At 43.2% G+C, this 71,754-nt stretch overlaps 1 protein-coding gene, 1 long non-coding RNA gene and 2 pseudogenes across 26 annotated transcripts; 1 reads left to right on the top strand and 3 right to left on the bottom strand.

Moving 5' to 3' along the window:
• Positions 1-23,281: 23,281 nt before the first annotated feature.
• LOC125537888 (thaumatin-like protein 1 pseudogene) lies at positions 23,282-23,907 on the bottom strand (annotated as a pseudogene).
• A 697-nt stretch (positions 23,908-24,604) lies between these two features.
• Positions 24,605-31,886, top strand: LOC125539742 (uncharacterized). Of its 24 annotated transcripts, XR_007297002.2 has the most exons (11): positions 24,606-25,141; positions 25,386-25,529; positions 25,747-25,847; positions 26,031-26,114; positions 26,419-26,502; positions 26,593-26,687; positions 27,083-27,162; positions 28,424-28,522; positions 30,115-31,091; positions 31,343-31,485; positions 31,673-31,886. It is a non-coding gene; the product is annotated as an uncharacterized LOC125539742 (long non-coding RNA). The 24 variants fall into 24 exon arrangements; XR_007296993.2 differs by having other exon boundaries at positions 26,593-27,162; XR_007296984.2 differs by having other exon boundaries at positions 26,419-27,162; positions 30,115-30,867; positions 30,990-31,091.
• Positions 31,887-34,077: 2,191 nt separating this feature from the next.
• On the bottom strand, positions 34,078-41,572 carry LOC125539741 (putative disease resistance RPP13-like protein 1; annotated as a pseudogene). The gene is made up of 6 exons (XR_015617405.1): positions 41,101-41,572; positions 38,300-40,841; positions 36,178-38,224; positions 36,000-36,094; positions 35,264-35,376; positions 34,078-34,839 (listed from the first exon to the last, which is right to left on the bottom strand). The product of XR_015617405.1 is annotated as a putative disease resistance RPP13-like protein 1 (transcript).
• Positions 41,573-43,461: 1,889 nt separating this feature from the next.
• Positions 43,462-44,529, bottom strand: LOC147986745 (uncharacterized). The gene has a single exon (XM_087540138.1). The coding sequence runs from the start codon at positions 44,506-44,508 to the stop codon at positions 43,462-43,464; it is 1,047 nt and encodes a 348-aa protein (XP_087396264.1). The 5' UTR covers positions 44,509-44,529.
• Positions 44,530-71,754: the final 27,225 nt, after the last annotated feature.

Raw genomic sequence — 71,754 nt, 5'->3', positions numbered from 1 at the left:
CACGACGCTCTGCTTGCAACTGCACCAGCTTACTGCCCCACCATTCAAAATATACACGTATCCGGTTTGTGACTTAGAGTCATCCAGATCTGTGTCGAAGCTAGCGTCGACGTAACCCTTTACGACGAGCTCTTCGTCACCTCCATAAACGAGAAACATTTCCTTAGTCCTTTTCAGGTACTTCAGGATATTCTTGACCGCTGTCCAGTGTTCCTTGCCGGGATTACTTTGGTACCTACCTACCAAACTCACGGCAAGGTTTACATCAGGTCTGGTACACAGCATGGCATACATAATAGAACCTATGGCTGAGGCATAGGGGATGACACTCATCTTTTCTATATTTTCTGCCGTGGTCGGACATTGAGCTGAGCTCAATTTCACACCTTGCAACACAGGCAAGAACCCCTTCTTAGACTGATCCATATTGAACTTCTTCAATATCTTATCAAGGTATGTGCTTTGTGAAAGACCTATGAGGCGTCTTGATCTATCTCTATAGATCTTGATGCCTAATATATAAGCAGCTTCTCCAAGGTCCTTCATTGAAAAACTCTTATTCAAGTAGGCCTTAATGTTGTCCAAAAGCTCTATATCATTTCCCATCAAAAGTATGTCATCTAAATATAATATGAGAAATGCTACAGAGCTCCCACTCACTTTCTTGTAAATGCAGGCTTCTCCATAAGTCTGCATAAACCCAAACGCTTTGATCATCTCATCAAAGCGAATATTCCAACTCCGAGATGCTTGCACCAGCCCATAAATCGAGCATTGGAGCTTGCACACCTTGTCAGCATTCTCAGGATCGACAAAACCTTCCGGCTGCATCATATACAATTCTTCCTTAAGGAAACCATTAAGGAATGCCGTTTTGACGTCCATTTGCCATATCTCATAATCATAGAATGCGGCAATTGCTAACATGATTCGGACGGACTTCAGCTTCGCTACCGGTGAGAAAGTCTCATCGTAGTCAACCCCTTGAACTTGTCGATAACCCTTAGCGACAAGTCGAGCTTTATAGATGGTCACATTACCATCCGCGTCTGTCTTCTTATTAAAGATCCATTTATTTTCTATGGCTCGTCGCTCAACGGGCAAGTCGGTCAAAGTCCATACTTCGTTTTCATACATGGATCCTATCTCGGATTTCATGGCTTCCAGCCATTTGTCGGAATCCGGGCCCGCCATCGCTTCTTCATAGTTTGAAGGTTCACTGTTGTCTAACAACATGATTTCCAAGACAGGGTTGCTGTACCACTCTGGTGCGGAACGTGTCCTTGTGGACCTACGAAGTTCAGTAGCAACTTGATCTGAAGTTTCATGATCATCATCATTAACTTCCTCTCTAGTCGGTGCAGGCACCTCAGGAACATTTTCTTGAGTTGCGCCATTTTCCGGTTCAAGAGGTAATACTTCATCAAGTTCTACTTTCCTCCCACTTACTTCTTTCGAGAGAAACTCCTTCTCTAGAAAGGATCCATTCTTGGCAACAAAGATCTTGCCTTCGGATCTGAGGTAGAAGGTATACCCAATAGTTTCTTTAGGGTATCCTATGAAGACGCATTTTTCCGACTTGGGTTCGAGCTTTTCAGGTTGAAGTTTCTTGACATAAGCATCTCATCCCCAAACTTTTAGAAGCGACAGCTTAGTTTTCTTCCCAAACCATAACTCAAACGGTGTCGTCTCAACGGATTTTGACGGAGCCCTATTTAAAGTGAATGCGGCAGTCTCTAAAGCATAGCCCCAAAAAGATAGCGGTAAATCGGTAAGAGACATCATAGATCGCACCATATCTAATAGAGTGCGATTACGACGTTCGGACACACCATTACGCTGAGGTGTTACAGGTGGCGTGAGTTGTGAAACTATTCCACATTTTCTTAAGTGTGTGCCAAATTCGTGACTCAAGTATTCTCCTCCACGATCTGATCACGGGAACTTGATTTTCCTGTCACGTTGATTCTCAACCTCACTCTAAAATTCCTTGAACCTTTCAAAGGTCTCAGATTTGTGTTTCATTAAGTAGACATACCCATATCTACTCAAGTCATCAGTGAGGGTGAGAACATAACGATAGCCACCGCGAGCCTCAACACTCATTGGACCGCACACATCAGTATGTATGATTTCCAATAAGTTGGTTGCTCGCTCCATTGTTCCTGAGAACGGAGTCTTGGTCATTTTACCCATGAGGCATGGTTCGCACGTGTCAAATGATTCGTAATCAAGAGACTCTAAAAGTCCATCTGCATGGAGCTTCTTCATGCGTTTGACACCTATGTGACCAAGGCGGCAGTGCTACAAGTATGTGGGACTATCATTATCAACCTTACATCTTTTGGTATTCACACTATGAATATGTGTAGCATTACGCTCGAGATTCATTAAGAATAAACCATTCACCATCGGAGCATGACCATAAAACATATCTCTCATATAAATAGAACAACCATTATTCTCGGATTTAAATGAGTAGCCATCTCGTATTAAACGAGATCCTGATACAATGTTCATGCTCAAACTTGGCACTAAATAACAATTATTGAGGTTCAAAACTAATCCCGTAGGTAAATGTAGAGGTAGCGTGCCGACGGCGATCACATCGACCTTGGAACCATTCCCGACGCGCATCGTCACCTCGTCCTTCGCCAGTCTCCGCTTATTCCGCAGCTCCTGCTTTGAGTTACAAATGTGAGCAACTGCACTGGTATCAAATACCCAGGAGCTACTACGAGTACTGGTAAGGTACACATCAATTACATGTATATCACATATACCTTTCGTTTTGCCGGCCTTCTTGTCCGCTAAGTATTTGGGGCAGTTCCGCTTCCAGTGACCACTTTCCTTGCAATAAAAGCACTCAGTCTCGGGCTTGGGTCCATTCTTTGGCTTCTTCCCGGCAGCTTGCTTACCGGGCGTGGCAACTCCCTTTCCGTCCTTCTTGAAGTTCTTCTTACCCTTGCCCTTTTTGAACTTAGTGGTTTTATTCACCATCAACACTTGATGTTCCTTTTTGACTTCTACCTCTGCTGACTTCAGCATTGCAAATACTTCAGGAATGGTCTTTTCCACCCCCTGCATATTGAAGTTCATCACAAAGCTCTTGTAGCTCGGTGGAAGCGACTGAAGGATTCTGTCAATGACCGCGTCATCCGGGAGATTAACTCCCAGCTGAGTCAAGCGGTTATGTAACCCAGACATAGTGAGTATGTGCTCACTGACAGAACTATTTTCCTCCATCTTACAGCTGAAGAACTTGTCGGAGACTTCATATCTCTCGACACGGGCATGAGCTTGAAAAACCATTTTCAGCTCTTCGAACATCTCATATGCTCCGTGTCTCTCAAAACGCTTTTGGAGCCCCGGCTCTAAGCTGTAAAGTATGCCGCACTGAACGAGGGAGTAATCATCGGTACGTGTCTGCCAAGCGTTCATAACGTCTTGTTCTGCAGGGAGACCAGGTGCTTCACCTAGCGGAGCTTGTAGGACATAATCTTTCTTGGCAGCTATGAGGATGATCCTCAGGTTCTGGACCCAGTCCGTATAGTTGCTGCCATCGTCTTTCAGCTTGGTTTTCTCTAGGAACGCGTTGAAGTTGAGGACAACGTTGGCCATTTGATCTACAACACATGTTGTAAAGAATTTAGACTAAGTTCATGATAATTAAGTTCATCTAAATCAAATTATTCAATGAAATCCCACTTAGATAGACATCCCTCCAGTCATCTAAGTATAACATGATCCGAGTTAACTAGGCCGTGTCCGATCATCACGTGAGACGGACTAGTCAACATCGGTGAACATCTTCATGTTGATCGTATCTTCTATACGACTCATGCTCGACCTTTCGGTCTTCTGTGTTCCGAGGCCATGTCTGTACATGCTAGGCTCGTCAAGTCAACCTAAGTGTTTGCATGTGTAAATCTGTCTTACACCCGTTGTATGTGAACGTTGGAATCTATCACACCCGATCATCACGTGGTGCTTCGAAACAACGAACTGTCGCAACGGTGCACAGTTAGGGGGAACACTTTCTTGAAATTATTATGAGGGATCATCTTATTTACTACCGTCGTTCTAAGTAAACAAGATGCAAAAACATGATAAACATCACATGCATTCAAATAATAATAGTGACATGATATGGCCAATATCACATAACTCCTTTGATCTCCATCTTGGGGCTCCATGATCATCTTGTCACCGGCATGACACCATGATCTCCATCATCATGATCTCCATCATCGTGTCTCCATGAAGTTGCTCGCCAACTATTACTTCTACTACTATGGCTAACACGTTTAGCAATAAAGTAAAGTAATTTACATGGCGTTTCTCAATGACACGCAGGTCATACAAAAAATAAAGACAACTCCTATGGCTCCTGCCGGTTGTCATACTCATCGACATGCAAGTCGTGATTCCTATTACAATAGCATGAACATCTCATACATCACATATATATCATTCATCACAACTTTGGCCATATCACATCACAAAACACTTGCTGCAAAAACAAGTTAGACGTCCTCTAATTGTTGTTGCAAGTTTTACGTGGTTGTAATAGGGTTCTAGCAGGAACGTTTTCTTACCTACGTGAAAGCCACAATGTGATTTGTCAACTTCTATTTACCCTTCATAAGGACCCTTTTCATCGAATCCGCTCCAACTAAAGTGGGAGAGACAGACACCCGCCAGCCACCTTATGCAACTAGTGCATGTCAGTCGGTGGAACCGGTCTCACGTAAGCGTACGTGTAAGGTTGGTCCGGGCCGCTTAATCCCACAATACCGTTGAAGCAAAATAAGACTAGTAGCGGCAAGAAAGTTGACAACATCTACGCCCACAACAAATTGTGTTCTACTCATGCAAAAAGAACTACGCATAGACCTAGCTCATGATGCCACTGTTGGGGAACGTTGCAGAAAACAAAAAATTTCCTACGGTTTCACCAAGATCCATCTATGAGTTCATCTAGCAACGAGTGATCGGGTTGCATCTACATACCTTTGTAGATCACGCGTGGAAGCGTTCAAAGAACGGGGATGAGGAAGTCGTACTCGATGTGATCCAAATCACCGGAGATCCTAGCGCCGAACGGACGGCACCTCCGTGTTCAACACACGTACGGTCAGCGTGACGTCTCCTCCTTCTTGATCCAGCAAGGGGGGAGGAGAGGTTGATGAAGATCCAGCAGCACGACGGCGTGGTGGTTGATGCAGGGGTCACCGCAGCAGGGCTTCGCCGTTCTACTACGCGAGGAGGAGAGGTGTAGCAAGGGAGAGGGAGGCGCCAAGACTCAAGGGTGCGGCTGGCCCTCCCTCCCCCCCTTTATATAGGCTCCCCTAGGGGGGCGCCGGCCCTAGGAGATGGGATCTCCTGGGGGGGCGGCGGTCAAGGGGTGGAGTGCCCCCCAAGCCAGGTGGGGCGCCCCCCACCCTAGCATTCCCAACCCTAGGCACATGGGGTGGGCCAAGGGGGCGCACCAGCCCACTATGGGCTGGTTCCCCTCCCCACTTTGGCCCATGGGGCCCTCCGGGATGGGTGGCCCCACCCGGTGGACCACCGAGACCCTTCCGGTGGTCCCGGTACAATACCGGTGACCCCAAAACTCTCCCGATGGCCGAAACTGCACTTCCTATATATAATTCTTCACCTCCGGACCATTCCGGAACTCCTCGTGACATCGAGGATCTCATTCGGGACTCCGAACAACTTTCGGGTTACTGCATATTCATATCTCTACAGCCCTAGCGTCACCGAACCTTAAGTGTGTAGACCCTACGGGTTCAGGAGACATGTAGACATGACCGAGATGGCTCTCCGGTCAATAACCAACAGCGGGATCTAGATACCCATGTTGGCTCCCACATGCTCCTCAATGATCTCATCGGATGAACCACGATGTCGAGGATTCAAGCAACCCCGTATACAATTCCCTTTGTCAATCGGTACGTTACTTGCCCGAGATTCGATCGTCGGTATCCCAATACCTCGTTCAATCTCGTTACCGGCAAGTCACTTTACTCGTACCGTAATGCATGATCCCGTGACCAGACACTTGGTCACTTTGAGCTCATTATGATGATGCATTACCAAGTGGGCCCAGAGATACCTCTCCGTTATACGGAGTGACAAATCCCAGTCTTGATCCGTGTCAACCCAACAGACACTTTCGGAGATACCCGTAGTATACCTTTATAGTCACCCAGTTATGTTGTGACGTTTGGTACACCCAAAGCACTCCTACGGCATCCGGGAGTTACACGATCTCATGGTCTAAGGAAAAGATACTTGACATTGGAAAAACTCTAGCAAACGAACTATACGATCTTGTGCTATGTTTAGGATTGGGTCTTGTCCATCACATCATTCTCCTAATGATGTGATCTCATTATCAATGACATCCAATGTCCATAGTCAGGAAACCATGACTATCTATTGATCAATGAGCTAGTCAACTAGAGGCTTACTAGGGACATGTTGGTGTCTATGTATTCACACATGTATTACGATTTCCGGATAACACAATTATAGCATGAATAAAAGACAATTATCATGAACAAGGAAATATAATAATAATCCTTTTATTATTGCCTCTAGGGCATCTTTCCAACAGAAACTTCCATGTAGTCATCCTCATCCTCAGATCCTTCATCTTCATTGCCATTCCCGAATTGAATCACGCAGACAAATGCCCTTGGGGAAGGCTGGTTCAAGTAGAAGAGAACCAGCTAACCCTTCCCCGACTTGTTGCCTAAATTAACTTCCTCCACCCACTCCCGTACATTGCACTCTCTCTGGGACACTTGTGACACTTGACGGTGTATGTTCGTTTGTTTGCCCTAAACTTCAGCATATTTGAAACTATTCCTTTCGTTGCATGGCACAATCTTTTTTGTTGACACGAAAAAAAGTGAAAACCAAAAAAATGAAGTAAAATAATCATTGTAAAACAATTTAGAAAACATCCTCATGGTTATGAAAAAATTCATGGCCGGAAAATTGAAAAGTAAAAAATACCTATTATGACAGTATGTGTGTTCTTGACTGGATAAAAAAAGATTGTAACACACAAAAAAAACAATCATGAATCTGCGCGATGCATCAAGCACTGGTATAAAAAGTTCAAGCTGCTACGACCTAAAAATTCAGTCCAGAAACTAGTATATATTACCAGGCATGACTAAGGACTGGAACATGATTCACAGGAAATGGCAGGAACAAGCAACAAGCCTACATGGTTTTGAAACATGAACATCAAAACCCTGAAATCCTACAAAAATTTACACTCCACATTCTAAATTCTACATGGGTTCCGAAAAATGCATCAGAAGAGCATGACGTGTCCGATTAAAAAAATTCAATGTAAACAACTAGTTAAACTAGGGGCTCCCATCTGCTTCAAAAATTAATATATTCCGTGATGATGAGTACAAACTAAAAAAATGAGGATCATACAACGGAAAAAAAGAGAAGAGGCTGCTGATTTACCCCTGCGTTTTTAACTCTTTCCAGATATACATGCTAATGCCGCTTGACTTGCTCTCGCGGTAGCAAGGGCTCATGCAAACTCTGCAAACCATCTCCTATGCACATAAAAAAGTCACCAAAACATAAATTTGTGCTAGTGAGACGCATACATATTCGGCTAATGATTTTTAGTGCGATACTTGTATGCTTCTGAACAAAAAGGATTTCTAGATAATGATCATTTATCATAAAAAATTACATTATGATGAGGATATAAAAAAAGATGAATCTATCAAGAGACCATAATATCTTGATTCATACACACAAAAAATGAACATCTTACTGATTCATATGGTTTAAGAAAAGAAAAAGAAAACTGAAAAGACATGCTGCTGCTGGGAACTTAGTTACAGTAATCATTATCTTTTGATTCCACGAAAAAATTGAACATGTTACTAACTAAATAGGGTCTCAGCAAAAAACTGGCAAAAACAAGTAAACATAATACATTCTACAGAGAAAAAAGATTTCAGTGTAATCTCTAGTGATACATTTCAGTAGTAATCTCTCTTGTTTACAAAAGAAAATATTTCAAAAAACATCCTACTGGTTAGATATGGGTTCTGAAAAAACAAATAAAAGATACCCACTCCTACTGGTACATTCCGTGATAATCACTCTTTCTTTAAAAAAGACATGCTACTAAATAAATATGGTAATCTAAATAAACAAACAAAGGACTGAACCACCCTTAGTGATAGCTTCAGCAAATACATATGAGGGGATTTGATTTAAGTAATATTCCTCAAACATGTTCAGAAAAAAAGTGTTTCTGCCGAAAATCATATTCTTCAAAAGCTACTAACCTGGACTAAAATAAACAAACAAGGGACTGAACCTCTCCCTAGGTGATGGATCGGTAATATATCTAGACGTCTGAAGTCTAAATTAGGGGATATGAGAGAACCACTTCTTGAGACTTGGACGTCTGAAGCAAGAAACGTACAAACAAAAATGGACTGACTATACTTCAAAGCTACTAATCTGGACTCAAAATCCCCTCATATATATGCACTACATTACCACCCCCGGTTGAATAAAAAATGGACAATTCTATGCTTCAAATCTACTAATCTGGACTTGATCCAAACAAACAATGGAACCCAAAAAATCCACTCAGATCTAATGCATCTCACCAACTAACAAACAACAAAGAAAAAGAAAAGATGGGATTGCACTCACTCCACACCCAGCATGGCCCATCCTCTCGTTGGCTGTGGAGGAGCACTGCGATTTCTCTTCGATTCGCTTCAGAGATCTTCGGATTTTCAGAGACAAAGGATAGAGAGAGAAAGAGGATGAAATGGACTTACGACTGCCAATTCCCTCGTCTTAATTACCTCGGGATGCCTATCCCCCAGCCTACAAAAAGAAAACATGAGATGCTCGTGCGAATCAAGGCTGGCCCAAACAAAACATTGGAAAAATCGCTCCAACAAAAAAAACAAGCAACACGGGCCGGTCCGTGACATACATAGGAAGAAACAAAGACAAAAGCGGGCCAGTGCGAATCTACAAGCAACACGAGATCGAACGGCTGCATAGTCGACTGAGACTTCGCGAAGTCTCAGTCGACTGATTTTTAGCAGCTCCGTAAAAATTAAATCCAGGTCCGTCAAACACAAACATAAACCATATGCATTTTTCTTTCTATCAAACACAAACAATGCGATCGTCATCAGAAGTGTGGTACATGATTTTTCTGAATTTCCCACCATCAACATAAATGCCCACAACACCCCGCTCCTCAAAAGCAACAACAGTAATAACTTTCTTAGGGATTTTCCATGCGCCACAAAAAAGTTTAACAAAAAAACAAATTAAAAAGCAGTTTCAGATTAAAACTAGCAACAAAAAGTAAAAACATTTCCAGCTTTAAGAGATTTCAAGAAAGGTTTTGAGTTATAATTAAACTAATAAAAACAAAAGTAAAAGCAAAATTTCAGAAATAATAGTATAACTAATGCAAAAGATCCCAGTTTTAGGATTAACATAGAACAAAAGTGTTTGCACCTCTTACTTAAGAACTATAGATGCAAAAAAGAAAAGAAAAAAGAGAGACAAAACAGTGAGAAAATGGATACATACCATGCTCCCTAAAGAACATCAGTCCTCGTGAGGCAGCTCACAAATGGCAACCCTATGAATCCATTGTTGAGCGGAAGGAGCCCTTCTAGATCTGACTCCTCTTCCTGAGTCAGCTCAAGCCCCCTAGTGCGAATCATGTCGTCATCATCGCTGCTGTTGGCTTCTCCATCCTCATCTTCTTCATATGAAACTTCCATGTAGTCATCCTCATCCTCAGATCCTTCATCTTCATTGCCATTCCCGAATTGAATCACGCAGATAACTGCCCTTGGGGAAGGCTGGTACAAGTAGAAGAGAACCAGCTAACCCTTCCCCAACTTGTTGCCTAAATTAACTTCCTCCACCCACTCCCGTACATTTCACTCTCTCTGGGACACTTGTGATACTTGACGGTGTATGTTCGTTTGTTTGCCTTAAACTTCAGCATATTTGAAACTATTCCTTTCGTTGCATGGCACAATCTTTTTTGTTTACACGGAAAAAAGTGAAAACCAAAAAAAGAAGTAAAATAATCATTATAAAACAATTTAGAAAAAACATCCTCATGGTTATGAAAAAAATTCATGGACGGAAAATTGAAAAGTAAAAAATACCTATTATGACAGTATGTGTGTTCTTGACTGGATAAAAAAAGATTGTAACACACAAAAAAACAATCATGAATCTGCGTGACGCATCAAGCACTGGTATAAAAAGATCAAGCTGCTACAACCTAAAAATTCAGTCCAGAAACTAATATATATTACCAAGCATGACTAAGGACTGGAACAAGATTCACAGGAAATGGCAGGAACAAGCAACAAGCCTACATGGTTTTGAAACATGAACATCAAAACCCTGAAATCCTACAAAAATCTACACTCCACATTCTAAATTCTACATGGGTTCGGAAAAATGCATCAGAAGAGCATGACGTGCTCGATTAAAAAATTCAATGTAAATAACTAGTTAAACTAGGGGCTCCCCTCTGCTTCAAAAATTAATATATTCCGTGATGATGAGTACAAACTAAAAAAATGAGGATCATCCAACGAAAAAAAGAGAAGAGGTTGTTGATTTACCCCTACGTTTTTAACTCTTTCCAGATATACATGCTAATGCCGCTTGACTTGCTCTCGCGGTAGCAAGGGCTCATGCAAACTCTGCAAACCATCTCCTGTGCACATAAAAAAGCCGCCAAAACATAAATTTGTGCTAGTAAGACGCATACATATTCGGCTAATGATTTTTAGTGCGATACTTGTATGCTTCTGAACAAAAAGGATTTATAGATAATGATCATTTATCAAAAAAAATTACATTACGATGAGGAGATAAAAAAAGATGAATCTATCAAGAGACCATAATATCTTGATTCATACACACAAAAAATGAACATCTTACTGATTCATATGGTTTAAGCAAAAAAAGAAAACTAAAAAGACTTGCTGCTGCTGGGAACTTAGTTACAGTAATCATTATCTTTTGATTCCACGAAAAAAATTTGAACATGCTACTAATTAAATAGGGTCTCAGCAAAAAAACTGGCAAAAACAAGTAAACATGCTACTAATACATTCTACAGAGAAAAAAGATTTCAGTGTAATCTCTAGTGATACATTTCAGTAGTAATCTCTCTTGTTTACAAAAGAAAATATTTCAAAAAACATCCTGCTGGTTAGATATGGGTTCTAAATAAACAAATAAAAGATACCCACTCCTACTGGTACATTCCGTGATAATCACTCTTTCTTTTAAAAAAGACAGGCTACTAAATAAATATGGTAATCTAAATAAACAAACAAAGGACTGAACCACCCTTAGTGATAGCTTCAGCAAATACATATGAGGGGATTTGATTCAAGTAATATTCCTCAAACATGTTCACAAAAAAAAGTGTTTCTGCCAAAAATCATATTCTTCAAAAGCTACTAACCTGGACTAAAATAAACAAACAAGGGAGTGAACCTCTCCCTAGGTGATGGATCAGTAATATATCTAGACGTCTAAAGTCTAAATTAGGGGATATGAGAGAACCACTCTTGAGACTTGGACGTCTGAAGCAAGAAGCGTACAGACAAAAATGGACTGACTATACTTCAAAGCTACTAATCTGGACTCAAAATCCCCACATATATATATGCACTACATTACCCCCCCCCCCCCGGTTGAATAAAAAATGGACAATTCTATGCTTCAAATCTACTAATCTGGACTTGATCCAAACAAACAATGGAACCCAAAAAATCCACCCGGATCTAATGCATCTCACCAACTAACAAACAACAAAGAAAAAGAAAAGATGGGATTGCACTCACTCCACACCCAGCGTGGCCCATCCTCTCATTGGCTGTGGAGGAGCACTGCGATTTCTCTTCGATTCGCTTCAGAGATCTTCGGATTTTCAGAGACAAAGGATAGAGAGAGAAAGAGGATGAAATGGACTTACGACTGCCAATTCCTCGTCTTAATTACCTCGGGATGCCTATCCCCCAGCCTACAAAAAGAAAACATGAGACGCTCGTGCGAATCAAGGCTAGCCCAATCAAAACATTGGAAAAATCGCTCCAACAAAAAAAACAAGCAACACGGGTCGGTCCGTGACATACACAGGCATAAACAAAGACAAAAGCGGGCCATCGCGAATCTACAAGCAACACGAGATCGAACGGCTACACAGTCGACTGAGACTTCGCGAAGTCTCAGTCGACTGATTTTTAGCAGCTCCGTAAAAATTACATCCAGGTCCGTCAAACACAAAAATAAACCATATGCATTTTTCTTTCTGTCAAACACAAACAATGCGATCGTCATCAGAAGTGTGGTACATGATTTTTCTGAATTTCCCACCATCAACATAAATGCCCACAACACCCCGCTCCTCAAAAGTAACAACAACACTTTCTTGGGGATTTTCTGTGCGCCACAAAAAAGTTTAACAAAAAACAAATTAAAAAGCAGTTTCAGATTAAAACTAGCAACAAAAAGTAAAAAACATTTCCAGATTTCAAGAAAGGTTTTGAGTTATAATTAAACTAATAAAAACAAAAGTAAAAGCAAAATTTCAGAAATAACAGTTTCATTAATGCAAAAGATCCCAGTTTCAGGATTAACATAGAACAAAAGTGTTTGCGCCTCCTACTTAAAAACTATACATGCAAAAAAGAAAAAAGAGAGAGACAAAACAGTGAGAAAATGGATACATGCCATGCTCCCTAAAGAACATCAGTCCTCATGAGGCAGCTCACAAATGGCAACCCTATGAACCCATTGTTGAGTGGAAGGAGCCCTTCTAGATCTGACTCCTCTTCCTGAGTCAGCTCAAGCCCCCTAGTGCGAATCATGTCGTCATCATCGCTGTTGTTGGCTTCTCCATCCTCGTCTTCTTCATATGAAACTTCCATGTAGTCATCCTCATCCTCAAATCCTTCATCTTCATTGTCATTCCTGAATTGAATCACGCAGACAACTGCCCTTGGGGAAGGCTGGTTCAAGTAGAAGAGAACCAGCTAACCCTTCCCCAACTTGTTGCCTAAATTAACTTCCTCCACCCACTCCCGTACATTGCACTCTCTCTGGGCCACTTGTGACACTTGACGGTGTATGTCCGTTTGTTTGCCTTAAACTTCAGCATATTTGAAACTATTCCTTTTGTTGCATGGCACAATCTGTTTTGTTGACACGGAAAAAAGTGAAAACCAAAAAAATGAAGTAAAATAATCATTGTAAAACAATTTAGAAAAAACATCCTCATGGTTATGAAAAAATTCATGGCCGGAAAATTGAAAAGTAAAAAATACCTATTATGGCAGTATGTGTGTTCTTGACTGGATAAAAAAAGATTGTAACACTCAAAAAAACAATCATGAATCTGCGTGATGCATCAAGCACTGGTATAAAAAGTTCAAGCTGCTACAACCTAAAAATTCAGTCCCGAAACTAGTATATATTACCAGGCATGACTAAGGACTGGAACATGATTCACAGGAAATGGCAGGAACAAGCAACAAGCCTACATGGTTTTGAAACATGAACATCAAAACCCTGAAATCCTACAAAAATCTACACTCCACATTCTAAATTCTACATGGGTTCGGAAAAATGCATCAGAAGAGCATGATGTGCTCGATTAAAAAAATTCAATGTAAACAACTAGTTAAACTAGGGGCTCCCCTCTGCTTCAAAAATTAATATATTCCATGATGATGAGTACAAACTAAAAAAATGAGGATCATACCACAAAAAAAAGAGAAGAGGCTGTTGATTTACCCCTGCGTTTTTAACTCTTTCCAGATATACAAGCTAATGCCGCTTGACTTGCTCTCGCGGTAGCAAGGGCTCATGCAAACTCTGCAAACCATCTCCTGTGCACATAAAAAAGCCGCCAAAACATAAATTTGTGCTACTGAGACGCATACGTATTCGGCTAATGATTTTTAGTGCGATACTTGTATGCTTCTGAACAAAAAGGATTTCTAGATAATGATCATTTATCAAAAAAAATTACATTACAATGTGGAGATAAAAAAAGATGAATCTATCAAGAGACCATAATATCTTGATTCATACACACAAAAAATGAACATCTTACTGATTCATATGGTTTAAGCAAAAAAACAAAACTGAAAAGACATGCTGCTGCTGGGAACTTAGTTACAGTAATCATAATCTTTTGATTCCACGAAAAAAAATTGAACATGCTACTAATTAAATAGGGTCTCAGGAAAAAAACTGGCAAAAACAAGTAAACATGCTACTAATACATTCTACAGAGAAAAAAGATTTCAGTGTAATCTCTAGTGATACATTTCAGTAGTAATCTCTCTTGTTTACAAAAGAAAATATTTCAAAAAACATCCTACTGGTTAGATATGGGTTCTGAAAAAACAAATAAAAGATACCCACTCCTACTGGTACATTCCGTGATAATCACTCTTTCTTTTAAAAAAGACATGCTACTAAATAAATATGGTAATCTAAATAAACAAACAAAGGACTGAACCACCCTTAGTGATAGCTTCAGCAAATACATATGAGGGGATTTGATTTAAGTAATATTCCTCAAACATGTTCACAGAAAAAAGTGTTTCTGCCAAAAATCATATTCTTCAAAAGCTACTAACCTGGACTAAAATAAACAAACAAGGGACTGAACCTCTCCCTAGGTGATGGATCAGTAATATATCTAGACGTTTGAAGTCTAAATTAGGGGATATGAGAGAACCACTCTTGAGACTTGGACGTCTGAAGCAAGAAGCGTACAGACAAAAATGGACTGACTATACTTCAAAGCTACTAATCTAGACTCTAAATCCCCTCATATATATGCACTACATTACCACCCCCGGTTGAATAAAAAATGGACAATTCTATGCTTCAAATCTCCTAATCTGGACTTGATCCAAACAAACAATGGAACCCAAAAAATCCACTCTGATCTAATGCATCTCACTAACTAACAAACAACAAAGAAAAAGAAAAGATGGGATTGCACTCACTCCACACCCAGCGTGGCCCATCCTCTCGTTGGCTGTGGAGGAGCACTGCGATTTCTCTTCGATTCGCTTCAGAGACCTTCGGATTTTCAGAGACAACAGATAGAGAGAGAAAGAGGATGAAATGGACTTACGACTGCCAATTCCCTCGTCTTAATTACCTCGGGATGCCTATCCCCCAGCCTAGAAAAAGAAACAGGAGACGCTCGTGCGAATCAAGGCCGGCCCAATCAAAACATTGGAAAAATCGCTCCAACAAAAAAAACAAGCAACACGTGCCGGTCCGTGACATACACAGGCATAAACAAAGACAAAAGCGGGCCAGCGCGAATCTACAAGCAACACGAGATCGAACGGCTGCACAGTCGACTGAGACTTCGCGAAGTCTCAGTCGATTGATTTTTAGCAGCTCCGTAAAAATTACATCCAGGTCCGTCAAACACAAACATAAACCATATGCATTTTTCTTTCTATCAAACACAAACAATGCGATCATCATCAGAAGTGTGGTACATGATTTTTCTGAATTTCCCACCATCAACATAAATGCCCACAACACCCCGCTCCTCAAAAGTAACAACAACAACAACTTTCTTGGGGATTTTCTGTGCGCCACAAAAAAGTTTAACAAAAAACAAATTAAAAAGCAGTTTCAGATTAAAACTAGCAACAAAAAGTAAAAACATTTCCAGATTTCAAGAAAGGTTTTGAGTTATAATTAAACTAATAAAAACAAAAGTAAAAGCAAAATTTCAGAAATAACAGTATCACTAATGCAAAAGATCCCAGTTTCAGGATTAACATAGAACAAAAGTGTTTGCACCTCCTACTTAAAAACTATACATGCAAAAAAGAAAAAAGGGAGAGACAAAACAGTGAGAAAATGGATACATGCCATGCTCCCTAAAGAACATCAGTCCTCATGAGGCAGCTCACAAATGGCAACCCTATGAACCCATTGTTGAGTGGAAGGAGCCCTTCTAGATCTGACTCCTCTTCCTGAGTCAGCTCAAGCCCCCTAGTGTGAATCATGTCGTCATCATCGCTGTTGTTGTCTTCTCCATCCTCGTCTTCTTCATATGAAACTTCCATGTAGTCAACCTCATCCTCAGATCCTTCATCTTCATTGCCATTCCTGAATTGAATCACGCAGACAACTGCCCTTGGGGAAGGCTGGTTCAAGTAGAAGAGAACCAGCTAACCCTTCCCCAACTTGTTGCCTAAATTAACTTCCTCCACTCACTCCTGTACATTGCACTCTCTCTGGGCCACTTGTGACACTTGACGGTGTATGTCCGTTTGTTTGCCTTAAACTTCAGCATATTTGAAACTATTCCTTTTGTTGCATGGCACAATCTGTTTTGTTGACACGGAAAAAAGTGAAAACCAAAAAGATGAAGTAAAATAATCATTGTAAAACAATTTAAAAAAACATCCTCATGGTTATGAAAAAATTCATGGCCGGAAAATTGAAAAGTAAAAAATACCTATTATGACAGTATGTGTGTTCTTGACTGGATAAAAAAAGATTGTAACACACAAAAAAAACAATCATGAATCTGCGTGACGCATCAAGCACCGGTATAAAAAGTTCAAGCTGCTACAACCTAAAAATTCAGTCCAGAAACTAGTATATATTACCTGGCATGACTAAGGACTGGAACATGATTCAGAGGAAATGGCAGGAACAAGCAACAAGCCTACATGGTTTTGAAACATGAACATCAAAACCCTGAAATCCTACAAAAATCTACACTCCACATTCTAAATTCTACATTGGTTGGGAAAAATGCATCAGAAGAGAATGACGTGCTCGATTAAAAAAATTCAATGTAAACAACTAGTTAAACTAGGGGCTCCCCTCTGCTTCAAAAATTAATATATTCCATGATGATGAGTACAAACTAAAAAAATGAGGATCATCCAACGAAAAAAAAGAGAAGAGGCTGCTGATTTGCCCCTGCGTTTTTAACTCTTTCCAGATATACATGCTAATGCCGCTTGACTTGCTCTCGCGGTAGCAAGGGCTCATGCAAACTCTGCAAACCATCTCCTGTGCACATAGAAAAGCCGCCAAAACATAAATTTGTGCTAGTGAGACGCATACATATTCGGCTAATGATTTTTAGTGCGATACTTGTATGCTTCTGAACAAAAAGGATTTCTAGATAATGATCATTTATCAAAAAAAATACATTACGATGAGGAGATAAAAAAGATGAATATATCAAGAGACCATAATATCTTGATTCATACACACAAAAAATGAACATCTTACTGATTCATATGGTTTAAGCAAAAAAAGAAAACAGAAAAGACATGCTGCTGCTGGGAACTTAGTTACAGTAATCATTATCTTTTGATTCCATGAAAAAAATTGAACATGCTACTAATTAAATTGGGTCTCGGCAAAAAATGGCAAAAACAAGTAAACATGCTACTAATACATTCTACAGAGAAAAAAAATTCAGTGTAATCTCTAGTGATACATTTCAGTAGTAATCTCTCTTGTTTACAAAAGAAAATATTTCAAAAAACATCCTACTGGTTAGATATGGGTTCTGAAAAAACAAATAAAAGATACCCACTCCTACTGGTACATTCCGTGATAATCACTCTTTCTTTTAAAAAAGACATGCTACTAAATAAATATGGTAATCTAAATAAACAAACAAAGGACTGAACCACCCTTAGTGATAGCTTCAGCAAATACATATGAGGGGATTTGATTTAAGTAATATTCCTCAAACATGTTCACAGAAAAAAGTGTTTCTGCTGAAAATCATATTCTTCAAAAGCTACTAACTTGGACTAAAATAAACAAACAAGGGACTGAACCTCTCCCTAGGTGATGGATCAGTAATATATCTAGACGTCTGAAATCTAAATTAGGGGATATGAGAGAACCACTCTTGAGACTTGGACGTCTGAAGCAAGAAGCGTACAGACAAAAATGGACTGACTATACTTCAAAGCTACTAATCTAGACTCTAAATCCCCTCATGTATATGCACTACATTACCACCCCCGATTGAATAAAAAATGGACAATTCTATGCTTCAAATCTACTAATCTGGACTTGATCCAAACAAACAATGGAACCCAAAAAATCCACTCGGATCTAATGCATCTCACCAACTAACAAACAACAAAGAAAAAGAAAAGATGGGATTGCACTCACTCCACACCCAGCGTGGCCCATCCTCTCGTTGGCTGTGGAGGAGCACTGCGATTTCTCTTTGATTCGCTTCAGAGATCTTCGGATTTTCAGAGACAACAGATAGAGAGAGAAAGAGGATGAAATGGACTTACGACTGCCAATTCCCTCATCTTAATTACCTCGGGATGCCTATCCCCCAGCCTAGAAAAAGAAAACATGAGACCCTCGTGCGAATCAAGGCCGGCCCAATCAAAACATTGGAAAAATCGCTCCAACAAAAAAAACAAGCAACACGGGCCAGTCCGTGACATACACAGGCATAAACAAAGACAAAAGCGGGCCAGCGCGAATCTACAAGCAACACGAGATCGAACGGCTGCACAGTCGACTGAGACTTCGCGAAGTCTCAGTCGACTGATTTTTAGCAGCTCCATAAAAATTACATCCAGGTCCGTCAAACACAAACATAAACCATATGCATTTTTCTTTTTGTCAAACAAAAACAATGCGATCGTCATCAGAAGTGTGGTACATGATTTTTCTGAATTTCCCACCATCAACATAAATGTCCACGACACCCCGCTCCTCAAAAGTAACAACAACAACAACTTTCTTGGGGATTTTCTGTGCGCCACAAAAAAGTTTAACAAAAAACAAATTAAAAAGCAGTTTCAGATTAAAACTAGCAACAAAAAGTAAAAACATTTCCAGATTTCAAGAAAGGTTTTGAGTTATAATTAAACTAATAAAAACAAAAGTAAAAGCAAAATTTCAGAAATAACAGTATCACTAATGCAAAAGATCCTAGTTTCAGGATTAACATAGAACAAAAGTGTTTGCACCTCCTACTTAAAAACTATACATGCAAAAAAGAAGAAAGAGAGAGACAAAACAGTGAGAAAATGGATACATGCCATGCTCCCTAAAGAACATCAGTCCTCATGAGGCAGCTCACAAATGGCAACCCTATGAACCCATTGTTGAGTGGAAGGAGCCCTTCTAGATCTGACTCCTCTTCCTGAGTCAGCTCAAGCCCCCTAGTGCGAATCATGTCGTCATCATCGATATTGTTGGCTTCTCCATCCTCGTCTTCTTCATATGAAACTTCCATGTAGTCATCCTCATCCTCAGATCCTTCATCTTCATAGCCATTCCTGAATTGAATCACGCAGACAACTGCCCTTGGGGAAGGCTGGTTCAAGTAGAAGAGAACCAGCTAACCCTTCCCCAACTTGTTGCCTAAATTAACTTCCTCCACCCACTACTGTACATTGCACTCTCTCTGGGCCACTTGTGACACTTGACGGTGTATGTCCGTTTGTTTGCCTTAAACTTCAGCATATTTGAAACTATTCCTTTTGTTGCATGGCACAATCTGTTTTGTTGACACGGAAAAAAGTGAAAACCAAAAAAATGAAGTAAAATAATCATTGTAAAACAATTTAGAAAAAACATCCTCATGGTTATGAAAAAATTCATGGCCGGAAAATTGAAAAGTAAAAAATACCTATTATGACAGTATGTGTGTTCTTGACTGGATAAAAAAAGATTGTAACACACAAAAAAACAATCATGAATCTGCGTGACGCATCAAGCACTAGTATAAAAAGTTCAAGCTGCTACAACCTAAAAATTCAGTCCCGAAACTAGTATATATTACCAGGCATGACTAAGGACTGGAACATGATTCACAGGAAATGGCAGGAACAAGCAACAAGCCTACATGGTTTTGAAACATGAACATCAAAACCCTGAAATCCTACAAAAATCTACACTCCACATTCTAAATTCTACATGGGTTCGGAAAAATGCATCAGAAGAGCATGACGTGCTCGATTAAAAAAATTCAATGTAAACAACTAGTTAAACTAGGGGCTCCCTTCCGCTTCACAAATTAATATATTCCATGATGATGAGTACAAACTAAAAAAATGAGGATCATACAACGAAAAAAAAGAGAAGAGGTTGCTGATTTACCCCTGCGTTTTTAACTCTTTCCAGATATACATGCTAATGCCGCTTGACTTGCTCTCGCGGTAGCAAGGGCTCATGCAAACTCTGCAAACCATCTCCTGTGCACATAAAAAAGCCGCCAAAACATAATTTTGTGCTAGTGAGACGCATACGTATTCGGCTAATGATTTTTAGTGCGATACTTGTATGCTTCTGAACAAAAAGGATTTCTAGATAATGATCATTTATCAAAAAAATTACATTACGATGAGGAGATAAAAAAAGATGAATATATCAAGATACCATAATATCTTGATTCATACACACACAAAATGAACATCTTACTGATTCATATGGTTTAAGCAAAAAAAGAAAACTGAAAAGACATGCTGCTGCTAGGAACTTAGTTACAATAATCATTATCTTTTGATTCCATGAAAAAAAATTGAACATGCTACTAATTAAATAGGGTCTCAGGAAAAAAATGGCAAAAACAAGTAAACGTGCTACTAATACATTCTACAGAGAGAAAAGATTTTAGTGTAATCTCTAGTGATACATTTCAGTAGTAATCTTTCTTGTTTACAAAAGAAAATATTTCAAAAAACATCCTACTGGTTAGATATGGGTTCTGAAAAAACAAATAAAAGATACCCACTCCTACTGGTATATTCCGTGATAATCACTCTTTCTTTTAGAAAAGACATGCTACTAAATAAATATGGTAATCTAAATAAACAAACAAAGGACTGAACCACCCTTAGTGATAGCTTCAGCAAATACATATGAGGGGATTTGATTTAAGTAATATTCCTCAAACATGTTCACAGAAAAAAGTGTTTCTGCTGAAAATCATATTCTTCAAAAGCTACTAACCTGGACTAAAATAAACAAACAAGGGACTGAACCTCTCCCTAGGTGATGGATGAGTAATATATCTAGACGTCTGAAGTCTAAATTAGGGGATATGAGAGAACCACTCTTGAGACTTGGACGTCTGAAGCAAGAAGCATACAGACAAAAATGGACTGACTATACTTCAAAGCTACTAATCTAGACTCTAAATCCCCTCATATATATGCACTACATTACCACCCCCGGTTGAATAAAAAATGGACAATTCTATGCTTCAAATCTACTAATCTGGACTTGATCCAAACAAACAATGGAACCCAAAAAATACACTCGGATCTAATGCATCTCACCAACTAACAAACAACAAAGAAAAAGAAAAGATGGGATTGCACTCACTCCACACCCAGCGTGGCCCATCCTCTCTTGGCTGTGGAGGAGCACTGCGAATTCTCTTCGATTCGCTTCAGAGATCTTCGGATTTTTAGAGACAAAGGATAGAGAGAGAAAGAGGATGAAATGGACTTACGACTGCCAATTCCCTCGTCTTAATTACCTCGGGATGCCTATCCCCCAACCTACAAAAAGAAAACACGAGACGCTCGTGCGAATCAAGGCCGGCCCAAACAAAACATTGGAAAAATCGCTCCAAAAAAAACAAGCAACACGGGCCAGTCCGTGACATACACATGCAGAAACAAAGACAAAAGCGGGCCAGCGCAAATCTACAAGCAACACGAGATCGAACGGTCGCACAGTCAACTGAGACTTCGCGAAGTCTCAGTTGACTAATTTTTAGCAGCTCCGTAAAAATTACATCCAAGTCTGTAGACCACCTAGCGACGACTACAATCACTAAAAGCGAGCCGAAGGCGCGCCGCCGTCATCGCCCTTCCCTCACTAGAGTCGGGCAAAAGTTGTTGTAGTAGACAATCGGGAAGTCGTCGTGCTAAGGCCCCATAGGACCAGCGCTGCAGAACAACAACCGCCACCGATGAAGAGTAACGTAGATCGGAAGAATCCAACCTGAAGACACACGAAGTAGATGAACTACACGACCAGATTCGAGCAAATCCATCAAGAACAGATCCGTCGAAGACGCATCTCCACACACCCACCAATGATACTAGACACACCACCAGAACGGGGGCTAGGCGGGAAGAACATTATTCCATCTTCAGGGAGCCGCCGCCATCTCGTCTTCTTGAGCAGAACAAAAACCCTAATAAAACTTGAAGAAACATATGAAAACAGAGCCCTTCCACCGGCAATCCATCACGCCGCCATGGCCCGAAGGTCATCGAAGACGAGATAGACCTGCGGCGGCACCGGCGGGAGGTAGAGGAACCATAGTCTTTTCTTAGGGGCGGAGGCGGGGAATAGGATGTAGCTCACCACCAAAACTAACCATACATTTTTACATCACAGTGGTATTATGTACTTATAATACGGGGAGCATACCCAGAACACTATATCTAACGAAGCTTAAGTTCTCACAGTTTACCACTTGGTTGATAGCAACTTCTGGGCGTATGCATCGTGGACACGTGTATTATTTTGGGATGTAGCTGTGTAGAAACGTTTGTGTGGCCGTAAGTCTCTCATGTAAATTTTCATAACGTGATTGGGTTTCTTGCGTGTGGGTTTAGCCATCCATGTTGTATGTGGGCCATCGTTGACTTGCAAGGCACGTGTGGGTTGATGTGTGTTTGCCTCTGCACGCGTGTTTGTTTCCGCCGAATCCACGTACGAGATGCCTAGCCTTTTTTGGCGGTGCCGCTTTGACCATGTTTTCTGGATTGTTGCTTCTGTCGATGGTTCTGGTTGATTCATCGCCATGCTAAAATCGTAAGGCCTAGGTGCTTCTCCTGTGGCTTTTCCAGAGAGTGAAAATCGGCTGAGAACCATCCACCCCCCATTTGTCTCACCGGTGGCCGGGTGAGTGTGCTGAAGAGCACGTCGGCGCAGAAGCTGGAGAGCAGCGCTGTCCTGCACGTCGGGTCGTTCGGCGTGCGTGGAGCGCGCCATGACCTAGCCGGCCGCGTAGGCATAGGGGACGGTCAACGACGGCCTGGTGCCAGCGCGCAGGGATCATGTGCCTTGATGATGGGAAGCCAATAATTCGGTTGTCGTGGTAGAGGATGCGAGCATCTGCGATGTAGCCGCGGTGGAAATGCAGCAGAGAAGAGAAGGAGCGATAGAAGTAGAGTAGCGATTATTGTGAGAGGACGAGGACGCCATTGTAGACACTCCCATCCTCACAGGCATAGCTATAGTCGCGCGGGCACGTGGCCTTGAAGAGCCACAGGGGCCGTGGGAGCGCACGTCGCCGGCGTGTCGTGGGCGCTGCTGCAACAGTACGCCTCCACCCCAAACGTTTCACATGCGCTCCAGGTCCAAGCATGCCACCTTCACGTGGGCCACGACGACTCGGAGCTCCGGCGGGCATGACCCGTTCAGGTCGGTGGGGTAGCCCGTTTGCTCGCAGTTTGCGTTCGGCGGCGCGACCACCATCGGCATGTTGTAGTCGACCACGAGGCTCACGTTGTAGAAGTCGTCGGCCCCGCCAGAAGTGAGAATTAATCGGCCAGTGTGGCCGGTGGTGCGGCGCCGTGGCCAGAGCACTCGACGGCGCCAAAGCCACAATCGTCGGTGGCGCATCCCCAGATGCGGTCGGACCAGCCATTCGTGACGGCCATGGTGCGCGACTGGCCCGGGGAGCACGAAACCGGTGGTGGGCTGCTGCGCGGCGGCCGCGTTTGTGAGGATGCCCGGTCACACAGTGTAGTTGCAATTGTTCGTTTCATGGTTAGTGTCGCCTGTCGTGCTCCTGCTCGCCATTACCAATTGTCCACTGATTATCATAAGTTGTACTAATAGTAACCGGGTATTTAACAGCCCCAATATTGAGCAAGAAGTATTTACATTGCGAGCGTCAACTGCAGGATGCTGAGCACAGGACGGCTGCATCCTGCTCGCTCTCTTGGCTCTGTGATGAAACGCTAGGTGTATGTGTGTGTGCGTGCATGCTTGATGCATGGAGGGTGCGGGTGCAGGTTTGTGTGCATTCTCTACAGCGGCCAAATCAAGGTGATGTCTTCTCCCTTTACCTCTCTCATGCACGTCCCCCCTCAGCTCTCCGATAGTCCGTCGTCGACGCTCTGGCAAGCCTGCTCCTCCGCCTGACCTGACTCGGAGGTGACCATGACGGACATGCCCGAGCCGCTTCCACTTATCTGTCCTTTCATGTTGCCGTACCCGGCCCACCGAGATCATCATGCACAGGGAGAAAATGTTTTTTTTGTGAGGTGCGGGGAGAAAATGTTTAGTTCCTGATTAGTTGAGAGTCGGAGATGATGTGCTGCACTGTAATGGTGCATGGATTGGCTGGTCTATGATTCGCTTCTGCAGTTGGCATGCACCGGCACGAGTTTTTGGAGCGAAGCAGTCTTCTGCATGGGATTAGTTGTGGGGGAATTTGAGGATTTGCCACACCTTATTTTGCAGTTTAAGAATTTGCCCCTATTTTGGCTGTAACCCAGATTTTGCCACATCTTTGCTGAAAGATTCCCCCCCTCTCTCTCTCTCTCTCTCGCTAACCCCTCTCTCTCCCCATCGCCCCTACCCATGCCGGCCGGCTCCGGCCGCCGCACGCCCCCGAGCTCCCCAAGATCCGCGCCTCCAACCCTCCGTACAGATCCGGTGCTCAAAGTCTCCACCCTCCCCTGCCGCTAGGATTCGGGCTAGGGTTCTGCCGCCATGGCCTAGCGCACCCTCGCCATCGACCTCCCCAAGCCCCCTCTCTCCGCCGAACGAGGAGGCCCCTGCCGCGAGCCCCTCCTCTTCCCTGTCTCGCCGGCCTTGTTCTCTGCCGCTCTCCTCGTTGGCCATCGCTCCAGATCGCGGAGGAGGATCTGCTGCCGGATCCGCGCAATTGAGAGTGAGGAGGACGAAGGTGAGGGAAGCAGCAGCAAGGATGGTGGCTGGTGATGGGTCAGGGGCCACCAGAGGAGGGGGAACCTGCTTCTCTCCTTCCATACTTGATAGCTCACCAAATTAGTCTGAATATAGCAAGGTAAAAGGTCATACATGCTCATTTTTCTTCACTGTATTCTTTCTTGTTCATACCTGCAGAAAAAATTGTGGTGGTGATACTTGATTTAAGTAACATGATTGGTTGTATGGAAATAGGGGATTTACTTCTGATGATGTGGGTAGTGGTGGTCTTCTCTGCACTTTCGTGTTTCACAAATTTTCCCCTTGGACACCCACCTATCTGAAATATGTGTCTTACCAATTTGATGTTGGTTCACATGCAGGTTCAGTGAGTAGTGCGTGCCCTCGGGGCTGGACGAGGCAGAGATGTGCCGAGGATCCGCACACACTTGGTCGTCATCTTCTCCGCCTCAACTTCCTTGACGGCACCTGGCCTTGAGCTCCAGCCATAGCAGATTGCCCCCCAGGTATCTAGCCCATTATCCTTCTTCCTTCCTGCTGTTTATCACATGTATCCATGCCCAAGCTAATGAACACTAGCAGCCTGATAAAATGTCCGGATGATCTTTCTTTTGTAGACTGTCTACTGTTATAATTAGGCCATGTGAAATTATAGCTATACTTTCTTGAGCTGCTATGATCCTTTTAACAGCGAAGATATTTATGGCAGCCTGCTCCATGTAGGTTTTAAAGCGAAAAATTGAAGAAGTTGTGATGGCCACAAAAAGACAGAAAGATTTGCACGAAGCGAAGACGTCCACCCGGTATACATATGGTTAGAAGCTGTGCGTGACTTCTTTTCAGCTGCTATTGAGATATTTATGTGCTCATAGATCACAACTCATGAAGTTACTGCCTTTTGGTTTCGATTTATAAATTTTAAATTGGACAATCTTTTGGTGGATACAATAGTCTGTTGTATTTTTGTATAGTACTGAGTCTGAAATATTATTTTGATATGATACTAGACCTTGATGTAAACTACTGAAGATGAACTTGAAGTTGCTGCAAAGGCATACAAATTATTCACACTATGAATGACAATTACGAAAGTAAGCCTGAGTATACAGATTTTATGTTCCTACTAATTTTTTTGTCTTGCTTGATATGTGCATGTTGTTTTAGTTATTGGAAATGTAACCCAGGCATGTGAAAATAAGCTAGCATCATTTTGGGAGATTTTTTAACAACGGGGGGCTTCAAGGTGGTTTGATTTTTTAACCAATTAATAAGAACTTTTGCGTAACATTGGGTTACTGACCTCTTTCCTTCCTTCCTTCCCCATCATCAGTAATTTAGTACAGTATATATGCAAATGATCGATGCAATGCCAATCTGTTTGTGCAATGCATGCAGGATGACGCTTGTCATGGACCCTCGGGCTGTGGCAAAACCACCCTTTTGCTGGCACTTGTTGGAAAGCTCAACAAAGATCTCAAGGTATCCCCGTCGGTCGGCGTCGTCTGTTGTTAATTCTATATTTTTGTGTTGCTATGAGCTCTATGTATGTAGATCTGAAATTTCACGCAGAGAACATTGTGTGCGGCATATTTCACTACTTTCTTCGCTCACAAAAATACTATTACCACTAAGGCTCTATGTATGTAGATGTCTCACAAATTGAGGTTGGTTATATCTGCCTTATGCTACAATTTTTTTTGCATTATTCATTTTCTTGTTATTCAGTTCTGAGCTTCCATGGTGACGACCTCTTATTCAGTATTAAGTCTTCTCATTCTTCATTCATCAGTCGTCAATTTTCAGTCTTCAGTCTCCATGTTTTATTATTTAGTAGTGTTTTTAGCCATCAACATCCATGTATTCTCTACTTTCAGCCTTGTTAGTTGTTAGTATCACTATGTATCGATAATCCTCATTGTCCATTCATCAGTTATAATTTATAATTAATTTGCCTTGCTATTAATCATTTTCCAGTTTTCATATCATTTTTCATTTATCAGTCTTGTTATTCGCTATGTCGATTTCAGTATCTCAGTGATTACTCTTCACTTTTTTTCAGTTTGTCCATGATAATTTTGGCGAGAAGGCATTGCAGGTTGGGCCGCTGGAATGGGAAGTTGCTTCTCCTGTTGCTACATGGTGAGTGGTGCCTTGTGGCTGCTTAGTTAGTGATTGCTTAGCCCCCCTTTCTTGTTCTATCCATGTTCTTTGTATATTTTCATTCTTTCAGTTGTAAGTCTTGTATAATGTGATAAATATGTTTTATCTTTTGGTTTATTGTTTCACTTTATCTTTCTTTCATTACTAACCTTTCCCCCCTTCATTTTTTGCTTATGCATTTACAATTCAGTCATACAGTTCAGTGTTTCACCGTTTTTCAGTCTGTTTCGTTTTCAGTTTAGTTATTTCTTCAAAAAAACTTCCGTAGTCGTTGTCATTTACTCTTTAGTTAAATGTGGTTATTTTCACGTTGCCACTATTCCGTGGGTTGTTATCAACTGCTGCAAAGATTCTTAATCTTCTGTACACCTGATGATCAATACATTTCAGTTATTAGTCTTTAGTACCCCTAAGGATCAGCACCCAGGTCTCAGTTTCAGTCTTATTTCTTTTCTTTTTTAGTATTCACCGAATGTAGCCCCCCCCCCCCCCCCCCCCCCCAAGTGTGAACTAGCTTTGCTGTTGCTGTTTGGAACTTTTTAGCAGGGTGCGGTGGTTTGTAGGACTTCACGGGTGTTGTACTAAAATTCAGTTTCAATGGAGTTCGGTTCAGTGATGTTCTAGACTAGATATCATTCAAAAAATGGTTACACGTGGACGTAGGATCATAGAAGAGTCAGGGGAAGAGGGAGGTACCTTGGTCAATTGCCCAGGTGCATTGGCGATGTAAGCGGCAGGGCCAGATGCTCTGAATCAACAGGCCACCCCTCTGCCTGCCTTGCTCATTCACACTTCTTTTTGGTTTGGGGAGGGCTGCGTCGCAATCTGGGCTGGGCAGGACGCTAGAAACTGTGAGAAAAAAGTCCCGACCTGAGCCCCAAATGAAATTTGATGATTTTTTTCCAAAACTACCGTATGAAGCGAAAACAAGTATGTACACAAGTCAACCAGACAATGGGCAAAAATCTGGCCTGAACTAAAATTAAATACAGACGTCTGTTGATTAGACACTCCCATAATATATGCCAGGAATGTGTTTTCATATTGTTCATTTTGTGGATATTTGATATAAGCATAAATGTATCCTGATATTTGGCTTGGTACTCCATTGTATCACTAATACAACCGAGTTCAGAGAAGGTCGGAATGTGCCTTGTCTACTACATATCTAATATATTTATCTTGATATTGCAGAAGCTTTTGTTTTATTCTCGTATCTAATGCTTGATCTGTTGTATAGGTTGATATAGGTCTTGCAATGGGCATGTCAGGGACAGAAGTTGCTAAAGAAAGCTCCAACATTATAATCTTGGATGATGACTTCACATCTGTTGTGAAGGTTAGTGTTTTCTAATGTTTTTTTTGAACAGATCTTTGTTAAGAAGGATAACCGTTCTCAGCAATCATGCTGGGAGTTTTTTTATCGGATGTACAAGGTCATTGGAATGGACCAAGTTATGAGTGTTCCTGAAATGCGATACTAGGATCTTTGTACGTCAACACTCTTTGATGCTTATGATTTTTTCCCTGTTTACATACAATTGTGTTGTTAACTCACTTTCATGTTCTTGATTGGCACATAATCAACTTAGAAAAAGTTATTTGAGCTAAGGTGCATCCATTTTTTCCCCAAGCAGCTAACTTTTGTTATGTACACTGTAGCTATGGTTGTAGAACGCCCCCATTTCTTTTCTTACTATCAAATTTCCTTGATTCAGCTATTTGACTACATGTTATTATATGCCCAGGGTTAATTAGTACCTTTAATGCTACCTTCAGTTTGTGTAAAAGGTCCTCGTTAGTTCTTTGTTCTGTGGAGACTATATTTCTTTTATTGTGACTTGGTGTTATAAAGACTGTCCTTTTTGGTCTGATAAGGTATATGCTAATCCTTTGTGATTGTTGTGTTAGTGCACACGTATTTATTCATATCAAAATTGTGTGTGTTTGTGTGGTTAATACTCACTTTGTTTTGATATATTTGTCTTCTAATAACCCACCGTGCACAGGACAGACCATGGAAGCATCAACTTATCGAGAAATGACTTATTAACCTATTAAAAGACCATACTGGAACCACCTATGACATAATCTCTTCAAATCATTTAAGTAGGGGTGGGCAATAGAAGCGTTGTAGTAACTGCTCGCTTGCTGAACGGACAAACATTTTGACGATGACTCTTGCTTTCATGGATATACAGAGATAAATGGATGGATGTTGCCAATACAGTAGAAATCATGGGTGCAACAATTTTTATGTCCATGTTTTTCTTTTTGTCTGAATGTGTGTGTATACTGGTTACAGGGCACTATTTGCGTAGAATTTACTTGACCTGTAGGAACTGGCTCTACTATCTAGCTTTTAAATGTAATAAATCTAGAAGGCAATGGAGCATTACTGTCTTTCCCTCTTTCTACATAAGCAAGAAAGCTGTGACTTGGATTCTGGACATGAATCTTGTTAACCTGTTGAAGCAGAAAACTATAGATGCAGAGTCCAATTAGTTGTCCTTTGTGCATACACAAGAAAGTGGAATTTGGAGTCTGGACATGAATCCTAGAGACTAATGGCCAGAAACAGAACACAACATGATGACCTCCTACTTGAGTGAGACTCCTCTTCACATGTGACTGCTCTCTTTTGGAATACCAGCCATGCGTGACATGTTTAGTAGAACAGAGTGTGTCGTACGGCTGGTAGTTGTTGTTGCCTATACAGAGTGATGATCTGAGGGTGTGAATGCAAATTACTTGTTATATAAACTATATGGATGGAGTTACCGGACATTAAGAAAAGATATGAGAAAGAATATATAGTGTGAAATTTGCTATATAAATTACTTGTTATATAAAAGTTGGATCTCACGATCCAACTTTTTAAGACTGCCACAACTTTTATGAGGCCATAAATTTTTCTTTTGAAATCTGCAGGTTATATGGTTTGTACATGGCGGTGTTACTGAACAGAAGGAGGTAATTTCTTCGCTCTTTCTATTGATTAATATTGTTCTTCACTCTTTCTAAACTATTGAATTTATTAATATTATTCTTGCCTAACCTCACAAAACTTTGGTATGCACTCACGTATAATCAGGGCTTGCTTATTTTAATTCTTGAATTAATTTTTATAAATATTATATCATTATTATTTGTAATCAGTTTTTCGTTTATGATTTCCAATTGGGTAATATCCCATCATACTACTAGGCATTGGCCAGGTACTAGACTTTGCCTGGTTGTCAATATAAGCTCTGTGTTCTCCTTTGTTTTTACCTCATTTATAAAGTCCTTGATTGAGCATGCATTTGATTTCTATGCCAACTTAGATCTTATTGCTCATCAAAGGTATCTAAAAGTTGTGTGCTCTGCAACAGATGGGTTATTTTAGTCAATAGAAATACCTCGTATGTCAGTTTTGTTGCCAAATATTGTAAACACAGATATATACAGAGTTCCTAGAACAGATGATGATCTGGTAGTTACCTTTCTGTTATTTACTTGAATGACTGTACGTATATCTTACCTTCAGACTTTATCCGATCTTGGTTAATTTTCCATCTCCAATCAGATTAATGGTTTGCATGCAGACCAAGCCCAGTGTTTTATGGTGTTCTTATTCCTGATTTAGTTGTACATTTGACTTTTAGTTTCTTTGTAGATAATAAAGTAGTGGCAGATGAACCGGTAAGTTATCTGTGCCCATGCTTTGCTGTAAGCATTAAATTTGCTCTCTGCTTTTAGTTTCGATGTGTTATCCGTACCCCTTCTTTTTGTGGCTAATTATTATGTCCTATCAACATATGCAGAGTCCATGGTATCATACGATTTGAAGTTGAAAAATTCATGCTATGGGTGATACAGAGAAGTCATTGGCTTCTTTGCTGGAACATTTCCTAAGATGATCTAAGGTAATTATTTAGTCACCATGTCATTTATATGTACATCTTCCTTTGCTAAATTCAGTGCGTTGACAACTAGAGATCGCTTCCTTTTTTGTGTATTGATCATTTCAGTACGATTGTTTGATACATTGCTGACATCATTTTGCTTTCTTCTTGCTTGTTATTTCATTATTTCCTACAGCAAGTGGATGGCTATTTCCACTGCTTCAGGTTTTGTTTTGGCTCTAATTGTGTGTATGGCATCTTGGCCTTCTTAGGTGAAGCAGTTATGAATATCCTCGCTGATCTATGGATCTATCATTGTAAGAGTCGATGGTATATGGTGAGGTGCCTCACACCATCATTTGGTCTTTGTAGCATTTGAGTTGGCAAATTTGTTGGATTCATGCGATTAGGCATGGTAAGTGCTCAGAGACCTCATAGCTCTATAATTGTTTGCTTCCAAAAGTTATGAATCTTTTCTGCGCTTGGTCCTCTCATTGGTGAGAGTAGCCATGTAAATCAATCTACTATGGGAAATGGGAGTTTGTAAACTATTGGCGTCTAATTGCTGAGGGACGAGGTTTGTAACTGAGGGTCATGTGCAGAGCTGGAGGAAGAAGTTGTGAGGCGTGGAGCTCAGGGACAACAGTGAGGACAATGCCTCTTTAGTTGTAATTGTGATACTCCTGATGTGCAAGTAAACACTCCTGTGATACTCCTTATGATAAAATGTTGGTTGTTAGTACAGAGGTGGTGATTTCATGATTTGTGGTTAATACATGATGTAATACAATCCACATTGCATAATATTTCCATTTACATCTCCTGCTTACTCACTACTAACATTCTTTCTAATTCGCTTCTTGCGCCATTGGTGCAACCGGGTCATCTAGTGGTGATAATAAATGTATCATTTCCAAATTGTTCTTGTCCATAGCTTGCTTTCTTGTACTACAGATTATAACTACGAACTTACACATATGGAGCTGTTACTTTTTATTACATGAGCCAACAAAAAAGTATACACATGTACCGTATCAATGGGACGCGGCGTGCCGTCGCGCGGGTATGGCTAGTAACTAGTTATTGATCAATTAAATGTGGAGAGGAGGACGCACACCATACATTCTCCTGGCCCACTAACTTAACATAGATATCCAGTTTGGTACCTACAGTTTCGTACCACCCGTTACTCTAGGAAATTGGCAACCGACGCTAACATACATAATGCATGTGTTATATCCTAGATGGTGAAATTTGTATCGTAGACGGTTGCACCGTGCAACCATCTAGGATAGCTGACCATCAAGTTTCTGAAAACTGTAAGATTGATTTTAAAATTTGGAAAGGCAACATTGCGGAGCGCTAGAATGGTTACGTCAACTCGATCGGGATATTCCGGGGAAAACCATAGATCTGGGTCTACTGGATCGGACGATGATGGTGCCTTTGGTGTCGTTCTCCCTCCTGGGGCATCGTTTTGGAGCAAGTGCTGACTGGAGGGGACAAGAGGAGGATCGGTGTTATATCTACCGCAAGACCAATGATGGATCTCGGTGGCATGGCGCTGCGGAGTTTCGACGACGGGTTTGTGTGGATAGATACGTGCAGGATGGTGACGTTATCTGTCGTCCTGGTGGCGTCGATGGCAGGCCCGATAAGGTCGATGCGTCAGTGCCTGCTCTAGAGATGGATCGGTGGAATACGGTGATGACGGCCTCTGAGAGTGTGTCCGACTGGTGTGTGCACCAGCAACACGGCTTGGTTGGGGCCTCCAGCTCTAGATGTTAGGCTTTGGTGTGATGACTGTTTGTTATTCGGCTCGGATAATCGGTACCCCTTCATCAAGTGGATAGGAATAGCGACAGATGTTGCCAAGATGGTGGCTCCAGACTATACCTGGCCATCTCTCGGGCCAGGCCGGGCTTTGGTTCGGGCCTAGCCAAGCCCGACGCAAAAAAACCCAGGCCCGGGCCCGGCCCGGCCCGGGCATCAGGCCTAAGCCCAGCCCGCATGTGTAAAAGCCCGCCAGGCCCCTTTAGTAAATCATGAAAACGGCGGGGCCCGGCCCGGACCGGGCGTCAGGCCTAGAAAATCAGGCCCAAGCCCGGCCCGCACGTGTAAAAGCCTGCCAGGCCCCTTTAGTAAATCACGAAAATGGCGGGGCCCGGGCCCGACCCCGGGAGCAGTGTCTGGCTGGGCTGGGTCGGGTCGGACCGTTCGGGCCGGGCTGCCCATGGCCTGGACTACTCCAAACTACCTGATGTGTTGCTTTGTAAGATTTTTATGAATAATTAATAAAATGATTGCATGCATTGTCCAGATGCAAAGGCCAGGGGTTATCCTTCTTTTCGAAAAAAAAGCACATAACCTCGACATACATTTCACCATGACTTCCTTCATTCCCACCACTAACATTGTGGGGTCGTTGACCCGGCGCCAGACCTGGCAGAGGTCTAAGATGTTGCCTAGCCTCGCAAACAACAGTATCAATAAGGCCATTTGGGTAGACATGCCCCCGCGGATATTTCTCTGAGTGTCACTCAATGCCGTAAAAGAAGTCGTTTTGCTAAAGAGGTGGTGGTGCCTTCCTGCCGCCAGCCGCCACAACACGGATGTGGCTACCAAGATGGCGCCGGTGGTGGGCGGCGAGAAGGACACCTAAGGTGAAAACTAGGTCTTCGGTCCTAGGAGGAGGGTGGGGGTTCTCGGTTGAGGGCATAAAACCTTGCCAGTTCAAATTACAAATCATCTCGGCTAACTTAATTACCATAGGAGGCTTTCAAGAAAACTGCCACAGGTGTGCTGTCTCAGATAATTTTATCAACAACTGTTTTGTTGAACTGTCTCAAATGACGGTCTATCATGTAAGTTCTGTAGTACCGAAAGGTAAGATAATGTGAGTACTAGTTAGGTTGCTGTCCTTGTCTTGATCTTATCATGTTCTGCAAACCACAATCTTTTCTAGCAAGATTTGGTGGCTAGACTGATGGCCAAGTGTGGATGGAGATAATCTAACAAAAGTATACACATAAGTTTTATCGCTAGGTAGTAGGTACAATTTTGGGGAAGAAGATCACTTGGGCTTGCTGGCAATACCCTCCAGCAATGCTCAATCGGATGAAATGCTGATGGAATCTAAACACAGAAGGTCGCATATAGCATAGTAGTACAAATTCAACTATTACTGAGTGGTGTTGTCATTCTACTGTATTTCTACTTTCTCATCTTGAATCAGGACTCGCTCCACAAACGGTAGCACTTTAGCTGGGAAAATATTTGTTGCCCCATTATACAAACAGGGCTGCTTCTTTTCCTATCTTCTTATCCAAAGCTTTCTACAAGGCCTAGCATCTCCACTATTCTCCACACGGGTGCCTCGAACTACATGAACGGTGACAAGGCTCTCTTCGCCCAGCTCGACAAGAACATCTCCAGCAACGTCAAATTCGGTGACGACCCCACCATGGACATCCACCTCCATCGATTCATCGATGGCACGGGCTGAGTGTCACCCAATGCACTGCTGAGAAGCAAGAAGGCAGTAGAGGAGGCCATGAGCTGAGCAGATGATGGAGGAAGGGAAACAAGACGGTGCGTTGGTGATCTGACTCATTTAGCTTCCGGCAGGTCCATATGCGGTATGAGTTGCCTCTGCTATTGCCCCCCCTCCCCTGACTTCGGCCTCCACTTCTTCAACGAGATCGTCACTGACTGATTTGTTGTACCTTCTTCAGTTTCTCATGGACATGATCCAACTGCCAATCCATACCTGAGACCATCAAAGTTGTTCGTCAGTAAAATCATCCTACTTATAGTAGAAGCGTGTTGCAGGCTCCATGCTAACAGAGGTTAAAAAAACGATGATGGGGATTTTACAACAATTTTATACAGAGTTATGTCATGTGAGAGTACTGGAGTCCAGGCTAACAGAGTCCTGGAGTGATGTCAGATTCATAACATACACTTTTATACAGTTCGCTGCTGTGGTATAGTTCTGTTTTTCATTTTTATAAGTAAACATCTTTCGGAACTTCACTTTCCTTTTTTACTACGATATACTTGGCCGGGAGCTGAAACAAATGGCCACCATATAAAAACAGGCAAATACATGAACATAAGGTACGGCAGATGAAATCGGAAAAGGTGCCTGTGTTAATGAAGGTGAAGATAATCAAACAATAAACAGAATGTACCGGAAATGGTAGAGTCGAGCGACCAGCAAATTAATGTGCAGTCATCAGGATCAGGTAGTCCTGGTTGAGGTTGGTTCGAGCAGTCCGCTGTGTGGTTTTACTGAATAACAAACCTGGAGCAAAATAAGAATACTTTAGTAACAAACCTATTGCTAACTGCCTGTCCATTTTTCACAGCGAAACTGCATCACGAGACAGATGATACAGTAACTAGTATATTTATGTTTCTACTACATTTTTAAATCATATCTCATGCTGAACAGTCAACTACAAATAGAAAATACAAGCCAAATTAGTGCACAGCAGAGGAAGGGATGGCATGATAAATTGTTTGTGCGAGCAAGATCATTGGTGCATTACGGTGTTTCTAGTTAACAGCATTTTTTATCGAACCATGCAAGAGAGGAGAGCCTAGCTAACAGCGTTAATATGTGTTGATCAGATAAGCAGAGGGGCTGATTAACAATACTGGACAAGATGGGATGCGTGATTAAGTACCAGAAAACATACTGGAATCTTTTCATCACTTAATCAGAAAGTAACCGAGAAGAAATAATATCGCCAAATACTACATCCCTGAGCCACTGAGAAACTAATCAGGATAAAAACAAATCACCCAAAACAGCATACTATGGTAAGGCTTTGCTCTAGCATAGCTCACGGCCAGCCACCAACTAGAAGAGAAACAAGAAAGAGTGAAAGGTGATAATGCCCCTGATAAACAAAAAAGACTTACCACTTTGCCCTTATGCTTTCCTGCGTCCATCCATCATGCAGGTAGCTCGTGGAAAGCCAAATGGGTATGTGGCACTTGCACAAATGTGCTGGCCACTGCGGGCGCACAAATGAATTGCATTTAGCAAGAAGGTGAGCATGTAAACTAATTATGTAGGCAAAATGCTCCAAAAGTGTACCTTAGAAGTAGACACAGGTGATTAATTCACATCCTGACGATCAATCCTCACCCTTAGCTTCTCTGTTGCTACAATTCTGCATTGCACGGCTAGCTCCTCACTACAGTAGAATAACTTGAGAGATCTGAGAGAAGTTGGGAGGCCCATGTCTGGCAGCCTTGTGATGCTCTTACAATGTATGATAGATAATGTCTCGAGGGAGGTCAGGCTATTAAGATTTGCAGGAAGTGACAAGAGATTCTGGCATCTCCGAAATTGAAGCTCTTGGAGGGAGGTTAGAAGCTGTAACGCTCCCTCTTGTTCCTCCGTTAGGCTCACCAAGCTCTCTCCTCTCCATTCACTAGCCTCAGAGCCGAACTGTAGGAGTCCTAGAGATGTGAGCTGTTTGCAGAAAGACCTGGAAAGGACAGACCCGTCACTGGCCTCAAGAGTTTCCAGTCCAGACAAGGTCGCAGAGGCCCCTTGCTGGTGCGACACGAGCTCCAAAAAGGAAGCTAGGCCAGGGGAGTTAAATACTCTCAGGTATTTCAGGTTTCTACAGAATTGGAGGCCCTCGATGGACTCCAGTGAGTCGCATTTTTCAATTTCCAACTCTTTTAGTGCCGTGCAGCATCCCAGCTGTAGAGATGTCAATTCTGGACTACGCCCTATCGCTAATTTGGTGATGGCAGGAAGGCAGGACAGAAGATGGGATTGGACACTGTCCGTGAGAGCCCTGATCTCAAGTTTATCAAGGGACGGAGGAAGCAGCTGAATTTGATTGCCACCCTGTTCTTGCTCCTGCAGTTTGAGATCCCATGCAGAAGACAGCTCCGGGCTCATCTCAATATCCAAGCTTCGGAGAGAGGTGAGGAACTGCAAACCCTCCAGTACAGCCAGCTGGACACACCCCGTGATCCCTAGCTCCACTAGGGAGGTACAGGAATGCAGCTGTACAGACTTCAAACATGGGCCATAAAAGAGACTTAGCTCTTTGAGGTGGAGAAGGCCTTGAGGAGTGAAGGACCGCAGGCTTTCTTGGAGAGGACTGATAGTAACTTTTTCAAGTGCTGGTGGGAGTAATCCAACTTCCATGGTACCATCATCTTTTGTTTCACCCACCAACGATGAGACCAGCTTGGGGCAACCAAAAAGGACTAGGTCCGTAAGAGAGGTGAATCCTGCGAAGTCTCTGTAACCCCCACAGAACTCCAGATCCAGGCTTAGCTGAATGCATAGCGCCTTGAGAGAACATAGGAGATTATATGGCAGTTTCAATTCATGTTCATCTTGGGCCGAGGTCGTCACTGCTGAAACCAAACTGCTGGTCCCTTCCATTTCTCTAGGTTGACTAATTGATAGAAACTTTATCTGCGGACAGCCAGTTAACAGCAACTCCTCAAGGGACTGCGAATGTGAAAGCAGTTGAGATAGCCACCTCCCAGTTACGCCACATGTGCTAATGTTGACACGTTTGAGAGATGGGGGGACAAGGCTGCTTGTAGATGTGCTGTTTTCCTGGACAACCTCTGGCATAATGTTTGACATAGTAAGATTAGGGCATTCATGTATAGATAAAGTCTCTAAAGCAATGAGCTGGCTAAAAGATTCACTTGAAAGAGAGATCAGATTTGGACAGCTTCTTATTTGAAACAATGTTACCCCTCAGATTATGAAATGCCAAGATACTCTCATCCAGCATACACAACTCATTAGATTCGATAGTGAAATGTCTCCAGTTTATCCTCATTGTTGGAAGTGTCGACACCACTGATGGACAACTCAGAAATCAGAGCAGAAGGCGGAAGAGGATGTGACACTATCAAACATGGGCAATCATGGATGGTGAGTCTACGGAGATTAGACACCAATTCATTCTGATCTCCTTCAGGAGGTGAAGATTGTAGAGGTGGAGAAGTCATTAGACTGCTGCAATATTCCAGGATTGGCATTTTAGTCAACACCAACTTCTCCAGAGAAGGAACTGACACTCTGACAACATGCAGATCCATCAACTCCCAACTCCTTGAGTGCCCCCATTTCTCTTAGTGGAAGGATTGGCCAGTTGCTGCAACATCATTTATCAAAGTAAGTGTCCAACAATTTGCAAATGAACATGAAAAATTAGAGAGAAGGGAATTACTTGATTATATGAGGACACTGCCCGATGGACAGTTTGCTGAGAGATGGAAACCAGGATTTCTGCTCAGCGTCGAAAGAAGAGTAACTCTGGAAAAGAGTGAGCTCATTCAGTTGAGGGCAGTTCTTGATCATCAAAACACTTAAATGGGAAGTCAAATCCATTCCACAAGAACCGGTACATTTTTTCAATTTTGGCATGCCAATCAGGATCAACTCTACCAAGGAAGGAACTGAGAGTTCCATTAAATTCAACATCCTGATCAATGTCAGCTTCCTAAGGGAATGCATTCCATGAGTAGATAGAATTTGCCATTCCCTACACTCCTCCAGATGAAGTATCTGCAGTGAGGTAACTGAAAAGGCACTGGAAAGCCAGGTTGGGGAGATAGCACCACCATATCCAGTTATTTCTAGAGTTTTGAGGTTCTGATGTGGTTGAAGACCATCAAGCACATCCTCTGCAGCCTCAGGTTGAAGGCTCATGCTGCTATTCTCCCATGACAAGAACAATGTTTCTAGATACTCTTTGTGTGTCAGCATGGCTGCCCACGCCTCTTCTTTAGTCTTCACATTTTCAAGTTGAGAAACTCCTAGTGATACAAGCTCATTCATGGACTGAAGTTGTCCTATCTCAAAACTGCCAACATTTTGAACCTTGAATTTTAATTCCTGAAGAGAGGTCATGTTGCTGACACAATCTATTGCGTGGTGCACTTTCTCATGAGCAATAAGATGACGCAGATTCACAAGATTATTCATGTCAGTAGGTACATCAAGATTGCCCGAAATGCCCACATCCAGTACTTGAAGGTGATAACATCTTGTCAAAGCTTGACGAAACGCAGGGTTGCTGACTCTGTATGCTGATATATAGCGAAGATGGAATAGATTTGACGAATTGTATATAGAGCTGATGTCAGCACCTGTCACACTTAGCAACCGTAAACATTTTGCCTCATTGCATAAAGTACGCAATGGCCCTGATAAATGTATGCTGCTTCGCCCAAACAACATCAATGTCCTCAATTTGTGCCAAGACACCTTCTGAAGTATTTTGTCAAACTTCTCACTAGAATTGCTGACATGTTCATCTTTATCATAATCAGCAATTATGATCGACAAATGCCGAACACTTGCTCGAATTGCCCCGGATTTCAATCCATCTATAGTAGCACACTCATTTGATGAAACCATCCCTGCCAATACATGCATTAGGTCATGCATAACATAGTGTGAGCCATCCTTTTGGAAGAAGCCCAAATCTACTAATTTTTCCAAATATTCATGCCCTGTTTCCTCCAGTCTTATGGTAGGATCTTTGCACTGCACAAAATTTTGTGATATCCAGGCATGGACCAATTCTTTCCCATCAAATCCGTAGTCCTCTGGATACAAAGAGCAGTATGAGAAACACCGCTGAAGGTAGACTGGTAGATAATCATAACTGAGCTTCAAGATGGGTAAAATATCATCATCATATCCTTGAAGAGATTTCCGTTTGTCCCGAACTGTCGTCCAATGCTGATAGCTAACTTCTGTGCTCAGAAGTGCACCAGCACTTTGTGCAGCTAGTGGGAAGCCTTTTAGTGCTTTAGCAATTTGTTTCCCAATAGATTGCAAACTAGGATGGTGCTCGCGGTTGTCATTGCGAAATGCACATGCCTTGAAAAACAGCCAAAACTCCTTCTCATCCAGACCAGTCAATGTGATTTCATCCATAGTTCCTATCATTTTTGCCACTGATTTTGTTCTGGTTGTTGCTAGTACCATGCAACCTTTTACTTTATTACTTTTCAATGGAGCCAAGAGTTTAATCCATCCACCCCTGTCCTTCTCTTCCCACATATCATCCATTACAAGCAGAAATCTTTTGTTTCTAATATTTTCTTGAAGTATCTCCTGCAATTTATTCAAACTGCTTTTTTTTTCATATGGTCTATCTTCACATACATGATCTAGGATCTGAAGTGTTAGCCCCACTACATCGAAGTTAGTGGATACACAGACCCATATTAGCAAATCAAAATGATCTTTAATTCTTTTAGCATGGTATACATATCTAACAAGCGTCGTCTTCCCAATACCACCACTGCCAACCACTGGCAGAACATTCAGATCACTAGATCCCCCCTTTATCAACAGATCTATTATCTCGTCTCTCTCTGCATCTCTTCCGTACACCTTAGACTCAATCGGAACAGAAGTTGTCATGCGATGATCCCTGGCAATATTCTGACTCTTACTTGATGTTGCCATGGTGCGCAAGTTCTCAAGCTGAAGAACCCCCTTTACAGAATTGCTATTACTGCATAGAAGATTCACTATTACATTGATCCTCTTGGAAATGCTATCTTTAATCTCAAAAGGCAGCATGTTACAATGAGCAGGCCCCTCTTCTTCACGTTTCCTTTTTCTGCCATGTGAGATCCAGTCAGTTATTTGGCTTGTGGCACTGCATACTGATTTAACAACAGAAGATAGAGTGGATGAAGACACATAGCTTCCCTCAAGATTAGTACCAGTAGGAGCACTACAACCTTTCCCTGCATAAGAAAACTCTCAGTTATTTGGCGACAAGCAAACGAAAGCCACTTAAGCAAAAGCAAATATTATCATGCAAGTGCTAATAATTAATAAAAGTTCCAAAATTTAACAAAAGCTGAATTCAAAAAGATCACAATTAAGCAAGAGATAATCTGAGAGGTGATGCCTACGATATTCAGCTACTCTTGGTTACATATTACGCCTACATAGAAGAAACTGAAAGCAATAAAAATGGAACAGTAGAGAAATATGAAGCACCTTCTGTGATCTGTTGCTCAAGTCGGTAGTAGTCAAGCTCATCCATCACGTCCTCTGAATCATAAAGTAGCTCTCTGAGATCATCCAGTGACAGGGCCAGAGGCATATTGTCAATCCTTCTTCCCTCGGCAGCAGCAAGAACCATCTGCACGTCCCTCATCTGAAATTTGAGCTTCTCCACATCTTCAGCAAGCCCGATTTCACGAGTCCAGGCTTCCATACGTCCAGTAAAGAAGCTGTCAAGGATGCTTTGCACCAGCCATCCTATTGTTGCATCAACCACCGTGCCAAGCAACCCCGACATCTCTCCCGGCACACCTATGGCAGCACAGCAACGGCAGGAGCAAAGGTAGGCCTTGCACAGCGGAGAAACCAAACAGATGGTCTCAGAGGAAAGGAGAGTTTTAGTGAACCAAAAGGCAGGCAGCAATTCAGCAAATGAGAAGAGTCTAACAATGCACCAAAAAACAGCTAACTTTACCAGGTAACACTAGCATCCCTTCAACTGACGCACAGGCCCCTCATGGCAAGCTCAAGGTGGGGTCCGCACGGCCATGGAACTATGGAAGTCCTTGATCAAGTCTTGGCTCCACAGTCGCACTTTTATTGTATGACTGACTGATGGACATAACTTAGCTGTCAGCCACATGGAAAAGACGAGCTTATGGTGTTACATGACAATTACAAAGTATTTTTGTGGAAGCTGAGCCTAGAGAAGAGAATAAAGGATAAGCAGTGGTCCTATAGCAGCCTGGAATCTGTGGACGCATATGTATACTGAACGAATGGTACAAGCAGTAGGGGACAAAACATCACGAAGGGTCACGCTATCGCTAGGCTTAAATTGAATCCTCATTGGATACTTTGATGTTGATGGCTCCTGATAAGTATGCGCAACCTTGCACCTAGCGACAAATTAATGAGAATGGTCTCCACAACCTTGCACCCATCGACAAATTAATGAGAGGCTTGATCTTGAGGGTTTCTATACAACCTTGTATCTATCGACAAAATTTCGGTATATAGAGCACGCGCAGCTATCTAAGCCGGAGCCACGGCAACAACTGCACGTTCGATTCCTTGAATGCGGACCGCCTAGAGATTCCCAAACGGCTATCCTGTGTAGGGCACGCCTCCAAAATTCTGAAGGCAGTAGGAAGTAGGAACCATAGCAAAACCATAGTATGTTCAGTTAACAGGTCAGATGACCAAACAGCACATCCACTTGGTCTCCGTACATGGGTAATCTGGCCTAGGAAGCAACATATATGGTACAAAATCACCACGGACTTTTCATACCCGCGTGCTGCAGACCAGCGAGGGTGAGCCGCCAGGGCCCAGGGCCAGGGGAGCCCCGCGGCAGGATGAGCCCACGACATCGATCCTCCACCACTCGACGGGACGCTGGGATGGAGATCGCCGACGTTGGTGGCTGCGCTTGCTAGGGCCACCACCCGCGCGTGGACCCGGCGCAGATTCTCCGGTGGGGCATTTCCTCGAACACGTCGAGGGCACGAACGCGCTGGACAGCCGCGGCCGGGACGCGGGCAGGCGCGCACGCCACGGTAGACGGGCTCGCGCATGAGTGGCGCGACGTGGTCGGGTGGTGGATTCTAGTGCGGTTACCAGCGGCGCCGAAATGCGCGCTATAGGCGTCTGCTCGAGGTCGAGGAGGAAAGGGGAAGAGAGCGGCGCCGAGGCCGTGATGAACTGCTCTCTCGGCTCGGGTAGCGGCCGGTTACAAAATAGCGCGCCTGTACAGATTCCTATTTAGAAAATCTAGTCAAAAAATCTGATTTTTTTTTACATGTGCACATGAACATATTTTCATGGGGAAAAACTCATGCTTCAGCCTACCCCAACATACATTTCACCATGACTTACTTCATTCCCACCACTAACATTGTGGGATCGTTGACCCGGTGCCAGACCGGGCACAGGTCTTAGATGTTGCCTAGCCTCGCAAACAACACAACATCAATTGGACCATTTGGGTAGACGTGCTCTCGCGTGATGTTTCTCTGCCGTCAATGAGTCGTTCTGCTAAGGCTGCTTCCAATGGACCGGTACTTAGATGGGGTGCTAAGCATATTAAATAGCTTAGCAACCAAACTCCCCAATGCATAGGTGCTTAGTTTCTTGTAGCTAAGCTCTCTTCATTTAATAAGTCCAAGGATCTTTTGTAGTATATAAACTTTGTGGCATATTTGTGCTACGTATTAAGCAAATAATATCCCTTGAGGAAAACACATGAAAATATAGATGACTTGAGTCCATACATAAAGTGCCAATAAGATATTATGAAAATACATGAAATTACACCTACAATTAAAAGTGCTTAAAATAAATGATGATAATAATCTATTTTGGCCCAAACTTTTTCCAAATATGCTCTACCAAATCAGTTTTGAGTGCTCTATGAGTCCCGTGATCTCGGATTCTTGCATCCCTTTGTAGCACCTGGGCGAATACCGGTATGTCGCCGTGTGTGAATACTGATGGTAGAACAATGGATGTACCCGCCTCCTTGTTCAAATCAAGAATATTAGCCGCCGCTTCTTCTTCATCCTCGACTACCATATTGTGAAGAATGATGCAAGCTATCATGACCTTCTGGATATCACCCCAGTCATACAAACGTGCAGGATGACGCAAGATAGAGAATCGACCCTGCAAGACACCAAAAGCACGTTCCACATCCTTCCTTGCCCCTTCCTGATGTGCAGCAAACAACTTGTGCTTCTCTGTCTGTGGCATCGATATTGTCTTCACAAAAGCTGCCCATTCTGAGTATATCCCATCTACAAGGTAATAACCATGTTGATATTCCTTGTCATTTACAAAAAAGTTCACTCGAGGAGCTTGACCTTTCAGCTGCTTGATAAACAATGGTGATTGATTCAGCACATTGATGTCATTGTTTGACCCAGCAATACCAAAGTAGGCATGCCATATCCGGAGATCTCGCGAAGCAACTGCCTCCAGAATAAGACTAGGCCATCCTTTATCACCACGAGTAAATTGGCCCTTCCATGCAATAGGACATTTTTCCCACCGCCAATGCATACAATCCAGGCTTCCTAACATGCCAGGAAACCCACGACCTTCGCCAATGCAGAGCAAGCGCTCTGTATCTTCAGTGTTGGGGCTTCGTAAATACTTTGCAGCATAGGTATCAATCACTCCTTGCACAAAGTTCTTCAAGCAATCAACCGCGGTAGTCTCGCCAATCTTGAGATATTCATCAAGACTATCTGCAGGTGTGCCATAAGCCAATTGGCGTATTGCCGCCGTGCACTTTTGCAGTGGAGAGAGCCCTTCATGGTTAAGCGCATCTGTCCTTGTGGTGAAGTATGGAGACCACTCACCTAGTGCATTGACGATGCGAATAAAGAGAGGTCGTCTCATCCTGAATCTTCTCCGAAATTTTTTGGCGCCGTAGAGAGGATTGTCGCAGAAGTAATCTCGTACAAGCTGTTGATGTGCTTCTTCACGCGGTCTATTCACATATATCCTTGGACCACTCCTGCTAAGTGCTCTTGCTTGAAGAGCCTCAAGTGTTCCCTTCAACTCCACAGCAATCTCCTCGGCGAAGGAGTCTAGCAGGTCCTCCTCGGCTAGGAATTCATCAAGTGTGTATAACTCTGCTGGATATGTAGTGTTTCTGGCATCACTATCATGTTGTTGATCTGTATCATCAGGATCATCTGGTGGATGGTTATACATAGGCCTGAAACATGTAACAAACAAGACAACAAGTGTACACATTAGAATAAGATCGAACCAAAAAAACAGCTGGGCGACACTGTTTAGATTCCTGAACCAGAGAACAATAACATGAAAGTTAAGTGATGAAATTCTAGTGATAAAAACAGAATTGCGTTTGATTTCTTAAAAAAAGTTTGTGTCTAATTATTTGTACGACAAGATAGCATCAGTGCAAATTTTGCTTCATCTACTAAAAACAGAGTAATTTTGTACACCGTAATCTTATTCTGTCTGAACCAATTTCTCATAGAACTTCAAAACTGAACTGAACTCAGTTTGATCATATATAAAATGATTGCTACAGACGTATCTAGATGTAGTATAATCAACTACGTTCCTTCCAACTACAAGTAACTCCAAACTAAACTGAACTGAACCATTGTGTATTATGAGCTGAACTAGTATGTCCTGAAATCAATTAGAACGTTCTGAACTGAACAAAAATTATGAATTGAAATCAACCAGGTCTTCTTGGCCAATTACCAGTCAAATTTTGGCCACAGCCCAAGTCTGATGCAGAGAAAAATCTCATCTAAGCAAGAATGGGAGGGACAAAGCATGAGGCACTCTAGGATACAGAACAAAAAAGTATTCTGATTTGTGAAAGGACAAATACCATCGAGCAGATTGTGGCTACCCGGCGGAGCTACCAGCGACGGCGAACTGAACCGAGGGCGCTGGTGTTGTCCCAGATATCTTCTCCCGCGATTGGCCAGAGGAGCTACCGGTGGCGGCGAGCTGAGCCGAGGGGGTCCCTGATACTTTCTGCAGGCGGTGGTCCATGGAGGCAACGCCTGACAGGCGTGGCAACGTCGCGGGGCGAGGAAGAGGTGGCTATGCCGGGGCGGCGGCGCAGGGCGAGCGGGTGGAGGAGGCCAAAGGGGAAGACGGGGAAAAGAGAAGAGGCGAGGCTGTTCGGCGGCGTGCACGGCGCATAGGATCGAATTAACTGCGTTCCGCCTAGGTACGAGCGCCTGGAATCGTTTCTTCGTGAGGGTACCGATTCGCTCTCTCTCCTCATTAATTAATATGCCACGTCTGATTTTTGCCTATGTGGCAGGCTTAGCACCTGTCCAAGGTGGAGCATTGGGAGGGGCCTAAAGAGGTGATGGTGCTTTCCTACCACCAGCCACCACAACACTGATGTGGCTACCAAGATGGCACCAATGATGGACGACGATGAGGACATCTAAGGGAAAAGTAGGTTTTCAGTCCTAGGAAGAGGGTGGAGATTCTCAGATGAGGGCATAAAACCTTGTCTATTTAAATTACAAAAATCATCTGGGGTAACTTAATTATCATAGGAGGCTTTCAAGAAGAGACCCGCACGAGTGTACTGTCTCGCATCATGTCATGTTACTGGTAACAGTTTTGAACTTTTGTTGAGCTGTCTCGGATGCCAGTCTATCATGTGAGTCTTATAGTACCAAGGATGAATTATATACAATGATGGGTAAGATAATGTGAATACTAGTTAGGCTGATGTCCTTATTTTTCACAAAAAAAAAGTTGATGTCATTGGCTTGATCTTATCATGTTCTGCAAACAACAATCTTTTCTAAGATTCGGTGGTTAGACTTAGCTTTGTCGATGACCAAGTGTGCATGGAGATAATCTACCAAAAAGCATACATAGAAATTGTATCTCTAAGGCCCAAGTTATGGGAGCAGATCACCTGCACTTGCTACTTGCAAGCCATACCCTCCGGTGCCCAATCAGATGCAACTAGATCGGGATCGCGCCCTGGCGCGCGAGGGTGTCGATCAAAGCATTTTGCCGAAGTACGTAATACTATGTCAATAGGAAACCAGGTATAGCATTTGCACGTAAACATGATCAAGCTCGGTGCGTTCATACAACCACGAAATCGTGCCTTGGCGCGCGTTGCCCGTCCAAGCATCGTGACCCAGTGTGTATAAATCTTGTACATCTAGAGAAAATTACATCACTCGTGTATAAATCTTGTACATTCAAAGAAAATTACAACACTCTTTTAGGACTAATCACAAACAGTAGAGATATATGCTAAAAACATGGTAAGCTGAGGATACTAAGTCAATAGGGTAATTAATTTTGCAAGCACATCACAAAATTTGTTTCAAAAAGCCAGATTGGCAGTGCCAGATAAAACAACTGGTTTGCATCAAGTTCAGTACAAAGCAAAAAAGATTCAGGAACCATGCATCATCCACAACATAATATAATTAAAATAGGATTTTTTTACCTATAGTCCATTTCCTTATTTATAAGAGATACACAGAGCAAATAGTCCCATATCTTCAGTTGCGCTACAAAATAAAAGAAGATTCATGTACATATCAGAACTAAGATTATCCAAATTCCATCTCTCGGTCATGAAATATATTCTTCAGTTGCACACCAATAGTTGTCATTCCAGGATAATATCAAATCCAGTCTTCCACATACCCTTTGTCCAAGACCAAAAGAAATGCACAAATGTTGAGCATCATAAGGAATTGTTCTTGGGTCTGTACAAAGCATAATAACCAGTGGCGGAGCTATGTAGAAGCCTGGGGTGCTGTTTCCCCCCCCCCCCCAAACTTTGGACCAAACTATGAACAATTTTTTTGTGGGAGGGCTTAGATGAGATTTTTCTAACATTTTATACCCTCAAACACCCTTGTTTTAGCCTTGGCCCCCCCCAGCAGTTGTTACCTAGCTCCGCCACTGATACTAACCCCATTAAAATTACGTGCATGGAGGCGAGATGCAAGTACGATAATTAACCAACTCAACTGCGTTAATCCTCAAATTAAAATTCCAGAAAGAACTTGATCTTTAAATCCACTTCATCAATGCCACATCTTCTACATGGTTTCTCATCTACTGGTTGTGAGTAGAAAATAGAGCATTAAACCTAGACCCATCCTCTGATTATGTACGTGTCATGCCAGATTACTACACTTGGAACCTTTATATATATATGGGGATAGAATGGGGAGGGAGCAGAGATGGAGGTACCTAGAGGACATGAAGGAGGTAGTAGAGGCATTCCAGGAATTTTTTTTCCATGATATAGATCACGAACACCATCCTTTCACGCGACCACAGCAAGATGATCTGAAATAAGGTGGTAAGCAGATTAAGCAACAATCTTATTTTGGAGAATAGCTTATTTACCTGTTATCACATGCAGTTGAGGCAGTGCCATGGAGCGGTCAACTGCTTACGAGCCAACCTTTTATAAACTCCAATGTATTGAAGGGTTATTAACTAAAAGCACACACAAAATAATAATTTTATGATTCCTGGATATAACTCGCGTCTTCTGGATCAAAAACCATTAACAAACATTTTGGATCAATTTCTGCATAGTGTAACCACATGAAATCTCAATAACTGTGAAAATTGCGGAGTAGCGCATGTTTCAGAAAATGATAAGAGGTTCCCTAATCCCTACCGCAACGTGATGAAGCTTTGAAACTACATATACCAAGATTTTCACTGGACCATTCAAGACTTGGACAAAAGATACAAAAGTTGCATCTAACTCCTCCTTCTAGGGATTCCATAATAATAATAAAATACTTCAAAATATAATAATCCGAAAATCATATATAAGAACAATGCAAATCAATCTTGCAGCACCTCCTAAAACATTTTATAGAAAATCCAACCAAACATTCTCAAGCTATTAGAAACTACTTTAAATAGGTGGTAACAAATTGGTAGTGTAACAAAGAATTAACATCTGTACTTGGATCAGTTCGAAAGCAATTTTAGATGTAATGTCAACACCTATCTGGTAGCAGTCAAAAGCAGCACGGGAATTCCCAGTTGCTTCATGTTCCCTGGCACGCTCAAGATTTTCCTTTCGTGACCTGAACGATTGCATGATTAACATCCAGTAAATAATACTGTAAAATGACTACTTTGAGATTTAACATTAGGTAATGATACTACAACTGCACTACATAGGTAGAGAGCCCCAGATGACCACAATAGTAGCTCGTATACAAAGAATCTTGACAGCTGAAACACATTAGACTATTACCCTCAAAGAAGAGCATACCTTGCACGTTTGACCTCTTGTTCTCTCTTCATTGGAAAAAAAGCCTCCATCAAGTACAAGAATTGGCTTCACACCGTGGTGCCGCAACAAGTTAACCCTATGCATGCAGTACTCAATATGCCTGGTCAAATTCAAGGGGGCAAACACATGTGAGCCTATGGTGCTGCACTCAAGATGTGATAGTGAGTTGCAGTTGTGCATAACTCTATGTTCCTCTGCACTATGGTTCGGTGACAAATGAATTTCAACTGTATCAAAAAAACTACGGTGTAAGAAGACAATTATGCAGAGTTAGTAGTTATAGACATGTGTAGACTTCCCCAACAAAATTTCTACGAGTTGAAATGGTGGATCTTGTTGTTGGGGAACGATGCAGAAAACAAAAATTTTCCTACGGTTTCACCAAGATCCATCTATGAGTTCATCTAGCAACGAGTGATCGGATGCATCTACATACCTTGTAGATCGCGAGCGGAAGCGTTCAAAGAACGGGGATGAGGGAGTCGTACTCGACGTGATCCAAATCACCGGAGATCCTAGCGCCGAACGGACGGCACCTCCGCGTTCAACACACGTATGGTCAGCGTGACGTCTCCTCCTTCTTGATCCAGCAAGGGGGAAGGAGGGGTTGAGGAAGATGGCTCCAGCATTAACACAACGGCGTGGTGGTGGTGGAGAAGCAGTACTCCGACAGGGCTTCGCCGAGCTCTACGAAGGAGGAGGAGGTGTTGGAGGGGAGAGGGAGGCGCCAGGGGCATGGGTGCGGCTGCCCTCCCTCCCCCCCTCTATATATAGGGTCCCCAAGGGGGGGGCCGGCCCTGGAGATCCAATCTCCCAAGGGGGCGGCGGCCAAGGGGGGTGGAGTGCCCCCCCAAGGCAAGTGGGGCGCCCCCCCACCCTAGGGTTCCCAACCCTAGGCGCAGGGGGAAGGCCCAAGGGGGGCGCACCAGCCCACTAGGGGCTGGTTCCCCTCCCACTTCAGCCCATGGGGCCCTCCAGGATAGGTGGCCCCACCCGGTGGACCCCCGGTACCCTTCCGGTGGTCCCGGTACAATACCGGTGACCCCGAAACTTGTCCCGATGGCCGAAATAGCACTTCCTATATATAATTCTTTACCTCTGGACCATTCCGGAACTCCTCGTGACGTCCGGGATCTCATCCGGGACTCCGAACAACTTTCGGGTTACTGCATATTCATATCCCTACAACCCTAGCGTCACCGAACCTTAAGTGTGTAGACCCTACGGGTTCGGGAGACATGCAGACATGACCGAGATGGCTCTCCGGTCAATAACCAACAGCGGGATCTGGATACCCATGTTGGCTCCCACATGCTCCTCGATGATCTCATCGGATGAACCACGATGTCGAGGATTCAAGCAACCCCGTATACAATTCCCTTTGTCAATCGGTACGTTACTTGCCCGAGATTCGATCGTCGGTATCCCAATACCTCGTTCAATCTCGTTACCGGCAAGTCACTTTACTCGTACCGTAATGCATGATCCCGTGACCAGACACTTGGTCACTTTGAGCTCATTCGGATGATGCATTACCGAGTGGGCCCAGAGATACCTCTCCGTCATACGGAGTGACAAATCCCAGTCTTGATCCGTGTCAACCCAACAGACACTTTCGGAGACACCCGTAGTATACCTTTATAGTCACCCAGTTACGTTGTGACGTTTGGTACACCCAAAGCACTCCTACGGTATCCGGGAGTTACACGATCTCATGGTCTAAGGAAAAGATACTTGACATTGGAAAAACTCTAGCAAACGAACTATACGATCTTGTGCTATGTTTAGGATTGGGTCTTGTCCATCACATCATTCTCCTAATGATGTGATCTCGTTATCAATGACATCCAATGTCCATAGTCAGGAAACCATGACTATCTGTTGATCAACGAGCTAGTCAACTAGAGGCTTACTAGGGACATGTTGGTGTCTATTTATTCACACATATATTACGATTTCTGGATAACACAATTATAGCATGAATAAAAACAATTATCATGAACAAGGAAATATAATAATAATGCTTTTATTATTGCCTCTAGGGCATATTTCCAACAGTCTCCCACTTGCACTAGAGTCAATAATCTAGTTACATTGTGATGAATCGAACACCCATGGAATTCTGGTGTTGATCATGTTTTGCTCTAGGGAGAGGTTTAGTCAACGGATCTGCTACATTCAGGTCTGTATGTACTTTACAAATATCTATGTCTCCATCTTGAATATTTTCACGAATGGAGTTGAAGCGACGCTTGATGTGCCTGGTCTTCTTGTGAAACCTGGCCTCCTTGGCAAGTGCAATAGCTCCAGTGTTGTCACAGAAGAGTTTGACTGGCCCCAACGCATTGGGTATGACTCCTAGGTCGGAGATGAACTCCTTCACCCAAATTGCTTCATGCGCTGCCTCCGAGGCTGCCATGTACTCCGCTTCACATGTAGATCCCGCCACGACGCTCTGCTTGCAACTGCACCAGCTTACTGCCCCACCATTCAAAATATACACGTATCCGGTTTGTGACTTAGAGTCATCCAGATCTGTGTCGAAGCTAGCGTCGACGTAACCCTTTACGACGAGCTCTTCGTCACCTCCATAAACGAGAAACATTTCCTTAGTCCTTTTCAGGTACTTCAGGATATTCTTGACTTACTTTGGTACCTACCTACCAAACTGACGGCAAGGTTTACATCAGGTCTGGTACACAACATGGCATACATAATAGAACCTATGGCTGAGGCATAGGGGATGACACTCATCTCTTCTATATCTTCTGCCGTGGTCGGACATTGAGCTGAGCTCAATTTCACACCTTGCAACACAGGCAAGAACCCCTTCTTAGACTGATCCATATTGAACTTCTTCAATATCTTATCAAGGTATGTGCTTTGTGAAAGACCTATGAGGCGTCTTGATCTATCTCTATAGATCTTGATGCCTAATATATATGCAGCTTCTCCAAGGTCCTTCATTGAAAAACTCTTATTCAAGTAGGCCTTAATGCTGTCCAAGAGTTCTATATCATTTCCCATCAAAAGTATGTCATCTACATATAATATGAGAAATGCTACAGAGCTCCCACTCACTTTCTTGTAAACGCAGGCTTCTCCATAAGACTGCGTAAACCCAAACGCTTTGATCATCTCATCAAAGCGAATGTTCCAACTCTGAGATGCTTGCACCAGCCCATAAATCGAGCGTTGGAGCTTGCACACCTTGTCAGCATTCTTAGGATCGACAAAACCTTCCGGCTGCATCATATACAATTCTTCCTTAAGGAAACCATTAAGGAATGCCGTTTTGACGTCCATTTGCCATATCTCATAATCATAGAATGCGGCAATTGCTAACATGATTCGGACGGACTTTAGCTTCGCTACCGGTGAGAAAGTCTCATCGTAGTCAACCCCTTGAACTTGTCGATAACCCTTAGCGACAAGCCGAGCTTTATAGATGGTCACATTACCATCCGCGTCTGTCTTCTTCTTAAAGATCCATTTATTTTCTATGGCTCGCCGCTCAACGGGCAAGTCAGTCAAAGTCCATACTTCGTTTTCATACATGGATCCTATCTCGGATTTCATGGCTTCTAGCCATTTGTCGGAATCCGGGCCCGCCATTGCTTCTTCATAGTTCGAAGGTTCACCGTTGTCTAACAACATGATTTCCAAGACAGGGTTGTCGTACCACTCTAGTGCGGAACGTGTCCTTGTGGACCTACGAAGTTCAGTAGCAACTTGATCTGAAGTTTCATGATCATCATCATTAATTTCCTCTCTAGTTGGTGCAGGCACCTCAAGAACATATTCTTGAGTTGCGCCATTTTCCGGTTCAAGAGGTAATACTTCATCAAGTTCTACTTTCCTCCCACTTACTTCTTTTGAGAGAAACTCCTTCTCTAGAAAGGATCCATTCTTGGCAACAAAGATCTTGCCTTCGGATCTGAGGTAGAAGGTATACCCAATAGTTTCTTTAGGGTATCCTATGAAGACGCATTTTTCCGACTTGGGTTTGAGCTTTTCAGGTTGAAGTTTCTTGACATAAGCATCGCATCCCCAAACTTTTAGAAACGAAAGCTTAGGTTTCTTCCCAAACCATAATTCATACGGTGTCGTCTCAAGGGATTTCGACGGAGCCCTGTTTAAAGTGAATGCGGCAGTCTCTAAAGCATAGCCCCAAAATGATAGCGGTAAACCAGTAAGAGACATCATAGATCGCACCATATCTAATAGAGTGCGATTACGACGTTCGGACACACCATTACGCTGAGGTGTTCCAGGCGGCGTCAGTTGTGAAACTATTCCACATTTTCTTAAGTGTGTGCCAAATTCGTGACTCAAGTATTCTCCTTCATGATCTGATCGCAAGAACTTGATTTTCCTGTCACGTTGATTCTCAACCTCACTCTGAAATTCCTTGAACTTTTCAAAGGTCTCAGACTTGTGTTTCATTAAATAGACATACCCATATCTACTCAAGTCATCGGTGAGGGTGAGAACATAACGATAGCCACCGCGAGCCTCAACACTCATTGGACCGCACACATCAATATGTATGATTTCCAATAAGTTGGTTGCTCGCTCCATTGTTCCTGAGAACGGAGTCTTGGTCATTTTACCCATGAGGCATGGTTCGCACGTGTCAAATGATTCGTAATCAAGAGACTCTAAAAGTCCATCCGTATGGAGCTTCTTCATGCATTTGACACCTATGTGACCAAGGCGGCAGTGCCACAAGTATGTGGGACTATCATTATCAATCTTTCATCTTTTGGTATTCACACTATGAATATGTGTAGCATTACGCTCGAGATTCATTAAGAATAAACCATTCACCATCGGAGCATGACCATAAAACATATCTCTCGTATAAATAGAACAACCATTATTCTTGGATTTAAATGAGTAGCCATCTCGTATTAAACGAGATCCTGATACAATGTTCATGCTCAAACTTGGCACTAAATAACAATTATTGAGGTTCAAAACTAATCCCATAGGTAAATGTAGAGGTAGCGTGCCGACGGCGATCACATCGACCTTGGAACCATTCCCGACGCGCATCGTCACCTCGTCCTTCGCCAGTCTCCGCTTATTCCGCAGCTCCTGCTTTGAGTTACAAATGTGAGCAACTGCACCGGTATCAAATACCCAAGAGCTACTACGAGTACTGGTAAGGTACACATCAATTACATGTATATCACATATACCTTTCGTGATGCCGGCCTTCTTGTCGGCTAAGTATTTGGGGCAGTTCTGCTTCCAGTGACCACTTCCCTTGCAATAAAAACACTCAGTCTCGGGCTTGGGTCCATGCTTTGGCTTCTTCCCGGCAGCTTGCTTGCCGGGCGCGGCAACTCCCCTGCCGTCTTTCTTCAAGTTTTTCTTACCCTTTCCTTTCTTGAACTTAGTGGTTTTATTCACCATCAACACTTGATGTTCCTTTTTGACTTCTACCTCTGCTGATTTCAGCATTGCAAATACTTCAGGAATGGTCTTTTCCATCCCCTGCATATTGAAGTTCATCACAAAGCTCTTGTAGCTCGGTCGAAGCGACAGAAGGATTCTGTCAATGACCGCGTCATCCGGGAGATTAACTCCCAGCTGAGTCAAGCGGTTATGCAACCCAGACATAGTGAGTATGTGCTCACTGACAGAACTTTTTTCCTCCATCTTACAGCTGAAGAACTTGTCGGAGACTTCATATCTCTCGACCCGTGCATGAGCTTGAAAAACCATTTTCAGCTCTTCGAACATCTCATATGCTCCGTGTCTCTCAAAACGCTTTTGGAGCCCCGGCTCTAAGCTGTAAAGCATGCCGCACTGAACAAGGGAGTAATCATCGGAACGTGTCTGCCAAGCGTTCATAACGTCTTGTTCTGCAGGGAGAACAGGTGCTTCACCTAGCGGTGCTTATAGGACATAATCTTTCTTGGCAGCTATGAGGATGATCCTCAGGTTCCGGACCCAGTCCGTATAGTTGCTACCATCGTCTTTCAGCTTGGTTTTCTCTAGGAACGCATTGAAGTTGAGGACAACATTGGCCATTTGATCTACAAGACATATTGTAAATATTTTAGACTAAGTTCATGATAATTAAGTTCATCTAATCAAATTATTCAATGAACTCCCACTTAGATAGACATCCCTCCAGTCATCTAAGTATAACATGATCCGAGTTAACTAGGCCGTGTCCGATCATCACGTGAGACGGACTAGTCAACATCGGTGAACATCTTCATGTTGATCGTATCTTCTATACGACTCATGCTCGACCTTTCGGTCTTCTATGTTCCGAGGCCATGTCTATACATGCTAGGCTCGTTAAGTCAACCTACGTGTTTGCATGTGTAAATCTGTCTTACACCCGTTGTATGTGAACGTTGGAATCTATCACACCCGATCATCACATGGTGCTTCGAAACAACGAACTGTCGCAACGGTGCACAGTTAGGGTGAACACTTTCTTGAAATTATTATGAGGGATCATCTTATTTACTACCGTCGTTCTAAGTAAACAAGATGCAAAAACATGATAAACATCACATGCAATCAAATAATAATAGTGACATGATATGGCCAATATCACATAGCTCCTTTGATCTCCATCTTGGGGCTCCATGATCATCTTGTCACCGGCATGACACCATGATCTCCAATCTGAAGGAAATATGCCCTAGAGGCAATAATAAAGTTATTATTTATTTCCTTATATCATGATAAATGTTTATTATTCATGTTAGAATTGTATTAACCGGAAACATAATACATGTGTGAATACATAGACAAACTAAGTGTCACTAGTATGCCTCTACTTGACTAGTTCGTTAATCAAACATGGTTATGTTTCCTAACCATGAACAAAGAGTTGTTATTTGATTAACGGGATCACATCATTAGGTGAATGATCTGATTGACATGACCCATTCCATTAGCTTAGCACCCGATCGTTTAGTATGTTGCTATTGCTTTCTTCATGACTTATACATGTTCCTATGACTATGAGATTATGCAACTCCCGTTTGCCGGAGGAACACTTTGTGTGCTACCAGACGTCACAACGTAAATGGGTGATTATAAAGGTGCTCTACAGGTGTCTCCAAAGGTAGATGTTGGGTTGGCGTATTTCGAGAATAGGATTTGTCACTCCGATTGTCGGAGAGGTATCTCTGGGCCCTCTCGGTAATGCACATCATATAAGCCTTGCAAGCATTACAACTAATGAGTTAGTTGCGAGATGATGTATTACGGAACGAGTAAAGAGACTTGCCGGTAACGAGATTGAACTAGGTATTGGATACCGACGATCGAATCTCGGGCAAGTAACATACCGATGACAAAGGGAACAACGTATGTTGTTATGTGGTCTGACCGATAAAGATTTTCGTAGAATATGTAGGAGCCAATATGGGCATCCAGGTCCCGCCATTGGTTATTGACCGGAGATGTGTCTCAGTCATGTCTACATTTTTCTTGAACCGTAGGGTCCGCACGCTTAACGTTACGATGACAGTTATTATGAGTTTATGCATTTTGATGTACCGAAGTTAGTTCAGAGTCCCGGATGTGATCACGGACATGACGAGGAGTCTCGAAATGATCGAGACGTAAAGATTGATATATTTGATGACTATATTCGGACACCGGAAGCATTCCGGGGAAGTTTCGGATAAAACCGAAGCACCGGGGGGTTACCGGAACCCCCCGGGGGTTAATGGGCCTCATGGGCCTAAAGTGGAGAAGAGGAAGGGACTGCCAGGGCAGGCCGCGCGCCCCCTCTCCCCCTAGTCTGAATTGGACAAGGAGGGAGGGGCGGCGCCCCCCCTTTCCTCCTCTCCTTCCACCTTTCCTACTTGGACAAGGAAAGGGGGGGGGAGTCCTACTCCCAGTAGGAGTAGGACTCCTCCTGCACGCCTCCATAGGGCCGGCCGCACCCCCCCCTTGGATCCTTTATATACGGAGGCAAGGGGGCACCCTAGGACACACAAGTTGATCCTCATGATCGTTCCTTAGCCGTGTGCGGTGCCCCCTTCCACCATATTCCACCTCGATCATATCGTTGTAGTGCTTAGGCGAAGCCCTGCGTCGGTAGAACATCATCATCGTCACCACGCCGTTGTGCTGACGAAACTCATCCCCGAAGCTTTGCTGGATCGGAGCCCGGGGAGCGTCATCGAGCTGTACGTGTGCTAAGAACTCGGAGGTGCCGGAGTGACGGTACTTGGATCAGTCGGATCGGGAAGACGTACGACTACTTCCTCTACGTTGCGTCAACGCTTCCGCTGTTGATCTACAAGGGTACGTAGATCACACTCTCCCCTCTCGTTGCTATGCATCACCATGATCTTGCGTGTGCGTAGGAATTTTTTTGAAATTACTACGTTCCCCAACAGTGGCATCCGAGCCTAGGTTTTATGGTTTGATGTTATTTGCACGAGTAGAACACAAGTGAGTTGTGGGCGATATAAGTCATACTGCCTACCAGCATGTCATACTTTGGTTCGGCGGTATTGTTGGGTGAAGCGGCCTGGACCGACATTACGCGTACGCTTACGCGAGACCGGTTCTCCCGACGTGCTTTGCACAAAGGTGGCTTGCGGGTGACTGTTTCTCCAACTTTAGTTGAACCGAGTGTGGCTATGCCCGGTCCTTGCGAAGGTTAAAACGGCATCAACTTGACAAACTATCGTTGTGGTTTTGATGCGTAGGTGAGATTGGTTCTTGCTTAAGCCCGTAGCATCCACGTAAAACTTGCAACAACAAAGTAGAGGACATCTAACTTGTTTTTGCAGGGCATGTTGTGATGTGATATGGTCAAGACATGATGCTAAATTTTATTGTATGAGATGATCATGTTTTGTAACCAAGTTATCGGCAACTGGCAGGAGCCATATGGTTGTTGCTTTATTGTATGCAATGCAATCGCGATGTAATGCTTTACTTTATCACTAAGCGGTAGCGATAGTCATGGAAGCATAAGATTGGCGAGACGACAACGGTGCTACGATGGAGATCAAGGTGTCGCGCCGGTGACAATGGTGATCATGACGGTGCTTCGGAGATGGAGATCACAGGCACAAGATGATGATGGCCATATCATATCACTTATATTGATTGCATGTGATGTTTATCTTTTATGCATCTTATCTTGCTTTGATTGACGGTAGCATTATAAGATGATCTCTCACTAATTATCAAGAAGTGTTCTCCCTGAGTATGCACTGTTGCGAAAGTTCTTCGTGCTGAGACACCACGTGATGATCGGGTGTGATAGGCTCTACGTTCAAATACAACGGGTGCAAAATAGTTGCACACGCGGAATACTCAGGTTATACTTGACGAGCCAAGCATATACAGATATGGCCTCGGAACACGGAGACCGAAAGGTCGAGCGTGAATCATATAGTAGATATGATCAACATAGTGATGTTCACCAATGAAACTACTCCATCTCACGTGATGATCGGACATGGTTTAGTTGATTTGGATCACGTGATCACTTAGAGGATTAGAGGGATGTCTATCTAAGTGGGAGTTCTTAAGTAATTTGATTAATCGAACTTAAATTTATCATGAACTTAGTACCTGATAGTATCTTGCTTGTTTATGTTTGATTGTAGATAGATGGCTCATGCTGTTGTTCCGTTGAATTTTAATGCGTTCCTTGAGAAAGCAAAGTTGAAAGATGATGGTAGCAATTACATGGACTGGGTCCGTAACTTGAGGATTATCCTCATTGCTGCACAGAAGAATTACGTCCTGGAAGCACCGCTGGGTGCCAGGCCTACTGCTGGAGCAACACCAGATGTTATGAACGTCTGGCAGAGCAAAGCTGATGACTACTCGATAGTTCAGTGTGCCATGCTTTACGGCTTAGAATCGGGACTTCAACGACGTTTTGAACGTCATGGAGCATATGAGATGTTCCAGGAGTTGAAGTTAATATTTCAAGCAAATGCCCGAATTGAGAGATATGAAGTCTCCAATAAGTTCTATAGCTGCAAGATGGAGGAGAACAGTTCTGTCAGTGAGCATATACTCAAAATGTCTGGGTATAATAATCACTTGATTCAGATGGGAGTTAATCTTCCAGGTGATTGTGTCATTGACAGAATTCTCCAATCACTGCCACCAAGCTACAAGAGCTTCGTGATGAACTATAATATGCAAGGGATGAATAAGACTATTCCCGAGCTCTTCGCAATGCTGAAAGCTGCGGAGGTAGAAATCAAAAAGGAGCATCAAGTGTTGATGGTCAACAAGACCACTAGTTTCAAGAAAAAGGGAAAAGGGAAGAAGAAGGGGAACTTCAAGAAGAACGGCAAGCAAGTTGCTGCTCAAGAGAAGAAACCCAAGTCTGGACCTAAGCCTGAAACTGAGTGCTTCTACTGCAAGCAGACTGGTCACTGGAAGCGAAACTGCCCCAAGTATTTGGCGGATAAGAAGGATGGCAAGGTGAACAAAGGTATATGTGATATACATGTTATTGATGTGTACCTTACTAATGCTCGCAGTAGCACCTGGGTATTTGATACTGGTTCTGTTGCTAATATTTGCAACTCGAAACAGGGACTACGGATTAAGCTAAGATTGGCTAAGGACGAGGTGACGGTGCGCGTGGGAAATGGTTCCAAAGTCGATGTGATCGCGGTCGGCACGCTACCTCTACATCTACCTTCGGGATTAGTATTAGACCTAAATAATTGTTATTTGGTGCCAGCGTTGAGCATGAACATTATATCTGGATCTTGTTTAACGCGAGACGGTTATTCATTTAAATCAGAGAATAATGGTTGTTCTATTTATATGAGTAATATCTTTTATGGTCATGCACCCTTGAAGAGTGGTCTATTCTTGTTGAATCTCGATAGTAGTGATACACATATTCATAATGTTGAAGCCAAAAGATGCAGAGTTGACAATGATAGTGCAACTTATTTGTGGCACTGCCGTTTAGGTCATATCATATCGGTGTAAAGCGCATGAAGAAACTCCATACTGATGGACTTTTGGAGCCACTTGATTATGAATCACTTGGTACTTGCGAACCGTGCCTCATGGGCAAGATGACTAAAACACCGTTCTCCGGTACTATGGAGAGAGCAACAGATTTGTTGGAAATCATACATACCGATGTATGTGGTCCGATGAATATTGAGGCTCGTGGCGGATATCGTTATTTTCTCACCTTCACAGATGACTTAAGCAGATATGGGTATATCTACTTAATGAAACACAAGTCTGAAACATTTGAAAAGTTCAAAGAATTTCAGAGTGAAGTTGAAAATCATCGTAACAAGAAAATAAAGTTTCTACGATCTGATCGTGGAGGAGAATATTTGAGTTACGAGTTTGGTGTACATTTGAAAAATTGTGGAATAGTTTCGCAACTCACGCCACCCGGAACACCACAGCGTAATGGTGTGTCCGAACGTCGTAATCGTACTTTACTAGATATGGTGCGATCTATGATGTCTCTTACTGATTTACCGCTATCGTTTTGGGGTTATGCTTTAGAGACGGCCGCATTCACGTTAAATAGGGCACCATCAAAATCCGTTGAGACGACGCCTTATGAACTATGGTTTGGCAAGAAACCAAAGTTGTCGTTTATTAAAGTTTGGGGCTGCGATGCTTATGTGAAAAAGCTTCAACTTGATAAGCTCGAACCCAAATCGGAGAAATGTGTCTTCATAGGATATCCAAAGGAAACTATTGGATACACCTTCTATCACAGATCCGAAGGCAAGACTTTTGTTGCTAAATTCGGAAACTTTCTGGAGAAGGAGTTTCTCTCGAAAGAAGTGAGTGGGAGGAAAGTAGAACTTGACGAGGTAACTGTACCTGCTCCCTTATTGGAAAGTAGTGCGTCACAGAAAACTGTTTCAGTGACACCTACACCAGTTAGTGAGGAAGTTAATGATGATGATCATGAAACTTCAGAACAAGATACTACTGAACCTCGTAGATCAACCAGAGTGAGATCCGCACCAGAGTGGTACGGTAATCCTGTTCTGGAAGTCATGCTACTAGATCATGATGAACCTACGAACTATGAAGAAGCGATGGTGAGCCCAGATTCTGCAAAATGGCTTGAAGCCATGAAATCTGAGATGGGATCCATGTATGAGAACAAAGTATGGACTTTGGTTGACTTGCCCGATGATCGGCAAGCAATTGAGAATAAATGGATCTTCAAGAAGAAGACTGACGCTGACGGTAATGTTACTGTTTACAAAGCTCGACTTGTCGCAAAAGGTTTTCGACAAGTTCAAGGGGTTGACTACGATGAGACCTTCTCACCCGTAGCGATGCTCAAGTTTGTCCGAATCATGTTAGCAATTGCCGCATTTTATGATTATGAAATTTGGCAGATGGATGTCAAAACTGCATTCCTGAATGGATTTCTGGAAGAAGAGTTGTATATGATGCAACCGGAAGGTTTTGTCGATCCAAAGGGAGCTAACAAAGTGTGCAAGCTCCAGCGATCCATTTATGGACTGGTGCAAGCCTCTCGGAGTTGGAATAAACGCTTTGATAGTGTGATCAAAGCATTTGGTTTTATACAGACTTTCGGAGAAGCCTGTATTTACAAGAAAGTGAGTGGGAGCTCTGTAGAATTTCTGATATTATATGTGGATGACATATTGCTGATTGGAAATGATATAGAATTTCTGGATAGCATAAAGGGATACTTGAATAAGAGTTTTTTAATGAAAGACCTCGGTGAAGCTGCTTACATATTAGGCATAAAGATCTATAGGGATAGATCAAGACGCTTAATTGGACTTTCACAAAGCACATACCTTGACAAGATTTTGAAAAAGTTCAAAATGGATCAAGCAAAGAAAGGGTTCTTGCCTCTGTTACAAGGTGTGAAGTTGAGTCAGACTCAATGCCCGACCACTGCAAAAGATAGAGAGAAAATGAAAGATGTTCCCTATGCTTCAGCCATAGGCTCTATCATGTATGCAATGCTGTGTACCATACCTGATGTGTGCCTTGCTATAAACTTAGCAGGGAGGTACCAAAGTAATCCAGGAGTGGATCACTGGACAGCAGTCAAGAACATCCTGAAATACCTGAAAAGGACTAAGGATATGTTTCTCGTATATGGAGGTGACAAAGAGCTCATTGTAAACGGTTACGTTGATGCAAGCTTTGACACTGATCCGGACGATTCTAAATCGCAAACCGGATACGTGTTTACATTAAACGGTGGAGCTGTCAGTTGGTGCAGTTCTAAACAAAGAGTCATAGCGGGATCTACATGTGAAGTGGAATACATAGCTGCTTCGGAAGCAGCAAATGAAGGAGTCTGGATGAAGGAGTTCATATTCGATCTAGGTGTCATACCTAATGCATCGGGTCCAATGAAAATCTTTTGTGACAATACTGGTGCAATTGCCTTGGCAAAGGAATCCAGATTTCACAAGAGAACCAATCACATCAAGAGACGCTTCAATTCCATCCGGGATCTAGTCTAGGTGGGAGACATAGAGATTTGCAAGATACATACGGATCTGAATGTGGCAGACCCGTTGACTAAGCCTCTTCCACGAGCAAAACATGATCAGCACCAAGACTCCATGGGTGTTAGAATCATTACTATGTAATCTAGATTATTGACTCTAGTGCAAGTGGGAGACTGAAGGAAATATGCCCTAGAGGCAATAATAAAGTTATTATTTATTTCCTTATATCATGATAAATGTTTATTATTCATGCTAGAATTGTATTAACCGGAAACATAATACATGTGTGAATACATAGACAAACTAAGTGTCACTAGTATGCCTCTACTTGACTAGTTCGTTAATCAAAGATGGTTATGTTTCCTAACCATGAACAAAGAGTTGTTATTTGATTAACGGGATTTGAGCCCTTTCCATTAGCTTAGCACCCGATCGTTTAGTATGTTGCTATTTCTTTCTTCATGACTTATACATGTTCCTATGACTATGAGATTATGCAACTCCCGTTTGCTGGAGGAACACTTTGTGTGCTACCAAACGTCACAACGTAAATGGGTGATTATAAAGGTGCTCTACAGGTGTCTCCAAAGGTAGATGTTGGGTTGGCGTATTTCGAGAATAGGATTTGTCACTCCGATTGTCGGAGAGGTATCTCTGGGCCCTCTCGATAATGCACATCATATAAGCCTTGCAAGCATTACAACTAATGAGTTAGTTGCGAGATGATGTATTACGGAACGAGTAAAGAGACTTGCCGGTAACGAGATTGAACTAGGTATTGGATACTGACGATCGAATCTCGGGCAAGTAACATACCGATGACAAAGGGAACAACGTATGTTGTTATGTGGTCTGACCGATAAAGATCTTCGTAGAATATGTAGGAGCCAATATGGGCATCCAGGTCCCGCTATTGGTTATTGACCGGAGATGTGTCTCAGTCATGTCTACATTGTTCTCGAACCGTAGGGTCCGCACGCTTAACGTTACGATGACAGTTATTATGAGTTTATGCATTTTGATGTACCGAAGTTAGTTCGGAGTCCCGGATGTGATCACGTACATGACGAGGAGTCTCGAAATGATCGAGACATAAAGATTGATATATTGGATGACTATATTCGGACACCGGAAGCGTTCCGGGGAAGTTTCGGATAAAATCGGAGCACTGGGGGGTTACCGGAACCCCCCCCCGGGGGGGGGGGGGTTAATGGGCCTCATGGGCCTAAAGTGGAGAAGAGGAAGGGGATACCAGGGCAGGCCGCGCACCCCCTCTCCCCCTAGTCCGAATTGGACAAGGAGGGAGGGGCGGCGCCCCCCCTTTCCTCCTCTCCTTCCACCTTTCCTACTTGGACAAGGAAAAGGGGGAGTCCTACTCCCGGTAGGAGTAGGACTCCTCCTGCGCGCCTCCATAGGGCCGGCCGCACCCCCCCTTGGATTCTTTATATACGGAGGCAAGGGGGCACCCTAGGACACACAAGTTGATCCTCGTGATCGTTCCTTAGCCGTGTGCGGTGCCCCCTTCCACCATATTCCACCTCGATCATATCGTTGTAGTGCTTAGGCGAAGCCCTGCGTCGGTAGAACATCATCATCGTCACCACGCCGTTGTGCTGACGGAACTCATCCCTGAAGCTTTGCTGGATCAGAGCCCAGGGAGCGTCATCGAGCTGTACGTGTGCTAAGAACTCGGAGGTGCCGGAGTGACGGTACTTGGATCGGTCAGATCGGGAAGACGTACGACTACTTCCTCTACGTTGCGTCAACGCTTCCGCTGTTGATCTACAAGGGTACGTAGATCACACTCTCCCCTCTCGTTGCTATGCATCACCATGATCTTGCGTGTGCGTAGGAAATTTTTTGAAATTACTACGTTCCCCAACACAATCTCCATCATCATGATCTCCATCATCGTGTCTCCATGAAGTTGCTCGCCAACTATTACTTCTACTACTATGGCTAACACGTTTAGCAATAAAGTAAAGTAATTTACATGGCATTTCTCAGTGACACGCAGGTCATACAAAAAATAAAGACAACTCCTATGGCTCCTGCCAGTTGTCATACTCATCGACATGCAAGTCGTGATTCCTATTACAATAGCATGAACATCTCATACATCACATATATATCATTCATCATTCATCACAACTTTGGCCATATCACATCACAAAACACTTGCTGCAAAAACAAGTTAGACGTCCTCTAATTGTTGTTGCAAGTTTTACGTGGCTGCAATAGGGTTCTAGCAAGAACGTTTTCTTACCTACGTGAAAGCCACAACGTGATTTGTCAACTTCTATTTACCCTTCATAAGGACCCTTTTCATCGAATCCGCTCCAACTAAAGTGGGAGAGACAGACACCCGCCAGCCACCTTATGCAACTAGTGCATGTTAGTCGGTGGAACCGGTCTCACGTAAGCGTACGTGTAAGGTTGGTCCGGGCCGCTTCATCCCACAATACCGCTGAAGCAAAATAAGACTAGTAGCGGCAAGAAAGTTGACAACATCTACGCCCACAACAAATTGTGTTCTACTCGTGCAAAGAGAACTACGCATAGACCTAGCTCTGATACCACTGTTGGGGAACGATGCAGAAAACAAAAGTTTTCCTACGGTTTCACCAAGATCCATCTATGAGTTCATCTAGCAACGAGTGATCGGATGCATCTACATACCTTGTAGATCGCGAGCGGAAGCGTTCAAAGAACGGGGATGAGGGAGTCGTACTCGACGTGATCCAAATCACCGGAGATCCTAGCGCCGAACGGACGGCACCTCCGCGTTCAACACACGTACGATCAGCGTGACGTCTCCTCCTTCTTGATCCAGCAAGGGGGAAGGAGAGGCTGAGGAAGATGGCTCCAGCAGCAACACGACGGCGTGGTGGTGGTGGACAAGTAGTACTCCGACAGGGCTTCGAAACTACATATACCAAGATTTTCACTGGACCATTCAAGACTTGGACAAAAGATACAAATGTTGCATCTAACTCCTCCTTCTAGGGATTCCATAATAATAATAAAATACTTCAAAATATAATAATCCGAAAATCATATATAAGAACAATGCAAATCAATCTTGCAGCACCTCCTAAAACATTTTATAGAAAATCCAACCAAACATTCTCAAGCTATTAGAAACTACTTTAAATAGGTGGTAACAAATTGGTAGTGTAACAAAGAATTAACATCTGTACCTGGATCAGTTCGAAAGCAATTTTAGATGTAATGTCAACACCTATCTGGTAGCAGTCAAAAGCAGCACGGGAATTCCCAGTTGCTTCATGTTCCCTGGCATGCTCAAGATTTTCCTTTCGTGACCTGAACGATTGCATGATTAACATCCAGTAAATAATACTGTAAAATGACTACTTTGAGATTTAACATTAGGTAATGATACTACAACTGCACTACATAGGTAGAGAGCCCCAGATGACCACAATAGTAGCTCGTATACAAAGAATCTTGACAGCTGAAACACATTAGACTATTACCCTCAAAGAAGAGCATACCTTGCACGTTTGACCTCTTGTTCGCTCTTCATTGGAAAAAAAGCCTCCATCAAGTACAAGAATTGGCTTCACACCGTGGTGCTGCAACAAGTTAACCCTATGCATGCAGTACTCAATATGCCTGGTCAAATTCAAGGGGGCAAACACATGTGAGCCTATGGTGCTGCACTCAAGATGTGATAGTGAGTTGCAGTTGTGCATAACTCTATGTTCCTCTGCACTATGGTTCGGTGACAAATGAATTTCAACTGTATCAAAAAAACTACGGTGTAAGAAGACAATTATGCAGAGTTATTAGTTATAGACATGTGTAGACTTCCCCAACAAAATTTCTACGAGTTGAAATGGTGGATCTTGTTGTTGGGGAACGATGCAGAAAACAAAAATTTTCCTACGGTTTCACCAAGATCCATCTATGAGTTCATCTAGCAACGAGTGATCGGATGCATCTACATACCTTGTAGATCGCGAGCGGAAGCGTTCAAAGAACGGGGATGAGGGAGTCGTACTCGACGTGATCCAAATCACCGGAGATCCTAGCGCCGAACGGACGGCACCTCCGCGTTCAACACACGTATGGTCAGCGTGACGTCTCCTCCTTCTTGATCCAGCAAGGGGGAAGGAGGGGTTGAGGAAGATGGCTCCAGCAGCAACACGACGGCGTGGTGGTGGTGGAGAAGCAGTACTCCGACAGGGCTTCGCCGAGCTCTACGGAGGAGGAGGAGGTGTTGGAGGGGAGAGGGAGGCGCCAGGGGCATGGGTGCGGCTGCCCTCCCTCCCCCCCTCTATATATAGGGTCCCTAAGGGGGGGGGCTCCGGCCCTGGAGATCCAATCTCCCAAGGGGGCGGCGGCCAAGGGGGGTGGAGTGCCCCCACAAGGCAAGTGGGGCGCCCCCCACCCTAGGGTTCCCAACCCTAGGCGCAGGGGGAAGGCCCAAGGGGGGCGCACCAGCCCACTAGGGGCTGGTTCCCCTCCCACTTCAGCCCATGGGGCCCTCCGGGATAGGTGGCCCCACCCGGTGGACCCCCGGGACCCTTCCGGTGGTCCCGGTACAATACCGGTGACCCCGAAACTTGTCCCGATGGCCGAAATAGCACTTCCTATATATAATTCTTTACCTCTGGACCATTCCGGAACTCCTCGTGACGTCCGGGATCTCATCCGGGACTCCGAACAACTTTCGGGTTACTGCATATTCATATCCCTACAACCCTAGCATCACCGAACCTTAAGTGTGTAGACCCTACGGGTTCGGGAGACATGCAGACATGACCGAGATGGCTCTCCAGTCAATAACCAACAGCGGGATCTGGATACCCATGTTGGCTCCCACATGCTCCTCGATGATCTCATCGGATGAACCACGATGTCGAGGATTCAAGCAACCCCGTATACAATTCCCTTTATCAATCGGTACGTTACTTGCCCGAGATCCGATCGTCGGTATCCCAATACCTCGTTCAATCTCGTTACCGGCAAGTCACTTTACTCGTACCGTAATGCATGATCCCGTGACCAGACACTTGGTCACTTTGAGCTCATTGGGATGATGCATTACCGAGTGGGCCCAGAGATACCTCTCCGTCATACGGAGTGACAAATCCCAGTCTTAATCCGTGTCAACCCAACAGACACTTTCGGAGACACCCGTAGTATACCTTTATAGTCACCCAGTTACGTTGTGACGTTTGGTACACCCAAAGCACTCCTACGGTATCCGGGAGTTACTCGATCTCATGGTCTAAGGAAAAGATACTTGACATTGGAAAAACTCTAGCAAACGAACTATACGATCTTGTGCTATGTTTAGGATTGGGTCTTGTCCATCACATCATTCTCCTAATGATGTGATCTCGTTATCAATGACATCCAATGTCCATAGTCAGGAAACCATGACTATCTGTTGATCAATGAGCTAGTCAACTAGAGGCTTACTAGGGACATGTTGGTGTCTATTTATTCACACATGTATTACGATTTCCGGATAACACAATTATAGCATGAATAAAAGACAATTATCATGAACAAGGAAATATAATAATAATGCTTTTATTATTGCCTCTAGGGCATATTTCCAACACTTGTAACTAAAGCAGGACCAGATCTTTCCCAGATGTGGTTCTCAGATAGTAAAGTGCCTACTGATTTGAACTTTAACAAGCAACCTACAATGCCCAAAAAGCTTAGATAAAACTGAAGACGAACACTGTCATAGAAAAATATGCATAAAAAGTCCAAAATATGAACATGGTCCTAGAACTTCCCAAAATACTATACTGGACACCAAATACTTTGCTATGTTTTCTACTATCCAGGATATGAACTAAAAATCTCATGGAGAGTATTAAATTGTTCCAAATATCATTCCAGAACCCAGAAAAGAGATTATTAATTTGATTTACTCAAATGCTTTGGTACTAAAGCTTCGTTGCACAAGATGCACCAGCACCTTATGAATTGCCATCTCCATTAAAAGGACCAGCATATGGACTGCCAGCCAAACAAAAACAATAGAACTTTTTCTTGATGGTACTTGAATATTCGAGGCAGTCGTTGTGCTGAACATAACATAAAAACAGAACTTGAGGGCAAAGTGGAGTTGGTCATGTGGCACAGCAACCCATGTTGGTCGGGAAGGTCCGATAGTAACCAGGGCGGTGTATTCAGGTACCGTCGGGGTCAGGCCCATACATGGTTTAGACATCGACATAATCCATGTCGGTCATGTGGCACAGCAACCCATAATCGATACACCACAAAGAAACCAACAACAAATTAGTTGTGCCCTTCAATGCTTAAAAGATACATGGAAAAGCAATTACAAAATTATAGTAAGAATAAAAAGAACATGCGAACTGCTATCTTTATAACCAACAAGAGAACAGAAATGTTCCACTTTCATGAAGCTCAGAATTTTAAAAATGTATAGAAAAGGCATAAATGGTGCATGGGATTTGAGCAAAATATACAAAAATACAGAAAATCTATTCGGTGGCAGCCATGTGGACCGAGGAAGTAACTAAGAGACCAATTGAACCAAAAACAAACTAAGTAACCAAATTATCACATCAAGATGCTAACAGTACATCAGTGAAATCATTACATAAGACAATTATAAATATTGGGAGCGAGTCTGTCTAGCATAATAAAGTTCAACCTACTTTTAACCAGATTAAATCAAGGACCAACAACAAACAATAAATATCAAGAACAAATTATATGCAATAAAGATATGAAAGAGAAGAAATCTGTACACAAGACGGCTATAAACAGTGGAGCATAAATAAGCGACACCTTTAAATACAAATAAAGGGTCCATTGCATGGTGGGCTCAGATTCACCTTTCCTCGATCATATAACCTACTCCCGTCATCTCTTATCACCAGATCAATCTGTTTATACAATGGAGCTGCCCTGGTTACCTCTCAACAAGAGTGGCCATCCAAGGACAGAACAATAAGTATCACCTGATCAAAAAGGATTCGAGAGACAAGAGGGAGGATCCAACTTGATACCCACAGGTGCCTCGATTGCTCAAATGCACACGTATTTCAGTCACGGTTAATCATCACCGCCCTAGAAAGAATGGCCTCCTTCACCTCATCGACGCACAGACTAACCAGGAGCTAACACACACAGGGGTAAAAGCTGAAAAGATGAAAATGCCCTCGGCAGGGAACGATAATTATCGGCAGTGGCACGACATATTTGACCGCTGGAGCGCGCCGACTGGCAGCACATATCATGGTAATGATTCATTGCTACAGTGCAACGGCTTCGATCCAACAGCCCAGCTCGTCCCACCGTGAGATACTACGGCCGGAAACGCATCAAGCAGTTCAATTGGACGACCGAGACTCGCTAAACTCTAAGAGAGCCAGGAACCTACTGCGGTTCTTATTTCTGGATGTGTTCTTAAGTTCCTACAAACCAAAGAGGCGCTAAATACAAATTCAGAACGGCAACAACATAGCACACTATGCTTGAGACCAGAACTGCATTTGAATGGGCTCAGATTCGCTTTTGCTCGATCATGACCCTTCCCCTAGTGTCTCCATCACCAGATCAATGTGTTCTCACAAGGGTGAAACTGCCCTGGTTATCACTCATCAGAAATTACCATCTAAGGGCAGAGCCACTAAAATAAGCACATGATCAAAATGGCTTAAAGAAACAAGGGGAGATCGAACTTAATACCCACAAGCGCCTCGATTGCTAGAGAGCATGCTTATATCATCCATAACCGATCATCATAGCCCTGCGCCAGCTAAGTGTCTCTTTTTGATCCAGCGGGCGGGCAAGATCCAACGACCCAAAACGCATCCGAAATCAAATCCAGGAGCATAGCTATAGGACCAGGGCATCCACATGTAAACCAGAGCATCACATGAGCTCCTATGATAGCAAGTAAACATGAACAGCAGCATGCAAACCGTAGAATAGCATGGATCCACAACTACAGAGCTCAAGTAGGAACTGATGCATGAGTAGGGCATAGAGCATCAACTAGACGAGCACCACATAACATAGCCACGGCCATGCCCCATACAGTAGCTGAAGCAGAGGAGCAGGAGGAAGATGGAGCTCACCGAGGGAGGTTGTAGCAGAGGCGGTACTCAGTGGGTGCCGGGGTTGCGCCTGAACGCCGTCCAACCGGCGCATAACTGCAACAAAAAACAGATCCACAAACTATGAGATTTGGGTAAAAAACAAACTTAGCAGAAGAATGCAATGGGTGGAACTCAAACGATAAATTATATGAACTAATTGACAAAATAATTGTTTTGCATATATTTCTTAAGCCCAACATCCCAAGAAATAGACAAGTTCAGTCTGCCAAGCAAATAAATTAATCTAGATAGGTAAGTTTAGCATCCCAAGCACAAGGGGAAAAATAGAAGCAAACAAATAAAGCAAGGAAAGGAACAAAAGCAACAATACTAGGCCCTACCACTAGTAGAAAAAGGGGCTTTCGTTCGGGCCTGGCCAGCCCATTAGTCCCGGTTCTTATACGAACCGGGACCAATGGGTGCATTCGTCCCGGTTCGTGAGCCCATGAGGCCACCCGGGGCCTCGCGGGCTTTGGTCCCAGTTCGTATGGACCCATTTATCCCAGTTCTAGGAATGAACCGGGACCAATGGGCCTCGCTCCTGGCCCATAACCATCGGTCCCGGTTCCAGCCACGAATCGGGACAAATGATTTGCCTATATATAGCCCATCGCCAGCGAGCAGAGCACTCCACCGTGCTCTGTTTTTTGCTGGCCGGCGAGGAGAGGGCATTTGGGTGCTCTAGGTCACCTCCTATGCACATGAGGTGTTCGATGAAATGTCCGAGCCACACTAGTTAATATTTCTTCTCTCGAAACACGACCTCGGAGCTCCATTTTCCCCGAGATTTTTCCAGGTTTAGCGGTCTGTCATGTCCGTTCCCCGTATTCACCGCCGTCGATCGCCCGTGCCGATCTCGTCGCAGGCACCACCGTGGTGAGCCTCTTGTTCTTATCTTCTTTCTGAAAGAAAAAAAATTCTTACTTGAGATGGATACTTGTCTAATTTTCTTACTTTTATTATTCCTTGTTATTATATAGTGCGATGGTTCTGGTATCCTCCCCCATCGGCCCTTGTCCTGTCTATGATTCGAATGTGGTATATATTATCTTTTTATAACTATTTGGTTCATTTATTGTTTATGACAATTATGCCGACCAACGTGACATAGATTTTTTTATGTAGGAGGTGGTTGAACCGGAAATTCCAACCGACCCTATTGTAGAGAGGTTAAATTTAGTCGAAGAAGAAAACAATTACTTGAAGGAAAAAATAAAAAAAATGAGGAGGAGAAGAT

This window comes from Triticum urartu, chromosome 2A, assembly GCF_056163025.1.
Source record: "Triticum urartu cultivar PI428250 chromosome 2A, HENAU_Tu73, whole genome shotgun sequence".
In the NCBI taxonomy this organism is placed as follows: Eukaryota; Viridiplantae; Streptophyta; class Magnoliopsida; order Poales; family Poaceae; genus Triticum; species Triticum urartu.
This window is presented reverse-complemented; position numbering and strand designations above follow the sequence as displayed.

Excerpts from the sequence above, each read along its gene's own strand:
- LOC147986745 (XM_087540138.1), bottom strand. The coding sequence starts at position 44,508 with ATGAGACGACCTCTCTTTATTCGCATCGTCAATGCACTAGGTGAGTGG.